The sequence below is a fragment of the Saccoglossus kowalevskii genome, chromosome 6 (genome assembly GCF_978046115.1).
Source record: "Saccoglossus kowalevskii chromosome 6, keSacKowa6.1, whole genome shotgun sequence".
Taxonomy (NCBI): Eukaryota; Metazoa; Hemichordata; class Enteropneusta; family Harrimaniidae; genus Saccoglossus; species Saccoglossus kowalevskii.
In genome coordinates this window covers 39,106,905-39,178,993 of record NC_140646.1, presented here as the reverse complement: position 1 = coordinate 39,178,993, position 72,089 = coordinate 39,106,905, and the positions used below count along the sequence as shown (strand labels likewise).

Below are 72,089 nucleotides of genomic sequence, written 5' to 3'. Positions count from 1 at the left end.
GGATACAAGACTACTGGTAGTCTATATAGAGAAAGAAACGTCATTACTTTCACTGATGTTGAAATTGCAAATAGTTCGCACCAAGGTAACATAAATAGATCACATTTCGCGATGAAAATCATTGTACTGGCTCTTTAATCGTTACCGATCTAGAAATTACATCCGGGGATTACACACCTGTCAGTGGACTGCGAACTGATGTTTTAGTCAATGTAGGTGTGAAAATAATGCAGGTTTTAATATAATTCTCCAATATTACATATCTGTATATGATATATATGGGACGCAGATAGGAAGTTGTATTCATATCGTATGCCGGTACTCACCCGAACCAAAAAATGTACAAAAATATATCTTATCATTCGATAGTACTCTTACATGCATTTTAATCTAGCGTATATTGCCGGATTATGTAAATAAATCGCCCTCTGTTGCAATCACTATAACAACAGTTTTTTTTTTTTTATATAAAATACGGAAATAAAAATAGGTTTCTGTGGGATTCAGCATGTGTGCCAAGTGCGTTTAATGTAAAACGTCAAATATGTTTGTTCGGTTACAAATTCCTCAACTGAAACATGTTTGGCAGCACTCATAAAAATGTGCATTACATCAGAACTTATGATCGTTTCAGCTCGACAGTTTAACTTTTTTATAATGATTGGAAGCTTATCAAATGTACAGCCAGCAAACTGGTGGCCCGTGTTTATCAACAGAGTGGTCAAATAAATAAATAAATAAATAAATAAATAAATAAATAAATAAATAAATAAATAAATAAATAAATAAATAAATAAATAAATAAATAAATAAATAAATAAATAAATAAATAAATAAATAAATAAATAAATAAATAAATAAATAAATAAATAAATAAATAAATAAATAAATAAATAAATAAATAAATAAATAAATAATATTCTAAAATAACTAGGGAAACATCACGGCGCAATAAAATGCGTACAGAACACAATAAAAAAACTGGAAAGTATTGTAGCCTTGGGCCTGTCAAATCTATCCTTTCATAAACATAAATATTATTTGTCGACTCATCCGAGAGGATATCTACATTATAAATCAAACAACATGGACAACAGCGCTGATTCGAACTAAACACGATTCTCTTTTTACGATTTGATGACAGAAATCACATATCTCAATCATTCGAGATTCACCGAAATATTTGTCCATGCGTCTATTGCATTGAATTGTCAAGTTATTAAATTTTCAAATGTTCAATTTATTCTTTATATTTGGATTTCTAGTGGAAGTTCCTAAATCCCATTCTTCATTTTCCAAATAGCCTCAGATGCCGTATTTTCATTAGTGAACATGGAGGTTAGTTGAATGACCCAGCGTGAATATGAATGACCAAAATGCAACGTATGATATAGTGATGAATTGTTACTTGAAAATAGTTCTATTCTATGTAATACACTCAGTCTCACGTTATCTAACTGTCATACGCTCAGTTTCACGTTATTTGGCTGTCATACGCTCAGTTTCACGTTATCTGGCTGTCATACGCGCGATAGTGATGGTTTCATAATGTGCGAAGAGGGTGGTTCTGCTTGATATACGAAAAGATTTTAGTGTCAAATTCAGTTTTGTACTGAATATGTTAGAATTGTATTTAAAGCGCCCAGGTAGTCCTTTTGAAAGATTACATATAAGCCACAAGCAGAAATAGTGTTATGGGCCGTAACATTCAAGTAACTCTGATTTATCAAATTGATAACACGAGTGTCAAGAATGGGGAATTGTTCGATGATCATAAACAAATTGTCCAATTACCAAACCAAGCAACGATCTTTGGTCATTCCCAAATACTATAAGCAATGTTACAAGAAATCTTCTCAAAATATTAAGAAATAGCAGTAGACAACTGGTCTTAAAACCCTTTCCATTCCCCTTTTGCGGAATCGACACTAACGTGTACTCGGTAACGTAGCAACCAGAGAACCAGAACTTGATTATTCAATGTGTTCCATATTGGTCCAATGTATTGTATGGAATGTATGAAATGGCATTTTAAGTAAAAGCGTCATTAAATCAACTCTACGAGTACTATATTGCCCAACTCACAGCACTGCCATTGCTATTCAATGACTACTTCATTAGTATTGACCATATTGTTAATGTATCTAATAACAACGCCGTTGATTTCATATCAGTAGCAATTCCGTATCATGGGCTCATTTCTCGTCTACCACCAAAAAATCATGACAAAATAGTTCAAGGTATGATATACTTGCTTTGTTTTATTATTCGTATGATTGTCTTTATATGTCGCAAATGTAATAAAAACTATAAACGTATTAACAAATCAAGCATAGATGAATATTCATCGCCAACATGCAACTTAATACAACCATAACAACAATGTGTACAATAAATAATGCTACACGTTTCTAATATACCTGGCCATTCCCAAAAATAACACAAAACAGTATACAGATGTTAACACTATGATATCGGTGTCCATTTAGCAAATACAACATAGAAATACTGCTTGATTAAACATAATACTATTATAGCAACTGGTTCTGAAGTTGATATTTTGAATACGTTCTGAGATTACAGTATACCACATATTTACATGTATAGGACATTTTTCGATTACTGATTTCTTGGGGAATAACTTTTATTTTGAGCAATGTACATGTACATCGCTATTTGTTCATTTTTTAAATAATTACATACCACGTGATATTGTATTCGAATACATGTATTTTATATCCGAAACTTGCTGCTTAACAAATGGAAATTTAGGAACATGTGCGGTAATCTTAATTTAAACCTAAGTTCACTTATTAAGTGTTGTGCAGAGAGGATTCATTTTCATAAACTTTGGCGGTTTAGTTTATATCAACACTCATATCAACAGTTTATGCCTTATGGTCAGTAGTTATGGCCGGGAAAGTGTTGGTGACATTCCGCTTTGACCTTAAAATCCAACCAGGTGTCGTGCGCAAATGGAGACCGTGTGTGAAAAGTTTAAAGGCGATGCACATTTTTTCCTTGGGAATATATTGCGAACATACATTCACACATGTTCACCTATTACCTTTTGTCCTGAAATTATATATGTTCTTGCGGGTCAGTAGTGTGTAAAGTTTGAAGACAGTAGCTATATTTTTCACTGGAAACTCATGCACAGATACTGCGAACTCGACTTTCGTCATTATGTCCTCTGAATGTAACTAAGTATTGGGAATAACATTTGGGACATATATGGTTACGCCAGTCTTATTTAAAATCTCGTGACCAAAGACTCAACATGTATGAGTTCTTTTTTTTTGTTCTATCACTCCATACTATATTGTTTTGGTCGTATGGACAAGGTCATTATAGTTGTACTATGTTTTCACACACGATGTGACTAAATTGGATGAGTTGACGCCCAAATGAATCGTTGTACATAAGTACTTTCAGGTGTATGTTAAATTAAATGTCTGAACTTTGAGTCACATATTTTGAAGGAGACGATCACAAAGCCACACGCCATATTTGATGGTGACAATCACGCAGTGACTGTGATATTTGCCCACAGCGCAAAAATATACACAAAAAAACGAGATGTCGTTTTCAATCAAAATTTGAAGATGTCCATTTAGTAAATGAGAATAAATAGGTACACGAGCACAACATATAAAATATGTTGCACTGTAAAGTACATTTGTCAATTAATCATTTGTCATTTGTCACATACATATCTTTCTTTTTCCCACAAAAAATATTAATTGCCATTAATTAAAATGGAAAGTTATATAGAACCAGTTTTTGTTTGTAGCCGACACATTTTTTAAACCATGTGTATGAATTGCAAATGTTCAAATGTATTTCACTATTTATTTGTTAATTTCAGACCAAATGTGCATAAATAATATCCAGTTAGCTAAAGCTCTTGGACGGAATATTTGAGAAAATCATGATAAATTATGGAAAAAATGTGAAATGTGACGAGAATGTTGATGTTGGATTGTTAAGAAAGAAATTAACAACATTGCATATAGAGAATATCTATTCTTATATATGTGACACAGATAACGTCAATCACATCAGGATATCAACGTGCTATCCGCGTTTGCCGTGAGGTTCATCCTGGTCAAATAACACGAGATGATGATGATGTCGATATGATGTGTGAATAACAGGAAATGATGTGTGGACATACCTGCTGACTGTACGGTGAGACATTCACAGATACAGAAAATGCATGCCACAAACATCGATGGTAGACTTGACTGCTTCATCTTTGTCATCCTTTATACGTTTTACGAACACAGACAAACATACGGAATGCGTAGGTGAACACAACACATGCCGAAAAAGAATATGATTTGAAGGTATTAGAATGTGTCACCCTAGCGCCTTGTTTTTTTTTAAGGCCCCGCATCTCGTTTCGAAAAAAATAACGCATCATGGTCGTCATGGTTACGACAATCGACAGTAATACGTATACATTACATGGGGTTTTATCAATGTAAATGGTTAACATCCAAAGGAGCAAATTTTTGTTACATGTTGATAAAAGAACGCACAACTCGTTTTTATTATCTTTTCAGTGTTCATAAAAACTGCGATTTCAGTGTTACATAGTGACATCATCACATCATATAAATATTCCGCGCTGTTACACCTCATAACTGAACAATAAGAGACGCGAATAATGTAAAAATGTGTGTCAGTTTCTATGAGTTTTATTCTGATTTAATCCAGATTATTTATTTATGTAAATCACCGGGATGAAAACACTTGATTATAATGATCCGATTTGTGTTAAACCTTGACTCTTCAATATTCAAATGCAATTCCTTCGTCGATTACTGCGTGTAAGGGAGCCGTAACAAAGGTCATCTTTCTAAGTGATTTATGTATCAATATTCACCCATAATATCACGTGATAGGTGAGAGATGAATCATATACAGGTCGCCATGAGGACCATCTAATTTTTTAAAATGTGTGTTGACGATGATGAACAAAAAAACAACAACAATCTTTATTGCGTTCATGTTCTTTTTTTTTGATTTTGAAAGAAATGGAATACCTGAGTGAAATAAGAAAAAAAGGTTCAATTTACTGATGACTTTATCTAGTGGCAGCTGATTTTTGTACATTCAATTTTTCCAACTCTGAATTAATGTAGTTACAGTCATTATTCGGTTTGCAAAATGTGAGTTCCATAGATGACATGTTATCTGTTTTTTATCTTTTACGTTATTAAATCTATAATTACACACCATCTAAGTATGTGAAAATTGAAATTTGTAATTAATTTACCAGATCTGTTGAATTAGATTTATTTATATCAATGCATAGTTTCTAGTTTTTCAGTATAGTTGAATACTGTGTCGTGTACTTTTCTAGGAGTAATTAAATCACTAGTCTAATATTTAGAATAGAAGGTGCATTTTGCCACAGAAATCATATTCATTTTTAGGACTACATGACAGAGCTGTGTGGCCATTTTATGTATTTTATGTTCTTTAATGTCATTGGCAAATATATTTAATAGTAGGGGTTTCGGGCCATCTCAATGCATCATGCTTCTTTCCACCGGGAATGTTTTCTTCTGTCCATTTCTTGTTTTAACATATGCAAGTGAGTTTGGATAAATACATATACTGTCAAATTGTTCGTGGGATACAACTTTTTTGGTATTTATAAAATAAACCAAACCCATTGTTCGAACATTTTTCTCTGCGTGCTCTGACGGACACATTTCTGTTTTTGTGTACTTTATTCACATTAAATGTCACTTATGTGTTTTTACATCATTGTCACATGCAAAGTTGTGTTTCTCTTCAGTATACATGCACAACCGTTATATTCACAGCACGTAGAAATTCAAATTGATTAAAATTCAGTGCATGTAGAGGCTCCGGTTGCAGTTAATTTGACAGAACCTAAGAACGAACAGACCCTCTACCTGCACTAGAATTTAATGAGATGGGTTATGTTGACATGTGAACATATTAGTTAATTAATGCTTCAGTATGTTGGATTTTCGCAAAAAGTAACCATAATTACAGACACAAATGTTTCAGCAAGTCCACATTGAATGTGCAAACTAGTTATATCATGTACATTTAATGAAAAAAAAAACATTGCATATACTTGAACCACTACGTGGAAACACTTGATTATTTGCAAATATTGACAGAAACACTTTAAAAAGCTCGAAATAATATATATTATAAGATTGTAATCCATCATTGCATGGCATTTCAGGATTGTAATAACTACGACACACGATATAAATCAGCCCACCCTGTTCATCATAAATATACACAAGTATATCTAAATGAGTTATAAAATATAAAACAAAAAGTTGTATAAAAAAAACTAGAAAAAATCTTGTATAGACAAAAGTAAAACACACTTCGTTTGTTTATATAATGGTAACTTCTTTATATATTCATGTGGTACCCCATTCAGTCATCCGGTAGTGTACATGGTGTCTTTCTCGGGTGGCTTACTGTCACATTCAGTCTAATAAATACTGCAAATTGAATTAGAGTTAGTCAGCAGTTGTTGTCCTCATCGTGAGGCAGGTGCAGAATTTGCTCCGGCCTAGGTGTCCGCTTTAATTTCTAACACTCGACTGGTACCGTATTATGTACATTTATAATTTTTTATGTTAACCAAGACATAAAGAACGTACACTAGATATCATGGCATAATGTTTGTTGTCCCACAACGGTAGCAGACGTTGAACTGTGAAGTCAATATTATTATGTTGAACAGTGTTGCATTTTGTTAGTGACAACTTGATCGGTTCAGTTACATATCGATAGGTCCATAATATCAACACCGTTTATATGTCATGACAATCGTGTTCCTCTGTCGACTCTCGTCTTTGCTGCTTCTCCAGTGATGTCAGCATTGCAGAAATGTCCGAATTCTTCAATGCCGAAGGCGTCACCGAGTCTCTATTATACCCACCGTCCACCGGAGTATTGGACGGAGTCGGCAACTGTGGGAATGAATCTTCTCTAATCGGCCTATACACTTCGCGACATTGCTTACGACCACCTTTCAGGAATTCGTCTCCAAGGAAACCCCCTTCCATAATGGCGGGCGTGTAACTACGCAGTGTAGATTGTTGCGTGTCGTCTTTTTTAGATTTGGAATTGACGTGTTGATACTGCAGAGAGGAACCAGCTATTTCACCTCGCACTGCGTGAGAGTACTTGATATATCGCTTTTTCCTTTTGTTGCCGGGCACGCACTTACTTTTTCGACAACAGCATGCGATGAGGCAGATAAGGGATATGACTAACAATATTAGAAGCGCCAATATCGCCACGATAGCTGCGTTGCCCAGTCTTAAAATGTTACCAATGATGTCTGTCCAAGCTAAGATTTAAAGGGAAAAAATAAATGTGATTTTTCGGTGCACAAGATAAGCAACAAGTAGTATTCCACACAGTATAGTGTAGTCCGACAGAAATTACGATGCACATGAGCAATAAATCAAAAACGAAAGTTTTCCAATGTACTTACGTAGAGGGCAGTTTGCTTCATACTGGCTGTTCGATTCGTCGGTACCATCGCCACAGTTATCATTGCCATCGCATTGTAATTCAGAAGCAATACATAATGCGTTCTCACACCGAAAGTCACCGTCTCTTGGACACGTGTGTGTAACTATGAACAAAAGCGTAGGTATCATTGAAGGGTGGCTTGGTCTGAATTTACAGTTTATATGTGTGTTTTTGCGGAAAAGTTTGCATATGAAAAGTGTTACTGCTAGGCTTTGGGGATACTGGAATTATAGATGGGTACCCCCTCAACGATGTTGATGATTGTTACATGGTCCACAAAAATACGCTCTCCCCAGCGCGTAACACCAGACAGATGTTTAAATATTGGTTGAGACTGCGCAATATGCCCGAAAACAGCCTCATAAATGAAGCATACATATTGGCAATCAATATGGATAACTCAGACAGCCAAAATTGGGTCAATTGTATTAAAACGATTTTCAAAGATCTTAATATGGAACATGAGTTGGAAAAAGGAAAGATTTAATGAAAACAAATACCTAATAAATAATATTATTACATTATAGGAAGAACCCCGTCATGGCCCCGATATCACTACGGTATACTGGTCAGGTGACCTGGCAGTTAACATTACTTTTCAGTTCTTAAACACATAGTAGTTCGAACTCGAGAACCATCGATTACTTGATGTCCTGTGTAATCAGATTTTAATGACATTTGATGCCCTATAAATATACAAAAATCAAGTTCGTGTTTGTTTCTTTGTTAATACTAATGTACGCATATACTCCCTCTACGCACAGTGAATGGCGAAAAAAGGTTATTCACATCGTCATTAATATGTTAATCTGTAGTAGACCGACAATAAAAAATAAATGTTTTTTTACAGATTGATATTTTTAATGTCGAACTACTACACAACTAAACACAGTTGTCGTTTTGAGCAAAATTGTTCGTACTTATTCACGGCCTGTGTACTGTGTATGCACAGATCGTGTACAACGTACGCATAGTTCATTTAGATTGTTATTGCTATTTGTACAAATCGTTTGTTGTATTTTACCGCCGTGATAGTCCCTCTATAATAAACAGAAATTGTCAAATTTCGTCATAAATGCGTGAAATTTGGAAAAATGTATGATGTAATCGGTCGACATTTTCCCATAGCCCAGTCTTTTTTAGGCAATCGTAACTGGTTTGGACGAGATATTCTGTATTTTGAGGTATGATTTTCGGCAGATAAATAATGCGTGCATGTTTTGTTTTCTCCCTTGTTATATATATAGTGCAGGCTGATCGGCCAGAAACAAGTATTAATGATTTTTGGGGTTTCGGAGCGTTGATACTTCAATTTAATGACATATGCTTGCTTTACATTACTAAACTGTAATAAATATATAATTTCTATTATTTTGAGCAAAGGTAAGACCTTGTATCGGGACATAGTCATTCCGCCCCGTAGACGTCCATGTATCGGGACATAGTCATTCCGCCCCGTAGACGTCCATTTTCTATTATTTTGAGCAAAGGTAAGGCCTTGTATCGGGACATAGTCATTCCGCCCCGTAGACGTCCATTTTCTATTATTTTGAGCAAAGGTAAGACCTTGTATCGGGACATAGTCATTCCGCCCCGTATACGTCCATGTATCGAAATGAATCATAGATCCGCAAAGGTAAGGCCTTGTATCGGGACATAGTCATTCCGCCCCGTAGACGTCCATGTATCGAAATGAATCATAGATCCGCAAAGGTAAGGCCTTGTATCGGGACATAGTCATTCCGCCCCGTAGACGTCCATGTATCGGGACATAGTCATTCCGCCCCGTAGACGGCCTTGTATCGGGACATAGTCATTCCGCCCCGTAGACGTCCATTTTCTATTATTTTGAGCAAAGGTAAGGCCTTGTATCGGGACATAGTCATTCCGCCCCGTAGACGTCCATTTTCTATTATTTTGAGCAAAGGTAAGGCCTTGTATCGGGACATAGTCATTCCGCCCCGTAGACGTCCATGTATCGAAATGAATCATAGATCCCCAGGCCCCTGTGGTTCGGACCAATCGTATACACCCACAAGAGATAATCTGCCGGGAAGAGCAAAAGTTCGGCTCCGATAAAATGATGCCATGTAAACCTAACCGTTTTTAATCAAATATCTTATTTAAATTCGTCCTAAGCTTTGTCTTTGAAGACAGTCCGAGACAGCCAAAACTCACAGACCACTCTTACTCTAATTGTGTAAAACCTTACCCCGTGCATATGTAACAGCAGAGAAGATAAACTCATATCCTTCTCCTTGAGTGTTGCTATTGGTTACAAACCTCAAGGTGACGGCATTCGATATAGATATGATATCACGTGGTAATTCGTATCCACAGTATCCGCCAGCAGGTGCAAGTGAGTTGTTGACGTTTATTTCATTCCCATCATAGACGTAGAGGACGTCCTTGCATTCTCCAAAGTATACATCCGGTATGTTGAACATTTCAAAATGTAAAAGGATTCGCTGGTCTTTGTCGGCTTCAATCGTCATCGTACAGTCCATCTCCTTGGCATAGTCTACATGTGCCTGTGATCGTACCCTACCGCCCTTTATGGAAGCGTCTATATTTTCTATGCAGTTATACCAACGAGCCATGTAATCTGCAATGTGAATACAATCGAGAGATCAGTGTGAATCAATAAGATAACCACACACAAAATAGAGCGAGCGCTAATAATGCTCTGTTCCTTGGCGGACTTTATACTAAACGAATTGAATATACGTCCAATTAAAAGTAGTTGGTTACCATTAAAATAGATGAATTACTTTTTTAACAATTTTCATACAAAAATTTACCTTTCGAAATTTACTACATTTTTCTCGCCAACAGATACTCTATACATGTAGTAAAAAAAGGTCTCGTGTGTAGTTGATCATATGTAGCTATATGATACATATTTATGATTGTCTAGAATTATTGAGAAATGTTTATTAATACTTTGTATTTTTATGAAGAAATGACCAAGTATAGTTTTTTTCCTGCGCAAATATTTCTAACTATGAAAAACAAATGAAGGTGATGTGTTTTAATAATTATTTTTCGAGCTATTTAGTCGACTGTCCGCGAACGACGACCCTAACCTCTGTGACACAGTTAGGACTGTATCATTGACCTTCAGAATTATGAATGAAAACCACCGTGACAATATATCAATATTCACACCATGGCAGTTAGTAGCCATGACAATGCTAATTTGGGACGAGGTGTTACGACTTATACTACTGTCTTGTAATTTGAAATCATAGAGTGTTTTTATTTGTTATGAATACTATATGAACAGTTACATTTTTATTTTATACGGTGGTAGTCGTCGCGATGCGCATGTGCGACATTTGTGTTAATAAACATTGATGTTCCCATAATTCAATGCGCTCTTCTAATGAATATCACAAGAATGAAGTTTTACCTGGCGCTACTTGCACTAATTACATCCGGTGACCCCTTAGATACCTTCCAATCACCTAAAAAAATATCTAATTAAAGCTTAGTTACGTCTCAGTTTACTCGTTGATCTGCGCAACAGCCAAAGTCGCCATAGTTGTTTATATGAGACCCATATATCTCACGCATGCGCGGTGCGACGAATGCCACCCTTTAAGAGAGAATTTAACACTATAATTCATAGTTATTGTTCATTGAACGAAAAGGCCAACAGCCCAAAATGTACCCCTTGTTGCCTAAACGATACGCTTACGATCGATTTCATTTAAACATGAGGTTTGTACGTTGTGATTTGAATGAATAACCACGTTATCATGACAACGATGCAGCCTTGGCAACCCGGACACGGAGTGTAACAACGCACCACACAGTGATCAAGTTGCTGCGAGCTCCGATACAGGATATAGACTAACGCAGTGGTGCAGGATATATGCAGTCGTTGCGGTTGGCAATTCCGTAGTCATTCATATGACCGTTCACCCAGTGACCTGAGAATGGTGACATCGCACCGTGACAGTGTTGATAAATTATCCACAAGACAAATGGTACTTTCAGTTGTTTGGGAAGTGTCAACATTACTTTACGAATGAGTTTTAATGTCCCTGCTCGAACGGCTGTCAATTTGTCACTTGGCGAGGAAAAAATTACTCCCAATACAGCTGTGAAGCGTATTTGGTATAGAAACGAGGGGTTGTTATCTGTGAGCGCCTTGATTAACATTACAATACACACCTATAAGAACGATTGTAATGGCTGATCTCATATACAGTTGAGTGGTTGTATGACAGTTACTGAACGACATTTCGCTATAGTCGTACACATACATGGAGCGGTTTGGCTCCGGAAAGAGTGTAGCAGATGTAGTTTCTGCTGTTCACTCTATTAGTTCATAGTAGAAAAACGGCGTTAAACAGTATCTCAGGTTTTTCTCGTTTACCTTTACCTTAACCGTCGTGACCCCGTTTTGGGGTGCGGCCAGGTAGATTGCAAATACATGCTAAAATTAGTTCAATACTTTCACTAATGAAGAGAAATCCACCACTGTCACCATGGGTTAGTTTGTCAGCTATGTGACTACGGTGGTAAAGCCTACGCAGATTAAAACTGAACTCTTTCGTAAACAACAAAGACATGACACTTTGTTCCATTGGACGTAGAATAAATGAACTACAACTTACAAATATCGTCAGAGGCTTCTGCGATACAAGTGAACGCCACCAGAACCGTACAAAACAGAAACGATACCAATGTTTCCATTCTGCAGCTTTCAAGTTATTCTCACCACTGACAACATCGGACTGCTTCAGCTACTGAATAATGAATAGCCGACCTATTGGCTGGCTAGGCTATTATTACATCTACGGGGCATTCAGGCGTGGTTTGTAAAGGAACAATAGCACACTGCACTCTCGGTGTTATGTGCGCTGAATATCACCACCCTTTAAGCCGCACACGTGGTATGTAGGTGCTACATAATACGTTTGCCGAAGTTTCGTGAACTGTGACGCCAAGGAGTTGAAATGAACTGCGACAATCTAAACGCTATCACTAAGTTTTCTTGCCGCGTTAAAAAAAATTGAAACAGACTATCTTTTTGGTTAAAAAATTCCAAAATATCTAATCAAAATTATGCATTACCAATCAAAGTGTATTAGCACTGTTACTAAAATAGTATTAACATTTGAGTGTGTTGACAATTATTCAGCTACGTATTTTGGAACTTCGAATTCGCCATCAACTGTCGTATTGTTTGAAATAATATATATTTAATTAAATCATAAACCTTGGATTGTTTTCTAATATATGTGATTAAATGACATTATTACAACACTAGATATCATACATCTATATTCTCATAGTTTTAAATAGTAGTTATATTTATTTTAAATTATATTTCCTAGTTTTAAATCCCTCTCACTCGACATCTTCGTTAGCCATGGTTCGTTTATATGTTTACATGGGGCTCGTAAAACCGCGCGATTCGAACGATAATCCATGAATATAGTTTAGGTGGTTCATTCTTTTGTTTTGTTTTTGTATGTATGTGTGTTCTTGCGTTTTCCTTTTTTTCTTTTTTCTTCAGTTCTTATAACCTTTTTTCAACCCTCGGGAGATTTTTGAGTGTTTTTGATTAAATATGAAACCTCATGATGTTAATAGAACTGTCACGCGTTCCATTAAATCATCGCAATGAATTCTGTTAAATTATTGTTCCAGTCTTTAGTGAGTTGACTTCATTTACCACAAATTTAGAAAAAAGAAACATGTTCTAGATTATAATTCGCTCTACTTTTTCAGCAATACTAATTATCCAAGTAATAACTACATGCGCCTCAAACAATTATGAACGACATAGATTACTAGTCTGACAACAGAGGGCGTGGTCTTGCAAATTCAACAAGTAGTCACGGAGTCTGTCGATGCAGGGAGTACTCAACTTAGCTTTGTGTAATAGAAATCGTCACCAGAACAATGAACTCACTACATTGTACAATATTAGATCAGATCTTGACGTTGAAGTATGGTTCATTTCTTTCTTTCGCGGTACTGTTTTTCACTCGTGTTGGACCCCATGATTCCACGGTATACGGTTACTGTGTGTGTATATATGTTCTTCACTCGTGTTGGACCCCATGATTCTACGGTATACGGTTACTGTGTGTGTATATCTGTTATTCACTCGTGTTGGACCCCATGATTCCACGGTATACGGTTACTGTGTTTTCCAGCATTTTTCCATTTTGATAAGTTCCAATAAAAGTCAAAGAAAATACTTCAAACAAAATGAGAATGCCCTCGACATCAAATGTAAGAAAATAATATAAACTGCAAACTGCGATTGACAACAACAAATGGCAATGCGTTGTACGATAGTGAATGTGATGACATCATGTCAAACTTCCCATAAACAACAAATGGCAATGCGTTGTACGATAGTGAATGTGATGACATCATGTCAAACTTCCCATAAACAACAATTTATAATAATAATAATAGTAACCTTTATTATAACCGTAAAGAAGTTACAATTCTTTTTTGGTTTGTAAATAATAAAGTATTTTTTTTATATAGTTATATAAACACCAACGTAACTACTAGTTAGTGCTAGTCTTTTAGTAAAAGCATTGTTTAAGTATCTGATAACATGTCTAAGCAGAGATGGCACTGTCATGTTTAAAATCATTTTGAATTTGTCTATGTAATTCTGTGTTGAGAAATTATAGTATATTCTGTTAAATTGTTCATAAAGTTCTTGTCTTTCATTTGTATATATTTGACAGTGTATTATGCAATGTATTTCGTATTCAGTTGTTTTACATATTTTGCAAATTCTTTCATCAGCTGGTGTTTTAGGACGTGTATGTCTCCCAACTTCAATTTCTATGCTATGGCAGTTTAGTTTTAGTTTGGCTAGTGTTTTAATATCTTGATATTTTTTCATAATGTTTAAGTAGGGTGCACATTTAATTGTATAATTTAAAAGTTTGTATGTGCGTAGTTTAGAGTTTCCTCTATTGTTGGTCTCATTCCAGATCTTTGTATATTGTTCTCTTGATATGTTGTAGAATTTCTGTTTTTTAATATTGTCAATGTCTATATTGTAGTTGTTTTTGATTATATTTAGATAATGTAGCCAAAAGTTTTTTAAACAATTTTGTTTTAGTTCCATTATAGGATCATATGCAAATGTTATTGGTCCATTATGAATCAGGTGTTGATTGCTCTGTACTGAATAATTGATAACAATGGTAATCTACCAGTTTTCATTCTGCTGCCAATGTTGCTGCATTTGTTATTGACATTCAGTAAATCACGACATAATTTTAAATGGTATTTTTCAATACAAGTACGGTCCCACTGTGTTTATTCCCCATATCTCTGATCCGTATAACAGGATTGGAAGCTGTCTCAAAAAGTTTCGTCTTCAAATTTATATTGTTGTATTGATTGTTGTATATATCTTCTATGCTTCTTTCGGCTTTTCTGGCTTTGTCGGTTAGAAGTTCCATTGTTCCATGGGTCCATTTGAGTTAAATGTGATTCCTAGATATGTGAATTGATTGGTCTTGTTCAGTGTTATGTTTCCATAGGAGAATAGTGTATCTTCAGGTTTATACCCATTTTTGGTGAAAATCTGTATTCACTGTTAATCCTCTGTGTGTATTGCTGTAAATATTAATATTGGCTTGTAGTCCTGATTTGGATGTTGATGTGAGCACTATGTCATCTGCATATAATAGGCTAGATATAGGCTGGCTGTTGAGTTCAGGAATGTCAGTTGAGTTTTTATTAAGTTCTGTTGATATGTCGTTGATGAAGATATTGAAAAATGTTGGGCTCAATGGACAACCTTGTTTTACACCATTTTCTATTTCAAAAGTTGGTGATAATCTTCCATCCAGCTTAACTTGAAATGAAATGTTTCTGTACATGTCTTTTATCACATTGTATAGCGATCCACATATGTTGTATTTCTGTAGTTTGTATATTTGTCCATCTCTCCATACAGTGTCAGAACACTTCCTAAGGTCCACGAAGCAGGTTTTTTGTCATTTCACATTTTTTAATCATCGTGTTCAGTGTCAAAATGTGGTCCGTAGTTTGGTGATTTTGTCTGAAACCAGCTTGGTTTTTGTGTATAGTAATATTAGTTTCTAGATATTTAACAATTCTGTTTATAATCATTGCAAAGATTTTTCCTATATTGCTGCTTGTAGTAATGTCACGGTAGTTTGATGGCTTTAATGTATTGTCTTTTTTATGTATTGGAGTGATTATGTTACTATTCCATATTATGTTTTATACTACAATTAGACTCCACATAGAGGACAATGTGATAATTCTATGTTTACATTACGGAAAGAAAGTAAGGTGTCCACAATCCTAAACTAAGTCAATAAATAAATACAACACTCTTGTTATGGTCACGCTGCACCGGCTTCGTGGAGGACTCCTTTTGCAGAGGGGTGCTGGAATGGCGAGTAATTGGAATTAAAATAAACACGGTACCATACCACTCTTGTCATGGTCACACTGTATCGGCTTCCTGTAGGACTCCCCTTGGAGAGGGGTGCTGGAATGACGAGTAATTGAAATTCAAATAAACACGGTACCATACCAGACTGGAGGTTTTCAGCAAATGCGGTTTCATTTCATTTCTTTTCATTCCCCATAGGGCCAGACTTTTATTATCCCTTGTTTCGCGAACCCGCCGAATGAACAGGAGCTGAAAATGAAATAAAAATAAAATTTTATTTCAGCGTAATTTCTCGCGCCCGCCGACTTGTTAGTGCAAAAAATTGCTAAAAAAATTATATTTATCTTCATTTTTTTTCCACCCGCCGCATAACACATCCAAGCTGCATTTTCGTGGGAATATCATGATCAAAGTACCGAAGTCTCGAGCAGATGAGAAACAAGGTTATACATGGACTAACATTTTATTTCATCTCTTCTCTCCGATCAATGATCTCACTTACAATTCTTTGAGAATCACACAAATCTAATGGAAAAAAAGAATTAATTTATTTTGTTCGCCCTCCTCAAAAAAATTGCCTTATAAAATCTCGAGAAACACGAAGTACAAGCTAAGATTTGAGCTGATTTTGGCTTATCTAGCATATTTGCATTTCGGCTAGACCCAATTGCGTCCACGCACAGGAAGGGCCAGTCGTTAGCACGGGATAAGGGGCGCCATCAGTCGGTACCCTTTGGCAAGCCGCTATTTACGAACGAAAAATACTACGACGACACGCGCGAGGTTCTATTTCTGCTGCTGACATGTTTCGTTCTAATTTTGAAGCGACGTGCACAGGAACGCGAGAGAAGACGGACCCAACTTATTTGGATGCACAGAAACAGTATACAACGGCGTAACAGAATATACAGAGTTTTATAAATGCATGTCGTAGACATTTTGTCTACACCCAAATGTCGCCGCAGAGGGCGCTTAGACCTGGGCTAAGCGTTCGCGCACACTTCGTTAGCCCGTGCTAAGGGTCTAGACCGCGTCTTAAATTCGGATCAGATTTAACCCGTACTTAGCATTCCTTAGCCCGTGCTAAGCATTCACGCACGTTTTCTTAGCACGGGCTAAGGAATTTGACCTCTTAGCCCTGCTAAGGAGCTGTGCGTGAACGCAATTAATGTAAATGTTTCATATTACAATTAAATTCCTAGTAATGTTTCACCGACAATCAAAATCCCAAATTTCACACTACTACTGTTACGAATAGAGCGTTATGTTAAGGGAACGTTGACTCGCTTGGCAGATAACACTTACACGTTCGACACATAAGTTCATTACAGATAGTTCAGCTTTATTCATCCAAAGGTCAGCTGAGGCAACCCTTCGCTGTCTCCTTCTCTTCGTCTCTCCTTCTCTTACAAAATCTTACAAAGTCTACAATAAAACTCAAAGGTGTAGCAGATAAACATGCGATCAGCCAATCGCTGCAGCTGTTGACACGATCACGTGACTACCAGAGCTGGGTCTTACGGTTTAAGCCTTGCGAATAAAATTAGTGAACAATCTATTCGTAAAATTCATGTAATATATGTTTATAATATTTTTTTATGAAACATGCAAGTTGTTGATCCTAAAAAAACACTGCATCGTCACGTGAACCAAATGCCCATGTATGATGTCGTTATGGTAACACTACAATTAAAGAATCAGACGTCCCATAGACAACGTACGAGTTTCACACAATCAGACGTCCCATAGACAACGTACGAGTTTCATACAATCAGACGTCCCATAGACAACGTACGAGTTTCATACAATCAGACGTCTCATAGACAACGTACGAGTTTCATACAATCAGACGTCCCATATACAACGTACGAGTTTCATACAATCAGACGTCCCATAGACAACGTACGAGTTTCATACAATCAGACGTCCCATAGACAACGTACGAGTTTCATACAATTAGACGTCCCACATACAACGTACGAGTTTCATACAATCAGACGTCTCATAGACAACGTGCGAGTTTTATACAATCAGACGTCTCATAGACAACGTACGAGTTTCATACAATCGGACGCCTCATAGACAACGTGCGAGTTTCATACAACCAGACGTCTCATAGACAATGTACGAGTTTCATACAATCAGACGTCTCATAGACAACGTACGAGTTTTATACAATCAGACGTCTCATAGACAACGTACGAGTTTCATACAATCAGACGTCTCATAGACAACGTGCGAGTTTCATACAATCAGACGTCCCACAGACAACGTGCGAGTTTCATACAATTAGACGTCCCACAGACAACGTACGAGTTTCATACAATCAGACGTCTCATAGACAACGTGCGAGTTTTATACAATCAGACGTCTCATAGACAACGTACGAGTTTCATACAATTAGACGTCCCACAGACAACGTACGAGTTTCATACAATCAGACGTCTCATAGACAACGTGCGAGTTTCATACAATCAGACGTCTCATAGACAACGTACGAGTTTCATACAATCAGACGTCTCATAGACAACGTGCGAGTTTTATACAATCAGACGTCTCATAGACAACGTACGAGTTTCAGACAATCAGACGTCTCATAGACAACGTACGAGTTTCATACAATCAGACGTCTCATAGACAACGTGCGAGTTTCATACAATCAGACGTCCCACAGACAACGTGCGAGTTTCATACAATTAGACGTCCCACAGACAACGTACGAGTTTCATACAATCAGACGTCTCATAGACAACGTGCGAGTTTTATACAATCAGACGTCTCATAGACAACGTACGAGTTTCATACAATTAGACGTCCCACAGACAACGTACGAGTTTCATACAATCAGACGTCTCATAGACAACGTACGAGTTTCATACAATCAGACGTCTCATAGACAACGTGAGAGTTTCATACAATCAGACGTCTCATAGACAACGTACGAGTTTCATACAATCAGACGTCTCATAGACAACGTACGAGTTTCATACAATCAGACGTCCCATAGACAACGTACGAGTTTCAGACAATCAGACGTCTCATAGACAACGTGCGAGTTTCATACAATCAGACGTCCCGTAGACAACAATGTACAGGTCTCATACAAAAATTAGGCTCCCCATAGACGATAACGTAGATGTTTCACAAGGGGCGTCGGTGTTGGTTTGATCTCTTAGTCCCCCGTCAGTAAAGAATATATTTCAAGAGTTAACTAATTGTGAGGAACGGGTAATGAGCTGAGTGACGTTTTGACGAATTGACACTAATGAGACATCATGTCTAATTGCATATTAAATGTTTTGCCTAATAAGTATTTCACTTAATGACACACCGGAGATAAAATAATGATTTTAATTAAGAACGTCGATTTATGATAGGCGGTGTATTAAATTGGAAAGAAATAAGAAACCGTTATTTCGCTATAATTTTAATGAATAAACGTTACAAATTCAACAGGTAGTCACGGAATTTGTCGCTGAGAAGTACTAAACTTTGCTGTGTGTGCAAACAAGCGTGTTTCTCCAGTACAATGAAACTCGCTTCATCACACAAAAGGCAATGGAAACACTCAGACTAATTAAGGTAGAGATGCACTTTATTTGTGAATTTCAATCAAAAATAGTTTTTTTCGTTTTTTATATAGATTTTTATCTAAAGAACATTCTGTGAAAATTTGACCAATGAATTCTTATTGGAACACCGTTAACATTGCTGTTTATTTTCTGGTTAAAAATAAAAAACACTCACACGTGGCAATGTTTATGTCCAATTGCCTAATTTGCATGAGTAACCAAATAACAAGACCTTTGATTGACAATATGCAAATCGAGATTGTACGGGTCATAGTTCATTCAATTCACGCGCATGTGCAATTATTCTCAAATCAGTTCTCGCTCGCTAGCAAACCAAACATTATATTTCCTCAGCGTTTTTTCTTAATTTTTATCATTACATTATGCGTGGTGTGAAAAGAAAGAAAGGTAGAAAGAAGATTCAGATGATTTCTATGTCGGAAGATGCAAAAGCTACACCGAAGGCATCAGCCCACCGAACGAAAAACAAATCGATGTGAGCGTCCAAACATGACTTTCCCTGAAGGCATGAATCCGAGTTTCTGATTGACTGAGAGATTTTATTTTTAAACAATTGTTCTCAAAAAATAAACTGAGCATGTGAAGAATAATTTAACATTGTTTACAGTGATAACTGCTCATAGTCGAAACGAAGCTTACCCATTCACGCTAGTCACAATAAACATCACACTCTTAAATAGGCGTCAATGACTACGGTAAAACTTAGACTATATTTTAGGCATTAGGAATGATTGAAATGACGCCAAAATACACCTTAAAAGTCCCATTTTATTTTTTTTCTAAATCCCATCCCGAATTTACGGCAGAATCTGGTCCCTCAAATAAGGGACACGTGAGCTTTGATTCTAACCGGATATATTGCACTGGGTCGGGGAGATACAAACTTTTGTGTATCTTTCAAGTTGTCCAATGGGTACCTGTACTTCGATCATTCGCAAGTTTTGCTCGGTGGTGCGAGACAGCTTTGTTTGCAACCGGACGAACTCCGTTTAATTCAATGAAGCAAACAACTGACAATGCTAAAATAAATTGCAAAGGTACGCTAAAATTAATTGAAAACAACCAAATAATTTCAATGAAAAATAAATCACAGGGAGAGGTAACTTGATACATTACGGTAACAACTCTTTCGACGCGCTGACCGCTTCTCCGCGTCTGATGTTTTGCTTTCCTTGTCATAATACTTACTGATTGATGATTTTGTTTTGATTTTTGAGTTTTTTAGCCTGCAACACGGCCACGACCTTTGCTTTTTCCGTGAAAAATGGGGAAGTTTACGTAAATTTGACGGACATTCCATTTTTTTAAACTACCGAAGCACACTGTTTAGCACTCCTGTTTTTTTCATTTGCCGATTTCTATTCAGAAAAATTCGACCGCTCGAAAATGCACCTTAATTTTGCACTCTTAAAACATGTCAGATTTCCAACACTAATTATTTAAAACCGGTCGAAATTTTAAAACTTTTACGTTAGGAGCTGGAGCTCTCTTCTTGCAGGCGACCGTCGCCGGTAGTACAACAGCATGTTTTGTACGTACATCCGTGCGCTGATTGTCTGCGACTGTCTTAGAAAATCCCTGAATAAGGTGTTGCCAAAATCGGAAAAATAAAAAAATGCCTCCTTAAAAAACGAACATAATTCAAATATTTCTTTTAACAAATATGTTGCAGTGGGAAAAATGGGATTGGAAACGATGAACAAAACTTCTGTGTCTCGCGTTTCGATTCTAGGATTACGCGATTATTCATTATTGTGCGTTCGCTTCCTGGAGTTGGTTCTCAATACTACATAAAAATCATCAAGGATAAATAATTTAATATCCCACTTTGTACTCTTCACGGTAAACCATAGGCTCTGAAATACTCGTAGATTTTTTATTGAAAATACATCGAAGAGAAGCCATGTTTTGATCGTGATAAAAGGTCACCTTCCTAGGACCGCCCCCTGTTTAATAATTCATGAGATGACGTTATATTTACTGGGCATTGCCACGTGTTTTTACCGACCCCATCAAAACACTGGTATGAATGACGTGTTTCTGATTTATATATTCAAGAGCAGTTGTTCTGGTCCAACGATTTTACATAAAATGTCTATGTCTATACGTCAACTTTCAATTTCAATAGTCTAGAAAGTATGACAAAGTATGACAAAGCAGTAAATCCCGGTTTAACGCACAAATATGCAAATTAGCCTTTTTCTCGTCTTCTATTTTTGGTGAATTCTTGGGTTTTAAATTAAAATAGCTGATAGACGCTTTGGCCATTTGCCTCGAAATTTTCACACATTATTGACAAGGTGTTCCCCCTTCAAAATGCGTCCGGACAGTTTATTACGGCGAGTGGAACAAAAATAACAAGTCCGCAATTAACATGGATATATAAATTATGCAAAAATAGAAAAGAGTGAACTTTGAGGTCATGCTGTGCGACTTTGAAAGTCGTTAGAGAGATGAGTGGACGCATTTGAATTAGTAGTATACCAAGGTATCCAGTGATGTAATTTTACCCACAAATGGACTTGAAGTTTTTAAGCTAATTTTTTTTAAACCACTTTTGTCCAAAAAAGCATATTTTTGACCCAAAATCAAAAACGCATTCTGGATATTTAAAATAAAGACAAGTTTTACAAAGTTTGTATAATAAGCTTTCAGAAAATATATAACATGTTGGATATATAATACCATCTTCATTGTCTAATTACTCAATTAAAAAGCAAGCCAAATAAACTGCATCTCTACCTTAAGAGACCTCGCCATTAAATGTAGGAAAATATCATGAACTTCAAACCGCGATTAAGAAAAAACAATGGCGATGAAAAAAAATACAATTAAACGCCCAGACAACAGTGTACAAGTTTCATACTACAATTAGACGCCCAGACAACAATGTACAAGTTTCTTACTACAATTAAACGCCCAGACAACAATGTATTATTTTTTTACTACAATTAAACGCCCAGACAACATTGTATTAGTTCTTTACTGATAGTTATATTACCCCTACGAGTAGATTAACGGGAAATAGCGGCTCCTTTTGGAGCCTTGGACTTTTACCTGATCGAGGTTCAAAAAGGAGCCGCTATTTCCCGTTAATCTACGAGGAGGGGTAGTATAACGAAGTTATACTGCGAATTTGACGAGTTTTGCACGGCTTATTTTAAATCCTGTGGTCATGGCGGATGTTTACAGCGCTATTGTGTAAATCGCAATTCTAAACCAGGTGTAGTCAACCGCAATTATCAGCCGTGCTCATTGGCTATAACAGATGTGTTGAAAAGCTCTAGCCAATCGGCATTTACTCAGCAGAGTTTGTTTTGTTTAACAATAGAATCCACCAACAGTGGACTTTATTGTATTACCCTAACCAACACTGATTGGACCACGTAGAATTGCATATAAAACATTCGATCACGTGAATTTGGTGCTTATTTGTGAGAACAGTGTAGCACGTTGTTGGGTGAACTCCGGAGATCCGCCAGAATCATGTCCGCTCAAGAATTTGCTGCTCCGGAAATTGACTGGGATTTGGAAAACTGGTTGTCCCAAATTGATGTGGACGACGCCGAGGACTTTATACTGAGCGATATTCAGAAAGAATTCCGTTTTTTGCCTCCAGTTGACAGCAAACAAGTCACCGAATACCAGCAGTCACGCAGACAACCAGACAACTCACAGCGCTACAAAATGGGGCGTCAAAACATGGAATGAGTGGAAAGAGCAAAGCAGATGACTGATATCGCTGGGATAAAAGGTTATCATACTGGGCATTCAGGAAAGTGTACGTATTAGAATTTGCACTTTAGTAATGCAATGTTCGATTTCCCCGCTGACGAGAAATAGTCATAACTTTATGTCGAAAATAATCACTACTCGTTAACTCCATTTTTTCATGCAAACTGTTTGGTGGAATACCATTTAAATATTATATTCACTGGCACGATATGTCGGATTCATTTCACGCGATAAAGATTTAATGCAAACGGCTTTGGAGTGTTTTAAAAAAGCTGAACGATTGAACGTACTATAACAATATATTGATATTTTACATTGCTATGAGGTGGACTGTTACAAGCTATTGTACTTTCATATTGATAAATTGTATTTTATTTTAATTAAACAGGTTACACAGGCAACCACGCTGTTCCGGCAAAATTTCGACGAGCAGTTAATAGCAGAAAGTACTGGTCACTCCAGTCTAGCAATTAGAAGCTAGGAGCGACGAGCAGACGAAAGCGTAGCTCTGAGTACAGTCCTGTAGGTTGGCCTCCTTCCGTTGATCATTCGGCTCCCACAGTCCTGAGAAGTCGCATAGACCAAGGATTCGACACCCGCCTACAAATTTATGGCGGAGAACCGTTCTGCAGTTTTCATGATTGTAACCAGCTAAAACATCTATCGACTAATCTAGCGATCACAAATACCTTTTTTGTGGCCGAAAAATGAACCTACAGCACTGGAACGTTGGCGAAAGCAAGTTTTACGCAACGAAACAACGTTTTGTTTATGAATGCGTCAAGAACAAGATGGCGGCGTATATTTTCGGTTGACGTTGGAAAATGTCGATTTGATCGACCCTAGTGGGAAATCTTATGTAATTTCGCTTCCAGTTAAGGTATTTAGAATAGTTAGACGTATCGACCTGCTTATTTTTTAACTGCAAAGCTGAATGCCTCTTAAATCGCCCGATACACTCTTTCACGATAGTGTCGAATCCCCGGTCTATGCGACTTCTCAGGACTGTGGGGGCCGAATGATCAACGGAAGGAGGCCAACCTACAGGACTGTACTCGGGGCTAACGAAAGCGGTGTCAGACGCATTGCAGCCACCCAAACCGAAAACTGCGAACGAAGCGAAAACGCATGACATATCCACCACCCCAACAGACGAGGACAAATCTAATACCACTGTCATAACCGATTCTTCCCAAGTGTCTGTGAATTTTGTAAAAGGAAATATGAAACTTGAAATACGTTTTTAAAATGTATCGTATAATCGTCATTGCGTATTTAAATAATTAAATGAAAATTCCACCTTGTTCTTTGTTTTCATTCAGTGGCCACCTGTTATGTTAATCAGCTTTTCACTCCTGTCGTGCTCATGAATATTTAAATTAACCCATTCATTATTAACAGTCCCGGCTTGTTAATCTATTGATAAAACAGTACCGTTAACAAGAATGCATAATTAATTAGGTTGAAACTGTCCGCTAACGAAAATAAGAAACAGTTAGAACAATGGGGACGAGACAAAAAGTAGTATAAATACTATAATTAAACGCCCTAGCCAACAATGTACAAGTTTCATACTACAATGCACAAGTTTCATACTATAATTAAAAACCACAGACAACAATGTATTGTTTCGTACTACAATTAAAAGCCCCAGACAACAATGTACTAGTTTCATAATGCAATTAAAAGCCCCAGACTACAATGCACAAGTTTCATACTATAATTAAAAGCCCCAGACAACAATGTACTAGTTTCATAATGCAATTAAAAGCCCCAGACAACAATGCACAAGTTGCATAGTACAATTAAAAGCCCCAGACAACAATGTACAAGTTTCATAGTACAGTTAAAAGCCCCAGACAACAATGTACTAGTTTCATAATACAATTAAACGCCCTAGACAACAATGTACAAGTTTCATAGTACAATTAAACGCCCTAGACAACAATGTACAAGTTTCATAGTACAATTAAAAGCCCCAGACAACAATGCACAAGTTGCATAGTACAATTAAAAGCCCCAGACAACAATGTACTAGTTTCATAATACAATTAAACGCCCTAGACAACAATGTACAAGTTTCATACATTAAACGCCCTAGACAACACTGCAAGTTTCATAATGCAATTAAAAGCCCCAGACAACAATGCACAAGTTGCATAGTACAATTAAAAGCCCCAGACAACAATGTACTAGTTTCATAATACAATTAAACGCCCTAGACAACAATGTACAAGTTTCATAGTACAATTAAACGCCCCAGACAACAATGTACAAGTTTCATAGTACAATTAAAAGCCCCAGACAACAATGCACAAGTTGCATAGTACAATTAAAAGCCCCAGACAACAATGTACTAGTTTCATAATACAATTAAACGCCCCAGACAACAATGTACAAGTTTCATAATACAATTAAACGCCCTAGACAACAATGTACAAGTTTCATAATACAATTAAACGCCCTAGACAACAATGTACGAGTTTCATAATACAATTAAAAGCCCTAGACAACAATGTACAAGTTTCATAATACAATTAAACGCCCTAGACAACAATGTACAAGTTTCATAATACAATTAAAAGCCCCAGACAACAATGTACTAGTTTCATAATACAATTAAACGCCCTAGACAACAATGTACACGTTTCATAGTACAATTAAACGCCCTAGACAACAATGTACAAGTTTCAAAGTACAAATAAAAGCCCCAGACAACAATGCACAAGTTGCATAGTACAATTAAAAGCCCCAGACAACAATGTACTAGTTTCATAATACAATTAAACGCCCTAGACAACAATGTACTAGTTTCATAATACAATTAAACGCCCTAGACAACAATGTACAAGTTTCATAATACAATTAAACGCCCCAGACAACAATGTACTAGTTTCATAATACAATTAAACGCCCTAGACAACAATGTACAAGTTTCATAATACAATTAAACGCCCTAGACAACAATGTACATGTTTCATAGTACAATTAAACGCCCTAGACAACAATGTACAAGTTTCATAATACAATTAAAAGCCCTAGACAACAATGTACAAGTTTCATTCATTAAACGCCCTAGACAACACTGTGCAAGTTTCATAATACAATTAAAAGCCCTAGACAACAATGTACAAGTTTCATAATACAATTAAACGCCCTAGACAACAATGTACAAGTTTCATAGTACAATTAAAAGCCCCAGACAACAATGTACTAGTTTCATAATACAATTAAAAGCCCCAGACAACAATGTACTAGTTTCATAATACAATTAAAAGCCCCAGACAACAATGTACTAGTTTCATAATACAATTAAAAGCCCCAGACAACAATGTACTAGTTTCATAATACAATTAAACGCCCTAGACAACAATGTACATGTTTCATAGTACAATTAAACGCCCTAGACAACAATGCACAAGTTTCATAATACAATAAAAAGCCCTAGACAACAATGTACAAGTTTCATAATACAATTAAAAGCCCCAGACAACAATGTACTAGTTTCATGATACAATTAAAAGCCCCAGACAACAATGTACCAGTTTCATAATACAATTAAACGCCCTAGACAACAATGTACATGTTTCATAGTACAATTAAACGCCCTAGACAACAATGTACAAGTTTCATAATACAATTAAAAGCCCTGGACAACAATGTACAAGTTTCATACATTAAACGCCCTAGACAACAATGCACAAGTTTCATAATACAATTAAAAGCCCCAGACAACACTGTACAAGTTTCATAATACAATTAAAAGCCCTAGACAACACTGTACAAGTTGCATAGTACAATTAAAAGCCCCAGACAACAATGTACAAGTTTCATAGTACAATTAAAAGCCCTAGACAACACTGTACAAGTTTCATAATACAATTAAAAGCCCTAGACAACAATGCACAAGTTTCATAATACAATTAAAAGCCCTAGACAACAATGTACAAGTTTCATAATACAATTAAAAGCCCTAGACAACAATGTACAAGTTTCATACATTAAACGCCCTAGACAACAATGCACAAGTTTCATAGTACAATTAAAAGCCCTAGACAACACTGTACAAGTTGCATAATACAATTAAAAGCCCTAGACAACACTGTACAAGTTTCATAATACAATTAAAAGCCCTAGACAACAATGTACAAGTTGCATAGTACAATTAAAAGCCCCAGGCAACAATGTACAAGTTGCATAGTACAATTAAAAGCCCCAGACAACAATGCACAAGTTGCATAGTACAATTAAAAGCCGCAGACAACAATGTACTAGTTTCATAATACAATTAAACGCCCTAGACAACAATGTACAAGTTTCATAGTACAATTAAACGCCCTAGACAACAATGTACAAGTTTCATACATTAAACGCCCTAGACAACACTGCAAGTTTCATAATGCAATTAAAAGCCCCAGACAACAATGCACAAGTTGCATAGTACAATTAAAAGCCCCAGACAACAATGTACTAGTTTCATAATACAATTAAACGCCCTAGACAACAATGTACAAGTTTCATAGTACAATTAAACGCTCCAGACAACAATGTACAAGTTTCATAGTACAATTAAAAGCCCCAGACAACAATGCACAAGTTGCATAGTACAATTAAAAGCCCCAGACAACAATGTACTAGTTTCATAATACAATTAAACGCCCCAAACAACAATGTACAAGTTTCATAATACAATTAAACGCCCTAGACAACAATGTACAAGTTTCATAATACAATTAAACGCCCTAGACAACAATGTACGAGTTTCATAATACAATTAAAAGCCCTAGACAACAATGTACAAGTTTCATAATACAATTAAACGCCCTAGACAACAATGTACAAGTTTCATAATACAATTAAAAGCCCCAGACAACAATGTACTAGTTTCATAATACAATTAAACGCCCTAGACAACAATGTACACGTTTCATAGTACAATTAAACGCCCTAGACAACAATGTACAAGTTTCAAAGTACAAATAAAAGCCCCAGACAACAATGCACAAGTTGCATAGTACAATTAAAAGCCCCAGACAACAATGTACTAGTTTCATAATACAATTAAACGCCCTAGACAACAATGTACTAGTTTCATAATACAATTAAACGCCCTAGACAACAATGTACAAGTTTCATAATACAATTAAACGCCCCAGACAACAATGTACTAGTTTCATAATACAATTAAACGCCCTAGACAACAATGTACAAGTTTCATAATACAATTAAACGCCCTAGACAACAATGTACATGTTTCATAGTACAATTAAACGCCCTAGACAACAATGTACAAGTTTCATAATACAATTAAAAGCCCTAGACAACAATGTACAAGTTTCATTCATTAAACGCCCTAGACAACACTGTGCAAGTTTCATAATACAATTAAAAGCCCTAGACAACAATGTACAAGTTTCATAATACAATTAAACGCCCTAGACAACAATGTACAAGTTTCATAGTACAATTAAAAGCCCCAGACAACAATGTACTAGTTTCATAATACAATTAAAAGCCCCAGACAACAATGTACTAGTTTCATAATACAATTAAAAGCCCCAGACAACAATGTACTAGTTTCACAATACAATTAAACGCCCTAGACAACAATGTACATGTTTCATAGTACAATTAAACGCCCTAGACAACAATGCACAAGTTTCATAATACAATTAAAAGCCCTAGACAACAATGTACAAATTTCATAATACAATTAAAAGCCCCAGACAACAATGTACTAGTTTCATAATACAATTAAAAGCCCCAGACAACAATGTACCAGTTTCATAATACAATTAAACGCCCTAGACAACAATGTACATGTTTCATAGTACAATTAAACGCCCTAGACAACAATGTACAAGTTTCATAATACAATTAAAAGCCCTGGACAACAATGTACAAGTTTCATACATTAAACGCCCTAGACAACAATGCAAAAGTTTCATAATACAATTAAAAGCCCCAGACAACACTGTACAAGTTTCATAATACAATTAAAAGCCCTAGACAACACTGTACAAGTTGCATAGTACAATTAAAAGCCCCAGACAACAATGTACAAGTTTCATAGTACAATTAAAAGCCCTGGACAACACTGTACAAGTTTCATAATACAATTAAAAGCCCTAGACAACAATGCACAAGTTTCATAATACAATTAAAAGCCCTAGACAACAATGTACAAGTTTCATAATACAATTAAAAGCCTTAGACAACAATGTACAAGTTTCATACATTAAACGCCCTAGACAACAATGCACAAGTTTCATAGTACAATTAAAAGCCCTAGACAACACTGTACAAGTTTCATAATACAATTAAAAGCCCTAGACAACACTGTACAAGTTTCATAATACAATTAAAAGCCCTAGACAACAATGTACAAGTTGCATAGTACAATTAAAAGCCCCAGACAACAATGTACAAGTTGCATAGTACAATTAAAAGCCCTGGACAACACTGTTCAAGTTTCATAATACAATTAAAAGCCCTAGACAACAATGTACAAGTTTCATACATTAAACGCCCTAGACAACACTGTGCAAGTTTCATAATACAATTAAAAGCCCCAGACAACAATGCACAAGTTGCATAGTACAATTAAAAGCCCCAGACAACAATGTACAAGTTTCATAATACAATTAAAAGCCCCAGACAACAATGTACAAGTTGCATAGTACAATTAAAAGCCCCAGACAACAATGTACAAGTTTCATAATACAATTAAAAGCCCCAGACAACAATGCACAAGTTGCATAGTACAATTAAAAGCCCCAGACAACAATGTGCAAGTTTCATAATACAATTAAAAGCCCCAGACAACAATGCACAAGTTGCATAGTACAATTAAAAGCCCCAGACAACAATGTACAAGTTTCATAATACAATTAAAAGCCCCAGACAACAATGTACAAGTTGCATAGTACAATTAAAAGCCCCAGACAACAATGTACAAGTTGCATACTACAATTAAAAGCTCCAGACAACACTGTACAAGTTTCATAATACAATTAAAAGCCCTAGACAACAATGCACAAGTTTCATAATACAATTAAAAGCCCTAGACAACAATGTACAAGTTTCATAATACAATTAAAAGCCTTAGACAACAATGTACAAGTTTCATACATTAAACGCCCTAGACAACAATGCACAAGTTTCATAGTACAATTAAAAGCCCTAGACAACACTGTACAAGTTTCATAATACAATTAAAAGCCCTAGACAACACTGTACAAGTTTCATAATACAATTAAAAGCCCTAGACAACAATGTACAAGTTGCATAGTACAATTAAAAGCCCCAGACAACAATGTACAAGTTGCATAGTACAATTAAAAGCCCTGGACAACACTGTTCAAGTTTCATAATACAATTAAAAGCCCTAGACAACAATGTACAAGTTTCATACATTAAACGCCCTAGACAACACTGTGCAAGTTTCATAATACAATTAAAAGCCCCAGACAACAATGCACAAGTTGCATAGTACAATTAAAAGCCCCAGACAACAATGTACAAGTTTCATAATACAATTAAAAGCCCCAGACAACAATGTACAAGTTGCATAGTACAATTAAAAGCCCCAGACAACAATGTACAAGTTTCATAATACAATTAAAAGCCCCAGACAACAATGCACAATTTGCATAGTACAATTAAAAGCCCCAGACAACAATGTACAAGTTGCATAGTACAATTAAAAGCCCCAGACAACAATGTACAAGTTTCATAATACAATTAAAAGCCCCAGACAAGAATGCACAAGTTGCATAGTACAATTAAAAGCCCCAGACAACAATGTGCAAGTTTCATAATACAATTAAAAGCCCCAGACAACAATGCACAAGTTGCATAGTACAATTAAAAGCCCCAGACAACAATGTACAAGTTTCATAATACAATTAAAAGCCCCAGACAACAATGTACAAGTTGCATAGTACAATTAAAAGCCCCAGACAACAATGTACAAGTTGCATACTACAATTAAAAGCTCCAGACAACAATGTACAAGTTTCATACTACAATTAAAAGCCCCAGACAATATTACACAAGTTTCATACATTAAACGCCCTAGACAACACTGTGCAAGTTTCATAATACAATTAAAAGCCCCAGACAACAATGTACAAGTTTCATACTATAATTAAACGCCCAGACAACATTACATAAGTTTTATACATTAAACGCCCTAGACAACACTGTACACGTTTCATAATACAATTGAAAGCTCCATACAATACTGTACAAGTCTCATACTATAATTAAGCCTCACATGAACGACAACGTAGATGTTTCGCGGTGGCGTCAGTAAAGAATATATTTCGAGAGTTATCTAATGTGAAGAACGGGTAATGAGCTGAGTGACGTTTCAATGAATTGACACTAACGAGACACCATGTCTGATTGCGCATTTAATGTTTTGCCTAATGAGTCTTTTACTTAACAACACACCGGAGGTAAAATAATGATTTTAATTAGGAACGTCAATCTATAGAAAGAAATATGAAACCTCTATTTCAGTATGATTACTTTAAATTACGAGAGCATGTGAGTAACCCATCCTCATTTCTGACGCGTGACCAACCTGCCACCATGTCACAGATCCTGCTAACAATATTGGTACTGGTGACACTCAACGTAACATGTAAGTAATACGTTATGTCTCCGTATTGTAGGCTTGGGTCTTTTAAATAAAACGAAATAACTTTATTTTATGTTTTAGAATGCTTCATTAGCTACCAAACCTGAAAGGGGAGATTGCTCAAATTTTATAATTTCACAAATTTAAAAGTTAACCAGATTGCAATGCACCGAACTAAGTTCAGAGAAGCGTATCCATTGCATGTACGCCGCGAGTCTTGGTACCCAAGTTATCAACACTGTCTCTGTGTTTTGTTATTTACTACCATGTCACTCATCTAGGTAGCAGTGCTTTCTAGTTTCCTATACTTCATGTGAATTATTGTTGAATGCCCCAACTATCGCCTACGATCGATGCAGTTCCGTCGGCTTGTGAGCGGTCGCGTTCTTTCGAACAAAACATAAATTCCGCGGCCATCTAGGAAACTCGTGTCTTACCTTATTCTATGCCCGCATTCAAACTCTCATGGCGGATTTATTTAATGTTAAAATGTCCATCTCGTGACAAAAAAGCACATCTGATGATCTGAAGTATCAGTGTGGAATTCAGTATCGTTGCGATTGCTGACAGTATATCTAATTCACATACTAGTACTGTTTGTTTTATCAATTTGGGAATTTTTTATCACAATTTTTCAGCATTTCATTTAAATATTTAAATGTTTCAAAAGTATCACGCAAAAGCACATTTCAAATCACTTAATTTAGGCTATATCCAGTCAATGTCATACCTAAAACAAAAGTTATTTCCATAGAATTATTGCAAGTCGGTCATGGAAATATCACGGGGTAAATCTCTCTACTCTCGGGTTCTCCACACTTGTCAGGGGGGAATCTCGCCTCGGCTCTATATCTCGTCCCCTTGAGGTGCGGGATCGGGAAAGTCACTTAAGCTTTACAGTCAAATAAGACACACACAATGAAATACGTTTCAGCTCTCGTCTTAGTCGGTCAAACGAGCACTCTATAAGACACAGCGCCCTGGGGAAAAGTCCCCAAGACTATCGCAAGGCTGACCCAAGACTCTCTTAGACTGCGTCAACACTCGCCCCAAGGCTCTCCAGGACTGGACTCGACTCTCCACGACTGCCCTCGACTTAGACTGCATCTATCGTGCTCTGCTCCCCAAGACCAACTCAAACTCTCTTTTTCATTTTCAAAACTTTAACCAATTACAAAACAGAAAAAAGACTCTAGGGCGTAACCTTCAATCATAAAGCCAATCACACTAAGTACTGAATACATCATATCTTTTGATTAATCGTTCACTACTTTAATAACTATGGAATACCAACTGTCAGAATCTTAGTCAGAATAGCGACGGATATCTGGTAATTAGTTCCAAATCACTGAGCCAAGTTCCGTCCAAAACTTCAAATAGGTCTAAACGATGACAGACATAACACAGCAATTCGCTAATAATCAGCTAATTAAGTCGGTCAACAGATACGCAAAAACAAATTCATGACATATCCCTTCACCCAAACTGAGATTGTGCCTCCTGGCATAACACGTTCATAAATCAAAGATACCGTCCTCTACTCATCGTCATACAGGTTAAATACAATACTAAGAAAAGATATAAATCAAAAGAGTAAAACACACTAATTAAGTACAATGATTATAAAGTCTAAATACAATGGTTATAAGGTCACAAATATCAATGGTTATGAATCAAAAACAAGGAAAAGGCTACCAATCGACTCACTTTTCTCAAACAGTCCGCCGAGGGTAACCCTTCGCTGCACTGTCTCATGTTACTAAGGTTACAAACTCTATATCAAAAGGTCAAAAAACTAAGGCGTGGCGGTGTAACCAAGCGATCAGCCAATCGCTGCAGTCGACAGCATGATCACGTGATTACCAGGGATGCGTCTCTCGGTTAAAGCATTGCAAAGCGGTAACTAATAAACAATGAATAAAAAGCTATCAATCAAACTCCTGTCATATACGCTTATAAACTTCAACTGAACTCAAAAGTCGTTAATCTAAACACAAGTCATACGGCGTGGAAACAGAATGCAAAGGCAAATTCGCTTTCATAACACATTACTTCTCTGGCAATAAGACGGGAAAGGCAAAACGATAGAAACTACTGAGTTACATATAATCCTGTCAATCATGAACAAAAGCTTGCGTTATCAAACAATACACATATAAGCGCACCAAACTCACTTCAAAAAGACATTTAAAAACGTTACAAAGGTGCTCTACTAAACTCAAAAAGCGTCAGAAGTATTCCGGAAACAACACATAAACAAAAACAACTCTTAAAACGTCGATATCTCTGTACATCGACAAATCTCAAAACTCTTAAAAAAAACACGTGGGGGCATCATTCCTCCCATCATATTCCGTACTCATAAACTCATTAAAACACCATAAAACTTCACAAAAACCCAAAACACTGTGTTGCAAATACTTGTCCACTGAGGCGCGCTTAAATCGTTATAAAGGACCTCGCACGTCACTAAATATCAGTTCAAAACACAAATCTGGGCGCTTACATACATACAATTCGACACCACAAAAAAAAAACGGTAAGAAAAAAACGATAGGAAAAGCAAGCAATACATTACATGCTGAACAATAGGGTTAGGGTTTGTGGAAAAGAGTTCAACGTCCTGAGTTACAGCGTCCGTTACAGTGTCCAACGAGCGGTTCTCTAAGCAAATAGCTAAAGTCAAAGTCTATAAGCGTCTCTTCTCTTGTCGCGTTAGTCCGGGGTCGTTCTTTCATCTTCTTATCTTTAATGTCGCTCAATTCTTAATTATACAGTCCTATACGATATTCGTCCTTCATAAGGGGTTCAGAAGTCTTCATCTCTTCAGCGTTGTACATCGGTGCCATACTGGTAAAGCCGTTAGTCGTCAAGCGCAGTTTCCGAGTCGTCGAGCTGTTAGTTCGGTTCACAAGAAAGACACATCTTCGCCATTTCACTTTTCTTCACAGGATGTCAATGTGTGTTAAACACCTGCCCGGATTCTCCACCACGTATCACGGGGTAAATCTCTCTACTCTCGGGTTCTCCACACTTGTCAGGGGGGGAATCTCGCCTCAACTCTATATCTCGTCCCCTTGAGGTGCGGGATCGGGAAAGTCACTTAAGCTTTACAGTCAAATACGTTTCAGCTCTCGTCTTAGTCGGTCAATCGAGCACTCTATAAGACACAGCGCCCTGGGGAAAAGTCCCCAAGACTATCGCAAGGCTGACCCAAGACTCTCTTAGACTGTGTCAACACTCGCCCCAAGGCTCTCCAGGACTGGACTCGACTCTCCAGGACTTCCCTCGGCTTAGACTGCGTCTATCGTGCTCTGCTCCCCAAGACCAACTCAAACTCTTTTTATTCATTTTCAAAACTCTAACCAATTACAAAACAGAAAAAAAGACTCTAGGGCGTAACCTTCAATCATAAAGCCAATCACACTAAGTACTAAATACGTCATATCTTTTGATTAATCGTTCACTACATTAATAACTATGGAATACCAACTGTCAGAATCTTAGTCAGAATAGCGACGGATATCTGGTAATTAGTTCCAAATCACTGAGCCAAGTTCCGTCCAAAACTTCAAATAGGCCTAAACGATGACAGACATTACACAGCAATTCGCTAATAATCAGCTAATTAAGTCGGTCAACAGATACGCAAAAACAAATTCATGACAGAAAGGTCAATCGAAGATGTTCAGTTTAAAATTTTGACTGACACGTGTTTTTAATTATCAAGCTATTCCGGTCTATGGAACATCATTGGCCAACAATGCGAGTATCATTAACAATAGCCACAGAATGCCAGCAAAGGGTGAGATATATCACTATAGGACAATTATTGGCAAAAATTAGTTGCAAACCCTTTCAATCTGTAATTTGCATCGTTATACAAGTTATATTCAGCTGACATTTGCGGCGTTTATTAACTAAATTAATAATTGTCTTTAGTATATTAAATCGCGTGAAATAATGCTGATCGAATTCTGAAAAATTGGTGATGTTACTTTCTATTGAGAAATAGTTGCCAATCGGATACATGTGCTAAATAGGATATCAAAACTCGTGGCACGTGATATCAGTTTTATTAAACGGATGTAATAATTTTCTTTGCTTTTGGTGAGGTACATATGAAAATTACTAGACTTGTTTAATAAATCGGATATCATGGGTATCCGCTATATGTCAATAAGCGATATGAAGCATTTTCGATAAAGATTAGTCGGAGATTCACGCAAGGCTCTTGAGTTAGTTCCTGTATGGCAATCATTAGGTCCCTTTCGTACTTTCGAATTTGTTCTTTTGGCGAGAAACGAATATAAATTACTCCACAAGTTTAATAATTCTGGCATTGTAAGGTTGGTATCCTGTTCATTCCACATGTCCGTTTCACAGCTTCTGCCGGCAAACAACTAAATATGCATTCTTGGAATATAAATGTACTTTTTTATAATATAAACACGCATTTTGAATATGAATACGCATTTTAGAATATGAATGTGCATTTTAGAATATAAATACAGGTATATTCATGATAGCAACACTCATGCCATATTCATCCGAGTTCAAATCTCCATTCATTCATTTAAAAAAGTCGGGCAAAATGAGACATGGTCACATTTACATTTCTTACATTTCTAAAAATCCTAATTATGATTTGTAAGTCTGCGAACGAAATAATTCATGTTCCTCTCACCGTTTTTGGTAGTGTTTGGCGAGTCATGTTCTACGTGCGTTTTTGCAAATATATGTTCGTTTGATGCGCGCGTAGTGCAGTCACTATCAAACGTTTAAAGTTCTCTTGAAATATTCATTCATATATTGTTATGAAAGTTGCATACCCTAATCTTATAAATCCTTGGTATCATATGCATTGTCTGATGATGTTTTTCATGAAATGTCAAAATGTTAAATTCACTATATATTGTCACTTTATCATAGGTCAAGGTGATAGAACATCTGATGTTACAAATCAATTGTTATCCACCTATGACAGACGTTTTCCACCATCCGCTGACCCTGTTATCTACCTTCAACCGCACCTCTTGCGCGTTATTAATCTTAACAATGTAAGTCGAAGAAATGATCCCACTAAGCCTGTCACGTATGAAATATACTCCTTTCTTAAGTATGGTGCCCTCATCATTTCCTACCGTCTACTAAAACTCAGAATGAGGCTACGGGGCGCAGAAGCTGCATTGACTATATATGCACATTGCATTGTTGGAATTGTGGCAGGACTGTGTGAAACGTCGCTGTATATTTTGATTGTATACGCCCTTTTCTTCATGGTCCACTGAATAATGACGTCAACATTATTTGAAGAAATCGTAAATATTACAGCAACATTCTGAAAACGCTTAGGGTTTTTTTTCACCACAAATGGTCGCCAAGTTGTTAATTAGACGATACCAAAACAGATGTTTGACAGTTGTTTAATTTTTTTGGGAAAATGCTGCAACTGATATATATTTGAAAGACATTAATTTGGTTTACTATGCAAAATCATTAGATAGTGGCTGGCAATAATGACCAGGTATGTCAGTGTTGCATTATTTACAATAATTGTTTTCACTTATACTCATTCTTGTACGTTCAAATAATTGTATTTATATAACAATTTCTTTGAGAGGATCAAGTACTTAACTAGTTTATCTAAAAGTAACACGTCTGCATAGAGTGACAGGAATTGATGATGACGCTAGTCTCAAATGCAGTATTTTCGATTTACTGCAGTTTTAATCTGTTTGAAATTTTGGAGGGAATAATCAAAACATATTCGCCGATAATGAATAAACGGTAAACAATATGTTAAAACGAATCAAACCTGATCATATACCGTAATCGATCAACGGTCAGCCATTTTAAAAGTATACAATGAACTGGAGAGGGCACTGCTCTCATCTGGTGTATAAGTAAACAACAGATAAATAAATAAACACGCACATAATTAATACTAAGTAAATAATAAAAAATAAACACATACAAAATTAATACAACTTTATTCAACAAGTTTTAAAGACAACATGTACATTGAACATCTTGTTGTCGAGTGCGAAGAATTAGTCAAAAACTGTTTATTGTATTATTATGTGAACTATTGTATTATTATGTGAATTGGTAAAACATTAATTAAATTATAAATAATACATAAATAATATTACGAAATTTAATTTAAATGTTTCACTACTTACAAATTTATTTATTTAATATTTACTAGTATTCATATTTATTTATTAGATATTTTGATTGTATCGTTGTGTACGTTTAAAGGTCCGTTTAGAATTTTGTTTTCCGTTTCCGCAAAGTATAATAAACCAAATAAGTCCCAGATAGTACCAGGAGCTCTGACCTATGAGAAGTCGTTCATAATGTCAAGATAGCTCCTGTCGCATCATCACTATTCGTCAGAAAGAGGAAACCGTATTTTGGCAATCATATTACACAGACAAGGACCGCATCAAGGTGTTTTCATTATTCTATATTCCAAGGGATTTTTTTGCATGTGAATACTTGCTTAATTTCGTGGTTTTATTTTATAATTTTAACAAATATTTGTGGATCCAATATTTATCGTTATTGTAATTGTAACTTACAGTTGCCATGCAGTGTTATTTATTATATTGGCCTAGTCATAGACCAACTGGAAGATCTTTTCTAGGATCGTCTATGATATAGTGTGTCAGAAAAGCCGTACCCATATTGTATAAGTACTTTTTCCAAATCCAATTGAGGGGCGTATATTCATCCGCGGAGACGTCATGTACACTATACACCTTTCAGGGGCGTATATTAATCCGCGGAGACGTCATGTACACTATACACCTTTCAGGGGCGTATATTAATCCGCGGAGACGTCATGTACACTATACACCTTTCAGAGGCGTATATTAATCCGCGGAGACGTCATGTACACTATACAACTTTCAGAGGCGTATATTCATCCGCGGAGACGTCATATACACTATACACCTTTCAGAGGCGTATATTCATCCGCGGAGACGCCATAACAATCGTTCCGATTGGTCAACGGCAGTTTTAAAATTTATAAATATTTAATAATTATGAACGATAATATTGGAAACGGCTTTTCTGACAGCACTGTATAACCTACATATTTAGACTATTTTCCTGGAAGACATTGACAGCGATGACCTGGCGGGTCACATCTATAGGGCTGTAAAGTTCTACGCCATGGAAATTAAAATTGACATCTTTTGTTTGTGACTTTTCGATTTATTTCACAGAATAGAATGTCAGGAACAATTGAGCAAAACTTGTTCTACGTAAGTATAAAGTCCTGTTCTTGACTAGTTTGTTACTCTCATTTAAATTGTGGATCATTTTAGAAAAATTACTATCAACTATCCCAATACTATAATTAGAATTTGATTTATATGATTAAAGAATAAATTGACTTGCTATTGTTGTAGTTTTAAATTTGCCACTGCGAAATAAAGTGTGTAAAACATAATATTATACGCACTACAAGACTTCCGAATGAATATTAAAATTTAACACAATGAACTCGTACATTCCAATCTTTACTATACAATTTCACACTAGCACTTCACCGCTAGAGGGCGCGACATAATGCAAAGGTGTATTATTTGTTCGCTTCACTGTTACTGGTGCCTTGGGTCGCTTCGGGTCTGTCCAGTTTCCGTTCGACTGTTATGTGACGTCACAACTGCCCGTGCTTGCAAAAAATTTAACTGAATCAGGTTTTAGTCCGACGTCCGAAATCGGGGAATATTAATTTGGGGTGCGTTCGTGCGTCCGTCACGGTCCTGAGCCATTTCTCAGACATGCTGTGACCAAACTTAACATTTAGATAACGTATGATGACTTACGTATGCACGATAATTTGATCATATATGGTTGACTGGTGGCCCGGTCATTTTGGACCTAAATTCAGATATTTAAACATGTCCTGAAAGGTTTCTCGGAGACGGACAGGTCGATTCCATTTAAACTTGATATCGTGATCATGCATATTGGGTAACATTGCGAGTATCTAAAAACTGTATTCATCTGTCCACAGAAAGTTTGATATTTTTAACTGCCTAAAATCTTGTTGGATGTTGGAATTTCATTGCACAGTCTACTGACTGCATGTATATAACTTTGACTCTTTACAAGGTAGTTCAGTGCATACACACTAACAGCAACAAGATATTAGTTAATCCAGTGCTTACATTCAAAACATTATTTCAGGATTAAAATGTCCATGTGACTTTACTTTAAAGACGTAGATGTTTTATAAAACCTTATGGGCTGTAGAAATTACAGTTCAGGTTTGTCGAATTGCCTAATGTACTATATTTATGCAATAGGAAAAAAATCACTAAAAAAGTCTATTCCAGTTTATGCATCACCATGCATTGCGGCTTTATTGTCTGATCTAATAGTTTTGCATAAATTGGTAAATTGGTCATTTTAACATACGTTTTTTTCTGATAAAGCTCAAATTATTATTACATTTTTCACCCAGTGAACGAAATATTTTCTGCAACAACAGAATACATCAATATAGCCACAAATATTCCCCATAATTGTGAATCGTTAATAGTGACTAACTTTGTATTTAATACAGAACGGGGACTGTGTAGTTTCAATGTTTGTTAAAATGCAATCACGTGACACTATTCCCCGGATTATGTTCGCGTGCCCAATTTGCAATGGGTCTCCATAGCCATGTAATTCGGGGCACCCCAAGGCAGCGACGCAAACACACTCCGTAAACGACTTTGCGATAACTAATGAACAGCCCGGTGTGACAAATAATCATGTCAGATTACACCTCGAGACACCATCTTCATTCACATTTCAGACATGGAACGATGAAAGACTGGTTTGGAATCCAGAGGACTTTGATGGAATACGAAGTTTTACAATAAATTATAATGACATTTGGACACCGGTGACTGACGTGGAGTTAAAATACGGGTAATCACTGAGTTGTATCTCGTCAGAACAGACAGAATATCAGTTTGGATTTATTCGATTTAAAATATGTTTTACGGTTTCATGAAATAGTGATGTAAATAAGTAAAACAGCCTCGATTTATGAACTCTTTCTCAATATTTATGTGAGTTGGTCAGCCGGGCATCGTGGAGATCACCTTCCTGTGTACTACGCTCTTATTCAATGTTTTATACACGATTCATTAAGGTGGTTTGCTAGCATTAACAAATACTCAAATTCTTGAAATCTAGCATGAAATTCTGAAATAAAAATATATCGTCACCGAACTAGGTTTTTTTTTTTTGGCAGAAACATTGCAACATATCCTGTTCGGTTACTTATGCTAAAACAATATATGTAGTGTTATGAGGGCTACATATGACTGTCACGAAAAATGGGATAATTTTGAATATTAGTATAAATTATTTATGGAATACAGTGTTGGAAACCTAAAGAAAATGTTTCAAAATAGCCGCTTTTTAGATTATTTTTCATATGTTTTCTTGTAAACACATACTTCTTTCTCCTTTAAATATGAATGACGCACATGTGAATCATCAGACAACTATTTTTGAATGATTTTGTTGTGAACAATGTGTTGTGTTCAGGCAATTTGACTCGCTTAGCTGATAACACTTACACGTACAGATAACAGGTTCAATACACATTAGTTCATTACAGATACGTATCATGATCACGTGATTACCAGGAATGTTTCTCACGGTTAAAGCATTGCGCTTGAATACAATTAGTAAACAATCTATTTATAAAATTCCTGCAATATATGTTTATAATGTCTACTTCAAACCATAGAGCTTAGAAAGAGAGGGATAGGCAACTACAGTATTTCTTTTGTTTTAACCTGGGTTATAATCTACTGTCGGCAGCACTCGTGAAATCGCGCAAAACGCGTGAGTTTCCCTGCGTGACTACTGAAGCGACGGTCATGAATATGTTAATTGTATGTTAATGATTTCAAGTAAAAAATGCAATAATATGAACAACAGATGTTTTATTTTTGAGAAATCGGAGAAATCTAAAACAAGTCCGGTCAGCCATCTCCGCTGTAAGCCGAACGACTTTCACACGTTTTCAAACAGTTTAGGAAATTCAGAATTTCGACTTTTGTAAAGAAGGTCATCAAATTAAAATACCCTAATTACATGTACTTTGAAAATTGCACGACTCAAGTAAAAAACGCAATAATTTGAACAACAGGTGTTTTATTTTTGAGAAATCGGGCGAAAATAAAGCAATCAAAAAAGATCGGGTCAGCCATTTTCGTTGTCAGATGATTGTCACACGTTTACAAACAGTTTGGAAAATTCAAATTTTCGACTTTTGTAAAGCAATTTACCAACTATAAAATAATTGTTTTGAACATGACACGATTCAAGTAAAAAATGCAATCATCTCTTTCTAAGGTCTATGTTTAAACATATAGTTAAAGTTCTTGATCCTAAATAATACTGCAACGTCGTGTGAACCAAATGTGCGTACATGATGTAATTATGATTTACTGTGGCAATTTCATGTTTCAATGGCAAAGAACTACCTTGATTGGCTAATAGAGCATTTTCCATTCACGCGTTATGCCTGAAATCGAACAAAGGCTCGCGTCATCGTCACGGTAGTGACGTCAAAACATCGCGTATTCATAGGAGTATTCCAGCGCGTAATACTGTGCTATACACATTTGATGACGGTCTATTGGATGACGTAAGGGTATCCCAATGCAATATTCTATTCTCAAAGATTAGTATTTCGACATAGCGCTATAAAAAAAAAGAAATTCTTGAAGTTCGATTTTGCGGCAGACGTTCGGTCCGCGCATTTCACGCAATGCGTGAGATCTCGCAGTGAATGGAAACCCTATTAATAAATATGTTTCCTGTGTATTTTTGATAATTTCTTCGTATAATACCACAGACTGATCATAAAATTGATCAATTTGGCACTGATCAAATCAGTTGTTAGAAACTAGAAAACACTATAACCACTTAAATAACCATTTTAATTTGTTTCACCCCCTATTAGGAGCGAAAATAGGGCTTCGTCTTTAGTGGAACCCAAAGCGTCGGTATTCTATGAAGGCACCGTATACTTCACTCTGCATGTCATATCAACAGTACCATGTTTACCAAGTAGCCAAGAAAAAATGGTTCAGAACTACAAATGTACACTGTTGTATACCTTCGTCAATTATTACGAACAACTGTTTGCAGAAATCGACAATTACGACATTTACGACTACTTGCCGAATACTAACTACCATTTGCTTGACACGTCAGCCAATGTCACTGCAGTCTCGTACCCATGCTGCCCGGAAAAGTATTATACTCTGAATATGACAATAACTCTCACTTGGTTGAACTAAGCTTGGCACGTACGAACACTCCCAGAGTTTTTTCTGGTTCATCTTATATTGTATTTCTTTTCCCGGTAGAAATGCAATATTGGCCAATCATTATTGTATGGCATATATATTTTTAATTTTGTGTTTTTACAACTTACATTTGTGTTATTTCTACTATCGCATACAAATACTTCAACACACTTCCTTCCAGCAAATAAATAAATAATAAATAAGAAAAAATAATTATTTACAATGAAATCTTCATACACTGCAGGCTCGGGGAATAATTAATTATATTGATAGTTCAGATAACTTAAAGGTATTCGAAACAATTTTTATTCATCGTGAGTCTCGTGTAGAAACGGGTCGAGCTTATTTTTTTGATGTTCCAGTCCTTTGAGAAAAATTTAGATCAATTTTTGGACAACAGCGCCCTCAACGCCGATCATCTTCGGTCCAGTTTTCAAATGGGTGCGGAGCACTCTCACCCAAATCGTCAACACAGACCCGCAAAACGATGAAAATCACAAATCAAAACTCACAAAATGTGGAACGAACAAATAAACTAATAAACATGGAATTAAATTACCCATTCAAGGCCACATGAGATTCTTCGATGCTTATTCAACAAAATGGGGAGAGCAACGTCGGTTTCCCACAATGTGATGACACGTAAAGCTGATCATTTCGGTTTCACGCGTGATAATATCAGCTTGTCAACTCAAAATTTAAAACTGTCTGCAGACGTCAAAATTACGTCTGAGTCTCAACTAACCTCTTCAGCACTTACGCCGAAACTGTCTTCAGCCCTTGACCTCAAGAATTTAACATCAACACTCAATTCTGAATGCATAAAACAGCAAGATTTCTATGACGTCAACAAGTCTACGATACGACTATTATGTTGCCAGCAACAACCCATGCTTGTGTTTTTCCCCAATGCTCTGATCATAGAAAGTTTCTATATTAATTTTAACAACAATGTAACAACAATGAATGCCAAATGACTCTTTTCAAACCCCAAGTACATACTTCCTTTTATACTCATATACATGCATAATAACAGAATAGATGGAAAGACAATTAGCCCGCCTTAAAAATAATACATTATAAACCTAACGCAACTAATTCGGCGACAGTGGCATTACTAAATGATATTGTGAATAAATCAATTACAATTGTATTACTGGGTGGTAATACTAATAAATCAGTTACAATTGTATTACGAGGTGGCAATGAAATCAAATCGATTACAATTGTATTACTGGGTGATAATACTAATAAATCAGTAACAATTGTATTACTAGTGGTGATGGGAGTGATTCGATTACAATTGTATTACTGGGTGATAATACTAATAAATCAGTTACAAATGTATTACTAGGTGGTGATGAAACTAAATCGATTACAATTGTATTACTGGGTGGTAATACTAATAAATCAGTAACAATTGTATTACTAGTGGTGATGGAAGTGATTCGATTACAATTTTATTACTGGGTGATAATACTAATAAATCAGTTACAAATGTATTACTAGTGGTGATGGAAGTGATTCGATTACAATTGTATTACTGGGTGATAATACTAATAAATCAGTTACAATTGTACTACTAGGTGGTGATGAAACTAAATCGATTACAATTGTATTACTGGGTGATAATACTAAAAAATCAGTAACAATTGTATTACTAGTGGTGATGGAAGTAAATCGATTACAATTGTATTACTGGGTGATAATACTAATAAATCAGTTACAATTGTACTACTAGGTGGTGATGAAATTAAATCGATTACAATTGTATTACTGGGTGATAATACTAATAAATCAGTTACAAATGTATTACTAGTGGTGATGGAAGTGATTCGATTACAATTGTATTACTGGGTGATAATACTAATAAATCAGTTACAATTGTACTACTAGGTGGTGATGAATCTAAATCGATTACAATTGTATTACTGGGTGGTAATACTAATAAATCAGTAACAATTGTATTACTAGTGGTGATGGAAGTGATTCGATTACAATTGTATTACTGGGTGATAATACTAATAAATCAGTTACAATTGTACTACTAGGTGGTGATGAATCTAAATCGATTACAATTGTATTACTGGGTGGTAATACTAATAAATCAGTAACAATTGTATTACTAGTGGTGATGGAAGTAAATCGATTACAATTGTATTACTGGGTGATAATACTAATATATCAGTTACGAATGTATTACTAGGTGGTGATGAAACTAAATCGATTACAATTGTATTACTGGGTGGTAATACTAATAAATCAGTTACAAATGTATTACTAGGTGGTGATGAAACTAAATTGATTACAATTGTATTACTGGGTGTAATACCAATACATCAGTTACAAATGTATTACTAGGTGGTGGTGATGAAACTAAATCGATTACAATTGTATTACTGGTGGTAATACTAATAAATCAGTAACAATTGTATTACTAGGTGGCAATGAAACTAAATCGATTACAATTGTAGAACTGAGTGATAATACTACTAAACCAGTTACAATTGTATTACTAGGTGGTGATGGAAGTAAATCGATTACAATTGTATTACTGGGTGATAATACTAATAAACCAGTTACAATTGTATTACTAGGTGGTGATGGAAGTAAATCGATTACAATTGTATTACTGGGTGGTAATACTAATAAATCAGTTACAATTGTATTACTGGGTAGTAATATTAATAAATCAGTTACAAATGTATTACTAGGTGGTGATGAAACTATATCGATTACAATTGTATTACAGGGTGATAATAATAATAAATCAGTTACAATTGTATTACTAGGTGGTAATGGTAGTAAATCGATTACAATTGTAGAACTGAGTGTTAATACTAATAAATCAGTAACAATTGTATTACTAGGTGGCAATGAAATTAAATCGATTACAATTGTAGAACAGAGTGATAATACTACTAAACCAGTTACAATTGTATTACTAGGTGGTAATGGAAGTAAATCGATTACAATTGTATTACTGGGTGATAATACTAATAAATCAGTTACAATTGTATTACTGGGTGGTAATACTAATAAATCAGTTACAATTGTATTCCTAGGTGGTGATGAAACTAAATCGATTACAATTGTAGAACTGAGTGGTAATACTAATAAATCAGTTACAATTGTATTACTGGGTGGTAATACTAATAAATCAGTTACAATTGTATTACTAGGTGGTGATGAAACTAAATCGATTACAATTGTATTACTGGGTGATAATACTAATAAATCAGTAACAATTGTATTACTAGGTGGCAATGAAATTAAATCGATTACAATTGCAGAACTGAGTGATAATACTAATAAACCAGTTACAATTGTATTACTAGGTGGTGATGGAAGTAAATCGATTACAATTGTATTACTGGGTGGTAATACTAATAAATCAGTTACAATTGTATTACTGGGTAGTAATATTAATAAATCACTTACAAATGTATTACTAGGTGGTGATGAAACTAAATCGATTACAATTGTATTACAGGGTGATAATAATAATAAATCAGTTACAATTGTATTACTAGGTGGTAATGGTAGTAAATCGATTACAATTGTAGAACTGAGTGTTAATACTAATAAATCAGTAACAATTGTATTACTAGGTGGCAATGAAATTAAATCGATTACAATTTTAGAACAGAGTGATAATACTACTAAACCAGTTACAATTGTATTACTAGGTGGTGATGGAAGTAAATCGATTACAATTGTATTACTGGGTGATAATACTAATAAATCAGTTACAATTGTATTACTGGGTGGTAATACTAATAAATCAGTTACAATTGTATTCCTAGGTGGTGATGAAACTAAATCGATTACAATTGTAGAACTGAGTGGTAATACTAATAAATCAGTTACAATTGTATTACTTGGTGATAATACTAATAAATCAGTAACAATTGTATTACTAGGTGGCAATGAAATTAAATCGATTACAATTGTAGAACTGAGTGATAATACTAATAAACCAGTTACAATTGTATTACTAGGTGGTGATGGAAGTAAATCGATTACAATTGTATTACTGGGTGATAATTCTAATAAATCAGTAACAATTGTATTACTAGGTGGCAATGAAATTAAACCGATTACAATTGTAGAACTGAGTGATAATACTAATAAACCAGTTACAATTGTATTACTAGGTGGTGATGGAAGTAAATCGATTACAATTGGATTACTGGGTGGTAATACTAATAAATCAATTACAAATGTATTACTAGGTGGTGATGAAACTAAATCGATTACAATTGTATTACTGGGTGATAATACTAATAAATCAGTTACAATTGTATTACTACGTGGCAATGAAATTAAATCGATTACAATTGTAGAACTGAGTGATAATACTAATAAATCAGTTACAATTGTATTACTAGGTAGCAATGAAATTAAATCGATTACAATTGTAGAACAGAGTGATAATACTAATAAACCAGTTACAATTGTATTACTAGGTGGCGATGGAAGTAAATCGATTACAATTGTATTACTGGGTGGTAATACTAATAAATCAGTTACAAATGTATTACTAGGTGGTGATGAAACTAAATCGATTACAATTGTATTACTGGGTGATAATACTAATAAATCAGTTACAATTGTATTACTAGGTGGTGATGGAAGTAAATCGATTACAATTGTATTACTGGGTGGTAATACTAATAAATCAGTTACAAATGTATTACTAGGTGGTGATGAAACTAAATCGATTACAATTGTATTACTGGGTGATAATACTAATAAATCAGTTACAATTGTATTACTAGGTGGTGATGGAAGTAAATCGATTACAATTGTATTACTGGGTGGTAATACTAATAAATCAATTTCAATTATATTACTGGGTGGTAATACTAATAAATCAGTTACAATTGTATTACTAGGTGGTGATGAAACTAAATCGATTACAATTGTATTACTGGGTGATAATACTAATAAATCAGTTACAATTGTATTACTAGGTGGTGATAAAAGTAAATCGATTACAATTGTATTACTGAGTGGTAATACTAATAAATCAGTTACAATTGTATTACTGGGTGGTAATACTAATAAATCAGCTGTATTACTAGGTGGTGATGAAACTAAATCGATTACAATTGTATTAATGGGTGATAATACTAATAAATCAGTTACAATTGTATTACTAGGTGGTGATGGAAGTAAATCCATTACAATTGTATTACTGGGTGGTAATACTAATAAATCAGTTACAATTGTATTACTGGGTGGTAATACTAATAAATCAGTTACAATTGTACTACTAGGTGGTGATGGAAGTAAATCGATTACAATTGTATTACTGAGTGGTAATACTAATAAATCAGTTACAATTGTATTACTGGGTGGTGATGGAAGTAAATCGATTACAATTGGATTACTGGGTGATAATTCTAATAAATCAGTAACAATTGTATTACTAGGTGGCAATGAAATTAAACCGATTACAATTGTAGAACTGAGTGATAATACTAATAAACCAGTTACAATTGTATTACTAGGTGGTGATGGAAGTAAATCGATTACAATTGGATTACTGGGTGGTAATACTAATAAATCAATTACAAATGTATTACTAGGTGGTGATGAAACTAAATCGATTACAATTGTATTACTGGGTGATAATACTAATAAATCAGTTACAATTGTATTACTACGTGGCAATGAAATTAAATCGATTACAATTGTAGAACTGAGTGATAATACTAATAAATCAGTTACAATTGTATTACTAGGTAGCAATGAAATTAAATCGATTACAATTGTAGAACAGAGTGATAATACTAATAAACCAGTTACAATTGTATTACTAGGTGGTGATGGAAGTAAATCGATTACAATTGTATTACTGGGTGGTAATACTAATAAATCAGTTACAAATGTATTACTAGGTGGTGATGAAACTAAATCGATTACAATTGTATTACTGGGTGATAATACTAATAAATCAGTTACAATTGTATTACTAGGTGGTGATGGAAGTAAATCGATTACAATTGTATTACTGGGTGGTAATACTAATAAATCAATTTCAATTGTATTACTGGGTGGTAATACTAATAAATCAGTTACAATTGTATTACTAGGTGGTGATGAAACTAAATCGATTACAATTGTATTACTGGGTGATAATACTAATAAATCAGTTACAATTGTATTACTAGGTGGTGATAAAAGTAAATCGATTACAATTGTATTACTGAGTGGTAATACTAATAAATCAGTTACAATTGTATTACTGGGTGGTAATACTAATAAATCAGCTGTATTACTAGGTGGTGATGAAACTAAATCGATTACAATTGTATTACTGGGTGATAATACTAATAAATCAGTTACAATTGTATTACTAGGTGGTGATGGAAGTAAATCGATTACAATTGTATTACTGGGTGGTAATACTAATAAATCAGTTACAATTGTATTACTGGGTGGTAATACTAATAAATCAGTTACAATTGTACTACTAGGTGGTGATGTAAGTAAATCGATTACAATTGTATTACTGAGTGGTAATACTAATAAATCAGTTACAATTGTATTACTAGGTAGCAATGAAATTAAATCGATTACAATTGTATTACTGGGTGATAATACTAATAAATCAGTTACAATTGTATTACTAGGTGGCAATGAAATTAAATCGATTACAATTGTAGAACAGAGTGATAATACTAATAAATCAGTAACAATTGTATTACTAGGTGGCAATGAAATTAAATCGATTACAATTGTAGAACTGAGTGATAATACTAATAAACCAGTTACAATTGTATTACTAGGTGGTGATGGAAGTAAATCTATTACAATTGTATTACTGGGTGGTAATACTAATAAATCAGTTACAAATGTATTACTAGGTGGTGATGAAACTAAATCGATTACAATTGTATTACTGGGTGATAATACTAATAAATCAGTTACAATTGTATTACTAGGTGGTGATGGAAGTAAATCGATTACAATTGTATTACTGGGTGGTAATACTAATAAATCAATTTCAATTGTATTACTGGGTGGTAATACTAATAAATCAGTTACAATTGTATTACTAGGTGGTGATGAAACTAAATCGATTACAATTGTATTACTGGGTGATAATACTAATAAATCAGTTACAATTGTATTACTAGGTGGTGATGGAAGTAAATCGATTACAATTGTATTACTGAGTGGTAATACTAATAAATCAGTTACAATTGTATTACTGGGTGATAATACTAATAAATCAGCTGTATTACTAGGTGGTGATGAAACTAAATTGATTACAATTGTATTACTGGGTGATAATACTAATAAATCAGTTACAATTGTATTACTAGGTGGTGATGGAAGTAAATCGATTACAATTGTATTACTGGGTGGTAATACTAAAAAATCAGTTACAATTGTATTACTGGGTGGTGATGGAAGTAAATCGATTACAATTGTATTACTGGGTGGTAATACTAATAAATCAGTTACAATTGTATTACTGGGTGGTAATACTAATAAATCAGTTACAATTGTACTATTAGGTGGTGATGAAAGTAAATCGATTACAATTGTATTACTGAGTGATAATACTAATAAATCAGTTACAATTGTATTACTAGTGGTGATGGAAGTAAATCGATTACAATTTACAATTGTATTACTAGGTGGTGATGAAAGTAAATCGATTATAATTGTATTACTGAGTGGTAATACTAATACATCAGTTACAATTGTATTGCTGGGTGGTAATACTAATAAATCGATTACAATTGTATTACTCAGTGGTAATACTAATAAATCAGTTACAATTGTATTACTGGGTGGTAATACTAATACATCAGTTACAATTGTATTACTGGGTGATAATACTAATAAATCAGTTACAATTGTATTACTAGGTGGTGATGGAAGTAAATCGATTACAATTGTATTACTGGGTGGTAATACTAATAAATCAGTTATTTTTGTAATTGTTTGATCACGAAACCCAAAGATCCGAACAATTTCGATGGGAAGATCTCGTTCAGCGCTTGCGAACTCCAATAACCAATCAGAAAAGGCTTTATATATAGCCATGGTTAAACTCATTCTCCTTCCCAGAGATCCTTGCAGCGAGGACACTGAAAATAGAAATTGGCTTGCAGGAAAACGACATAGTTCATCATCTCTGATTGGTTGTCTCATCAGGGTATTTTAGCGACGAACGAGATTTTCTAAGGAAGTTGTTCAAATATTCATACGTGGTTTCGCAAAAGTGGGTGTGGTTTCTGAAATATGGGCGTGGCCATTTTTGTAACTCGAACAAATTCAGCACCTTGATCGTCGGACGGCATTCCGCATTCGCTTGCCTGTTGCAACAGTTCAGCAGCAAGAGACTGGGACCGAGTCTGCAGGTAAGTTTACCTACCTCGGGCTAGGATCGATCTCCAGAACAACCCCACCATTTCCCACAACAATGGAATATTTTTGTGCACAATCTCCAAAGGGGAGAAGCGCACAAATTTAACCAAATTTTGTCCGACTTATCCGGACTCCAGGTCAATTCTTAACCTGATCACTGCCAGTCTCGGGCCCTCTTTTCATCACAAATTCACAAAATAGTCCTGATTATAGTCTCCACTTTCCGTCAGAAAATCGGGACAAATAGCTAAATATTTTGAGTAAAACTGAAAATTGACTCAAATTTTGTCTGGTATCTAGTGTAAGAAATAGACAGGGGAGAAAGTCTCCAGGGAACCCATATTGTTTAAACTGGTTGTCCCACAGGGAGCCCAGGAACTATAATCAACTGTAGTACGCAGTCTCTATGTGCGCGCGGGGGGGGGGGGGGGAAGTATCGGCTGGTATCTAGTGTAAGAAATTTCTTACACTAGATACCAGCCGATACCCCCCCCCCCCCCCCCCGCTCATACAGACTGCGTATTACAGTTGATTATAGTTCCTGGGCTCTCTGTGGTTGTTCAATAAAATCTATATAAAATACTTGCTTGAAAAATATAACCTCAAATATTAGTTGCCCTTTGAAATTTCGCCAAATACATGACCTTTATTTTAACGATATCGGTAGAATATATCAAGAAAACTACACAAATTGACTTCATTTAGAAACAATTCAGAAAGCAAAGCGTGGCCTTATTCAGAATTTGTCAAGAACCAAACACAAGACTGGCTATGAACCACAGCAAATTTACAACTTGGTTAGCTTCGCTCAACTGGTTTTGGAAGTAATAATAATAATAATTTTATTCAACACGAAAATCTACTACAGAGAGTAATTTTATGGTTGTAAAACAAAAACAGAAATAATACTTCACACAACTAATATCACAAATAGCACATTAAACATAAGCTAATGTTATTGTTTAGTACAAAGCAAGACGGAAGTACAGTTCAATCCACCAGAATCACGATTAAAACATTGAATACATGTAACTAAGAATGGAGGAAAAAATACATGAAAATTAGTATAACAATAAAACTACTAAGCTACTAAATATGCCATTGCATTAAAACTACCTGCAGACTAATTTGATGGAGTTGCTATTGTCGCACCCATAGTTTTCTCTTGTAAACTTTGGGGCAACAGTCGCTTCCTGTCCCTTGTTGTGAGATTGTGTAAGTTGTTGCCACATTGTTTGTAAGTTTGTATGCTGTGCTCAACCTTGTGTGATAGTGACATCCCCCGTTTTCATGAATGGTCTCGCCCATCATCGGTTGTTTACTTCTAGAACACTGTCATGTGATCATGGCGAACCTCGTAGGAAACAGTGGAATCTGTACAAAGTTGTTATGAATGATGTGACTCGCGCATAGCAATGGGCTGAGTACGCTTCAACGCTAGATCAGAACTTAGCGAGAGGGACGAACAGCGCGAGAATGAAGGAACGAACATCGCGAGGAGGAGGAAACAGGAGAAACAGCGGGAGGACGGGGGAAACGGGTACAAAAACAGTGGAAGGACGGGTAGCAACGGAAAGGCTGTGGGGAAGAGTGAGTGTTGGACAGGCTTATCGTGACACGAACACTGCGCAGTACATGATTTGTATTGTTTGCGACAAGTGCTTGTAGGAAATTGAGTCGGACTTGGTTGTAATACAGCGCAACGTATGTACAGTACGTGTGTATGAAGTCTAGTGTGTGAAATCTTGCTGTTCCTGTGGTGCCGTATATTGTTGTTTTGCCTCGCTGTGACAGAAATCCCCCAGGAAATCGCCGTTTATGTGTTCTGACGTGGAAAAGCAGCTAAAGACCGAATAGTGAACATTGACTTGTGAGTTATTTATCAGTGCACTTATTTCTGTTTATTCAGACTTTTCTTGGGTTATTTCCCCTTTTTTATTTGTCACTGTGTGTATCTGTGTATGCGCGTGAGAGACGTCAGTGTCTTGTTAGCTCAAATGTCAGTTTGTTGTTTCTTATTGCTTGCATTTAGACGTTGTACTAATATTTGGGGTCACTTGTGTTAGGTGGTGACAGTATTTGAGGAAATTTTACCCATTTGTGTTTAGTTGGGTTTCTCTTAATATATTTCTGTGCCGCGCGAATTTCCTTTTGCGTTTATCGATTCCACTTTTAGCCAGCTGACATTATACGTAGCAAGACTACCCGTATGTGTGAGTGAGTGGCAACAGGTTGCACGCTATTCTAAATAGTGTGATTTCCTTTATTTATTGACACAAAAGTAATTGTATTTCATTCGAGTGTGGCAAGTTTACTAGTCTGAACATAGCCTATTTATGTGTACCTTGCCTACATTGATATTATTGAATATAGCCAATTTATTGTGTACCTTTAGTGTGTATTTCTCATTATATTGTCACCTGTGTTATGTACTTATAGCAGTGCAAGGCTTGTTGAAGTGCATTTACGGTGATATTGAACTTGGATAGTTGTTATATTGTTATATTATATTGCCAACATAGTTATTATTGACTGCTGCATAGTATCTAGCTATGAGCTGAGTTTTGCTGTGCATTTTTATACAATGTTTGTGTACTATTGTGTATGAAATTTAACACATTTTGTTGATATTTTGCCTTATTTATTAAATGCTCATGTTGACTTGTAACTGAGATTTTGTTGTCAGCCTATTGCTTCCTGTGCTGTCCTGTATCTGTTTTGAGTCATCACCTCAACCCATCAAAGCATTTTTGAATACCGACTCGTGACACCACGAATCGCCCCTGAAGATAAAATTCTATCGTATACTCTCACCAGTGGGGTCCCAGAGCTAGCTGGCCCTACACCAACAGCAGAGGAAAGAAACGAGAGGTGTGACAGTGGCGCCCAACGTGGGGCGGCGTGTTACGATTACGAAGTACGTGTCGGTGACGCTTTGATTTGTGATATACTTTGTACAGTGGAGGTTTCAATTGTGGTCCCTTGCGGCTTGTTTTTTTGGCTCAGTAACCAGTGGTTCAGCAATCAGTAGACATGGCTTCTAGTGGCAGTGATGACGAAGTTCCTAAACTTGATGGAACTCCTGCTTCAGGAGTGTCTGAGTTGCATACTGTGGCTCATCAACGTGAGTTAGAAGAAGAGATTGAGCGGTCACGTAAGTTGGTACAGGAGCTGAGAGAGAGTAATGAGCGACTGCGTCAGCGAGAGTCAGAGAACCTGTTCCTGTCTGAACGTGGTGTCCAGATGGACAATGCAGGCAAGATCAGGAGTAGAGGGTTTGGTGATAGCCTTCCTGTGAGAGCACCAGAAGTTCAACCTGAGCACTATGGTAAGCGTGAGTGGACTAGGCCGACATATGTGCAGCAGAGGCCTAGGTTGTCTTCATTCTCAGGTGACCCTGGTCGAAAAGGAGATGTAGTCTTTGAGGTATGGAAGTATGAAGCTCAACTACTGCGGGAAACAAACTGGCAGGTTCCAGAGATAGTGCTACAAGCTATTCGAGCCTCTCTACATGGTAGTGCAGCTCGATTGGTGATGTATATGGACATGGGTGTAACCGCTGATGAGATCATAGCGAAGTTAGAAGGCAGGTTTGGCGAAGTTGAGACTGGAGAGACCCTGCTGGCCCAGTTCTACAGTAACAGTCAGCAGAAGGAGAGTGAATCCATAGTTGAGTATGGGAACCGATTGGAACTTGCATTGGAGACTGTTAGGAAGCGGGGTGGCATTGACTCTAGTCAGTTAGACAAGACATTGAGAACAGTGTTCTGGCGCAACATTTCTGATGCAAAAGTGAAGTCCATAGCTCGCCATGGCTACCATGGGGCCAGCACTTACGATGAGTTGTTGCGTGTGACCCGAGAAGCTGAGCAAGAAGTGAGAGAACAGGTTCAGGCTTTGGCCAAGCCAAAGCGTTTGATTGGTGCCAAATCGCAACAATTGTCTGGTGAGGATGTGTGCGATGAGGATAGTCCAGCTGGTTCTGCACATGTCAAAGCATTACAGAAAGTGCTGACACCACTTGAGTCATTGGTGGCTCGCATTGAGGCAGTTGAAACCCGACTGAAGCAGTGTGAGGTTGCAGACAAAGAGCAACCAATCAGAGGCGCTGACACCAAGCCTCGAGGCAATGCATGCTACTCGTGTGGAGAGGTTGGACACTACTCAAGAGATTGTCCACGCAAGATAAAGTGTGATAAACGGAACATACAGTGCCGTGAGTGTGATAAATTTGGCCACATAGCCAGAAACTGCCCTGAAAGAAAGGACAAAGAGAAGGATGGGTCTGGTGGGAGATCAGGTTCTCGCTGTGCAACAAGTAGAATATCTAGAGGACACAGGAGGTCTGGGAAGCCCAATGCAAAACCTTGTTCTTCAGAAGATGCACACATGGCTCAAGATGGAGGCAAGCCAATGATGCTGCAGTCTGTGGTGTGGAACAGAATGGTTGGATCTGCCCGTGAGGAGACTGTCTTTATTGAGGGCAAACAAAGCAAATGTTTGATGGACACTGGTTCACAAGTGACAACAGTTGGGCAACGTTTTTATAAGGAGCACCTTAAGTCTTGCCCAATGCTGAGAATGGAGGAGGATTTTATTGTTACTGGTGCTGGTGGCCAAGAAGTACCTTTTCTGGGGCACATTGAGGTGACTGTCAAGTTTCCAGCTAGGGTGTTTGGTAGAACAGAGAATCATGATGCAGTAGCTCTCGTTGTGCCAGACAATGACTACACTCTAAAGACTCCTGTGACCATTGGCACAAATGTCTTAGATCAATGTCACCGCTCATATGAAAACAGTGGCAGTGGTCATGGATACAGTGGTGCTGCTAGATACATGAGGTCAACAGCGGCTAGACTGGTGCAGCGTGACTTGGATGCACGAGACAAGTTCCTAGGGCCGAAAGGTCAAGTAGGAGAAGTGAGGGCTGATATAAACAAGCCAGTGATGATTCGTCCTGATGACTGCCAAATCATATGGGGCAAGGTTAAAGGTGGCACTAGAAGGGACAGATATGTGGTGGCTGTAGAGCCAACTGGAAACTCATGGGCGCCCATAGAAGCAGAGCCTGCAGTAGCTGTGTTGGAATGTGAGGGAAAGAAGTCAAGGGTTCCAGTGAGAATATCTAACACTTCACTGAAAAGTATCACTGTCAAGCCAGGATGTGTGATTGGGAGAGCAACCGCAGTGATTGAAGTGAGTAGTACTGGGGAGAAGTCACATTTTTCTGGGACAGATTTTGCTGACAATGAACCACATTGTTTAGAAATAGATGGAGTCCAGTTTGATCTGCATGGTGCACCTATTGATGAGCACGAGTTGAAGATGGCTGAGAACTTTTTCAGAGATCATGTTGATTCCTTCTCTAAGCATGAAAATGATCTAGGCAAGTGTGATTTAGTGAAACATCGGATACGTCTTACTGATGATATTCCAGTTAGAGAGAGACACAGGAGGGTGCCACCTTCAATGTACAGTGAGCTAAAGAGAATCCTCCAGGGGATGCTAGATGGTGGAATCATCAGAGAATCAAACAGCCCTTATGCTGCTCCCATTGTGTTGGTTGCGAAGAAGGATGGGAGTAAGCGACTCTGCATCGACTATCGCAAATTGAACTCGAAAACCATCCGAGATGCCTATGCACTGCCCAGAATAGAGGAAAGCATGGACGCATTGAAGGGAGCAGAGTGGTTCTCAACCATAGACTTGAAGAGTGGGTACTGGCAAATGAGCATGGATGAACGTGACATAGAGAAGACTGCTTTTGTGACACCAGTTGGTCACTATGAGTGCAATAGGCTTCCTATGGGGCTCTCTGGTAGTGCCAGCTCATTTCAGAGAGTTATGGAGAGATGTCTAGGCGACTTAGCCATTAAGACCTGTTTGGTTTATCAGGATGATGTGATTGTCTACTCTGTTTCATTTCGTGAAAACCTTGAGAGGCTAGGAGAAGTGCTGAAGAAGCTGCGTGACAATGGGTTGAAGGTCACTGCCAAAAAGTGCCAGTTCTTCAGACAGGAAGTGAGATACTTAGGACACATTGTTTCTAAAGATGGAGTACGCACAGACCCTGCCAAAACAGAAGCCCTGCGTATGTGGCCAGTTCCACGAAGTGCCAAGGAAGTGAAGACTTTCTTGGGAGTTGCTGGGTATTATCGTCGCTATGTAAAGGATTTTGCAAAGATAGCAAAACCACTGAATGAACTGACCGTGGGTTTGTATGTAAGAAAGAACAATAAGAAGAAATATTGTGGCAGAAAAGAACTTCCTGAGTTCAAATGGACTGCGGAATGTCAAGCTGCTTTTGAAATATTGATTGATCGTCTAACAACACCGCCAGTGTTGGCCTATATTGACTACGAGAAACCATTTGAGTTGCACACAGATGCTAGTCAAATAGGACTGGGTGCGGCCCTGTATCAAGACCATGACGGAGTGAAGAGAGTAGTGGCATATGCCAGCAGGGGGCTTTCCAAGAGTGAAAAGAATTATCCAGCTCACAAGCTGGAGTTTTTAGCACTGAAATGGGCAGTCAGTGATAAATTTAGGGATGTGTTGTATGGAAACAAATTCAAAGTGGTCACAGACAACAATCCTCTGACCTACATCCTGACATCAGCACGTTTGGATGCCACGGGGCATCGGTGGTTGGCGCGTCTTGCAGAGCATGATTTCACACTTGAGTACAGACCAGGAAAATTGAATGGTGATGCTGATGCCTTGTCACGTCGACCGCAGCAGGGGTACTCAACAGACAGGAAGGAGAAACCTCATTGGTTAGACTGGTGCCCACCTACAAAACGTGATAGTGAAGTCATGACATCTGAAGAAGTATCAGCTGTTTGTCGAGCTCAAATGGCTGACACAATTCCCTGTGTAGAGGTGATTGGTGCTGCATCAACGGCTGTGCCTTTGGCACTAGGTGAACCAAGTGTTGACGTATGTCAAGGGACACTTCCAGAAATGACACCTGAGATGTGGCGAGAAGAGCAATTAAAGGATCCAGTCGTTGGGAGAGTGCATGAGCTTTTTCTGAGAGGACATAAACCCAACAAGAGGGAACGCGAAACTGAGTCTGTTGAGGTGCTAGATGCCCTCAAGGAGTGGAGTCGACTGTGTGTGAGGAAGGGCGTTCTGTACAGACAGAGGAAAGATGCTGACGGCCATATGATGTATCAGTTGTTCTTGCCAAAAAGGTTTCGCGGCACTGCCCTTGAAGCACTGCATGATGATGTTGGGCATCTGGGACAAGACAGGACACTTGAGTTGATGAGAGCCAGGTTTTATTGGCCAAAGATGGCAGGTGATGTAGTAAAGAAAGTACAGTCCTGTGACAACTGTATCAGACGCAAGGTGACTGCTGAGGGGAGAACCAAGGTTCCATTGGTTAGTATCAAAACTACACGGCCACTGGAGTTGTTGTGCATTGACTATCTTACACTTGAAGCATCTAAAGGGGGATATAAAGATATATTGGTTGCAACTGACCACTTCACTAGATATGCATTAGCTATCCCCACAAGAAATCAGACAGCAAAGGTCACTGCAGAAGCCCTTGTAGATCATTTTATGAATCACTATGGTTTCCCGGCTAGGCTTCATTCAGATCAAGGTCGCAACTTTGAAAGTGGAGTGATACGCCATCTGTGTGAAATGACAGGTGTTATCAAGTCTCGGACAACACCTTATCATCCGCAAGGGAATGGACAGTGTGAGCGATTCAATCAGACATTGCTTGGAATGTTAGGCTCACTTACTGAGGAACAGAAACAGAATTGGAGGCAACATGTTGGACCAGTTGTGCATGCCTACAATTGCACGAGAAGTGATGCTACGGGGTACTCTCCATATTTTTTGATGTATGGGAGGCACCCCAAATTGCCTGTTGATGTGTACCTGGGGCTTGAGACTAAGGAGGATGCTGTAGAGAGCGCTGCAGAGTATGCTGTCCATCTACGCAAGCGTCTGGCAGAGGCATACAAGTTAGCATCTGAGCATGCAGACAAGAAAGCAGCTCAACATAAGAAGCGATATGATAAACACACAAGAACAGCTGATTTGGAACCAGGAGATAGGGTCTTGGTCAGGAATTTGTCGGTGCGAGGAAAACATAAGATTGCAGACCGATGGGAGAAAGAACCCTACATAGTCATTAGACAGACAAGTCCAAACATTCCTGTGTATGAACTGCGACCCGAGGGTAGTGGTAACCATAGAACTCTACATCGTAATATGTTGCTCCCGTGTCACTCCTTGCCAGTTCAGTATCCTGATAGACCCATGCGTCAGTCAAAACAGAAGTTACCCAGGCAAAGAGTAGTGAGAACCCGCTCAAGGCAGAAAGACAGCAGTTCTAGTGATGGAGATGAAACTGATTCTGACTCAGTCGAGTGGGTGGTGGTTCCAAATAGAGTGCATGCCCGGGAGAACTATCCCAATAAAGCAGCAGAAGGACAAATCCAGCTGGCAGAATCTGAAGCTTGTAGAGGTATGGCCGAGTCTGAACCATTGTCATGTGAAACTGAGGAGATTGGTCTGATCCAGTCAAGTGGTAGTAGGGAGGAGCCCACTGCTGAAGAACCTGCACCTGATGGAGATTTAGCCAGTGATGTACCATTTGTGGGTCAGAGTGTGAGGAGATCAAAGAGAGCACCTAGACCACCTGTGAGATATGGGTATGATGAGTTTATAGCCAGTACACAGCGGTGTGATGGTGCGCCGAAGCCATCTGAGACAGAGAAATATGCGGTTATTAAAGGTGAACTTGAGGACTGTAAGAAGCAAGTTTGTAAGCTGATGTCTGAATTGGAGGCATGTCGTAAGACCAAAGTTGGAGATGTAGTTCCAAGCGCAACTGAATCCATCATGCATGTGCCAGTGTTGGAATCTAGTCATAGGAATGTATTGTCGCAAGTGAGTCAGTGGTTTGGTGTCACTACTCAGTGAGTCAAAGGCTAAGGCTCTCATCATGCTTCTAGTTGAGACACCATAGTTGTCGTTTGGCATCTGCTCTTTATGTGAGAGAAGAGGATAAAGGATGTTCTGGAAGTAGATGGGATAAAGGATGTTCTGGAAGTAGATGGAAGTGGAACTTCGGAGAAGCAAGATGAAGAAGGGGGTCCCAGTTCCTTTTACTTTAAAATACCAAATTTAGCACACTTGGAAGTATATGGTGTTGATATTTGCATTTTTGTTGTATGTAAATTAGCTTCTGTTGGGGAGATATTGTTAGTTTTTTTTATATAATTAAGTCAAAAGGTCTAGCCGTCAGTGTGAAGATGAAGTTGACATGAAGATAACTAGTTAATGGCAAAATGAGAAGATAGTGGTGATGAAGAACAAAGTTGTTTTCTCTGTGAGAGTTGTCGATCGATGGTCTTTGACTTTTTTTGTCAAAGATTAATGCGGTCGGGGACGACCTTGGGTTTGGAGGAGGAGAGTGTCGCACCCATAGTTTTCTCTTGTAAACTTTGGGGCAACAGTCGCTTCCTGTCCCTTGTTGTGAGATTGTGTAAGTTGTTGCCACATTGTTTGTAAGTTTGTATGCTGTGCTCAACCTTGTGTGATAGTGACATCCCCCGTTTTCATGAATGGTCTCGCCCATCATCGGTTGTTTACTTCTAGAACACTGTCATGTGATCATGGCGAACCTCGTAGGAAACAGTGGAATCTGTACAAAGTTGTTATGAATGATGTGACTCGCGCATAGCAATGGGCTGAGTACGCTTCAACGCTAGATCAGAACTTAGCGAGAGGGACGAACAGCGCGAGAATGAAGGAACGAACATCGCGAGGAGGAGGAAACAGGAGAAACAGCGGGAGGACGGGGGAAACGGGTACAAAAACAGTGGAAGGACGGGTAGCAACGGAAAGGCTGTGGGGAAGAGTGAGTGTTGGACAGGCTTATCGTGACACGAACACTGCGCAGTACATGATTTGTATTGTTTGCGACAAGTGCTTGTAGGAAATTGAGTCGGACTTGGTTGTAATACAGCGCAACGTATGTACAGTACGTGTGTATGAAGTCTAGTGTGTGAAATCTTGCTGTTCCTGTGGTGCCGTATATTGTTGTTTTGCCTCGCTGTGACAGAAATCCCCCAGGAAATCGCCGTTTATGTGTTCTGACGTGGAAAAGCAGCTAAAGACCGAATAGTGAACATTGACTTGTGAGTTATTTATCAGTGCACTTATTTCTGTTTATTCAGACTTTTCTTGGGTTATTTCCCCTTTTTTATTTGTCACTGTGTGTATCTGTGTATGCGCGTGAGAGACGTCAGTGTCTTGTTAGCTCAAATGTCAGTTTGTTGTTTCTTATTGCTTGCATTTAGACGTTGTACTAATATTTGGGGTCACTTGTGTTAGGTGGTGACAGTATTTGAGGAAATTTTACCCATTTGTGTTTAGTTGGGTTTCTCTTAATATATTTCTGTGCCGCGCGAATTTCCTTTTGCGTTTATCGATTCCACTTTTAGCCAGCTGACATTATACGTAGCAAGACTACCCGTATGTGTGAGTGAGTGGCAACAGGTTGCACGCTATTCTAAATAGTGTGATTTCCTTTATTTATTGACACAAAAGTAATTGTATTTCATTCGAGTGTGGCAAGTTTACTAGTCTGAACATAGCCTATTTATGTGTACCTTGCCTACATTGATATTATTGAATATAGCCAATTTATTGTGTACCTTTAGTGTGTATTTCTCATTATATTGTCACCTGTGTTATGTACTTATAGCAGTGCAAGGCTTGTTGAAGTGCATTTACGGTGATATTGAACTTGGATAGTTGTTATATTGTTATATTATATTGCCAACATAGTTATTATTGACTGCTGCATAGTATCTAGCTATGAGCTGAGTTTTGCTGTGCATTTTTATACAATGTTTGTGTACTATTGTGTATGAAATTTAACACATTTTGTTGATATTTTGCCTTATTTATTAAATGCTCATGTTGACTTGTAACTGAGATTTTGTTGTCAGCCTATTGCTTCCTGTGCTGTCCTGTATCTGTTTTGAGTCATCACCTCAACCCATCAAAGCATTTTTGAATACCGACTCGTGACACCACGAATCGCCCCTGAAGATAAAATTCTATCGTATACTCTCACCAGTGGGGTCCCAGAGCTAGCTGGCCCTACACCAACAGCAGAGGAAAGAAACGAGAGGTGCGACACTATGTTTCATCTCTTAAGTTCATACTTGTATGTATGAATTGTGCAGTTTCTATTCCTGCAAAGCTTGTCATAATTAATCGAAATTTTTCGTCTTCATTCATTTTCAAGAAGTCAGATTTTTTGCCCTGTATATATTTAAATAATTTTTTACGGGGTATGTCATATTTACTGCATCCTATTAAGAAATGGTACTCGTCTTCAATTTTATCATCTGTGCAGAGTTTACATATTCTTTCGTTTCTAGGAATTTTCTTTTGTCTGCCAGTCTCAATGAGTAGTTTATGATCAGAAATTCTAAATTTGCAAAATAATCGTCTTAATTTAAAATTTGTTATATCATTTAAATAATTCTCTATATTGAAGGTAGTTTTAAATTTTCTGTATGAAGTTAGTTTGTTTGTTGCTCCATTTATTCTGCTGTCATTAAATAATTCCCTTCTCCATGTTTTTACATAATTTTCTCTGAGTACCTCCCCTATCTTTTTTTCATGTTGTTTTGATAATTCTGAAAGATTGTTGTTTTTAGTTATCTCTTCTATTCTTTCTACCCATCCTGATTTCCAAGTGTTTATTTCCATAAAGGCAGTTGCTACAATGTTTGGAATTACTGGGGCTTTTAGTCTCAACCAATATTTTAACATTTGTGTTTCAATTTTGATGTTCAATGGATATCTATCCAGCTCTCCAAGAATAGCAATTTTTGTTGAATTTTTGCTGACACCTAAGAGAAATCTACAGAATGCAAACTGTACACTTTCTATAATGTTACTATGTTTTGCTGATTCTTCTCCCCATACTTCACACCCATAATTAATGATTGGTACAATTAATTTATCAAATAAATTCAATGCTGTGCTAATTTTATAATGTGATAATGTTAATAAAGACTGCTTTAGTGGAAACATAGCTTTCATAGCTTTCTCTTTTAAAGTATTGGACGCAGTTTTGAATTTTCCATTCAGCGTGAAAACTATACCCAGGTAATTAAAACTATCTACTGTGGCAATTTCATTTCCCTCATAAAACACTGACTTCTTATTTAATGTATGATTTCTTTTATTGAATACCATTAATTTAGTTTTATTGAGGCTTACTGATAGTTTCCAAGAATTGCTGTATTTTGCCAGTGCATCTATGCTGCACTGCATACCTTCCTGGGTCTGTGATAATATTAGGACGTCATCAGCAAATAAAATGCAGTTTAGTTTTTGGCTGTTTAGTTCAGGGGGGGTGCCATTTGCAGATTTTATTTTTTCCAGCAAGTCATTAATGAATAAACTAAATAAAGTTGGACTTATATTACAGCCTTGTTTTACCCCCATAAATGAATCAAATTCATTTGTGAGCCCTTTACTAGTTTTTACCTTGTAGGATACCCCACTATACATATTTTTTATGAGGTTGTAAATATTTCCGGTGATACCATATTTTTGCAATTTCCAATATAATCCATCATGCCACATGCTATCGAATGCCTTCTTATAGTCTACGAAGCATGCATACAATTTTTTACTTTTTGAATATTCTGAGTGAATATACTTATCTACTATAGATTTTAGAATAAATAAACAATCTGTCGTCCGTCTATTTCTACGGAAACCGAATTGATAAGGAGAGTATAAATTATTTTTCTCTAAATATTTTATTAATCTATTATTTAGTGTGGCAGTGAATAGCTTACCCAAGCAACTGGACAAAGCCACTACTCTGAAATTGTCTGGGTCTGATCTTGATCCCTTTTTGTGTATTGGTACAATAATGCTACCCTTCCATCCCTTAGGAAATGTTCCTGACTTTAAAACATTATTAAAAACAGCAGTAATTGGTTCCATAAGATAGTTCTGGCCATACTTGATTAGTTCATTAATTATTTTGTCTTCACCAGAAGATTTGTTTAATTTTAATTTCTTGACTGCAGCTTTAAATTCACCTATGGTAATTGGTTCATTTAGTTCCTTATTAATCTCTTTATTAGTTTCCATCTCCCTAGTTTCATTAATTATTTTATTTTGAAAATCACTGTCATATTTACAGGTTTGACTATTTTTTAAGTTATTTAGATTTTTAAAGTGGTTGTACCACTCATCTGCTTGGATTATGTCATTGTTAGCACTGATACTAGTATCATTCTTTGAAAAGATTTTGAAATTTTTCCAATACTGTTTTGGATTACTTTCTTGCGACGTGACTGAATCCCATAAATTTTGCTTATATTGTTTTCTCTTAATTTTTAGGATTTTATTGTATTTCTTTCTTAATACCATGAATTGGCCACGTATATGGCAGTCTTTTGGGTATTTCTCCACTAATTTGGCAGCTTCTCTGAATTTTTTTCTTAAATTCCAACAATCATCATCAAACCACTTCTGTCTTTTTGTGTTTTTCATTTTATTGCTACTCGATATCTTGTGTTTAATTTTTTTCAGTGAATTATCAGCAGCATTACAAATAATGTTTGTAAGTTCAGTTACTGAATTATGGATGTTATTGTTTTCACAATTAAATGACACCAGCTTATTAATGATTTCTGTGCTGTGGAGTGCATCCTGATATCTTTTAATTGACTTAGTATCCCATAAATATCTATCTGGTAAAGGTGTACATTGAATTTCATTGTTATTTGATGACAGTAAATCCCTTGTAGTTATTGCTAGTGAAATGGCACAATGATCAGATAAATTATTAATCTCATTTACTCTGAAATATTGGATATTTGAAAGGAAAGATTTGGATACTAAGGCGTAGTCTACTGTACTGGCACCCCCAGCAAAATTATAGCATGTAAATTTACCTAATAAGTCTCCCGGTGTTCGACCATTCAGAATTAATAGATTGTTATTTTTATTCAATTCTAACAATTTTTTACCAAAACTATTGACTTTCTGATCTTTATTGTTCCTATTATTATACTCATCATCAACATAATTATCTGGTATTGGCATATAGGTACTATTATCATTAATTATATGATCTGGTAAGGTCCCAGTACGTGCGTTAAAATCACCCATTAGAAGAACTTCCCCTATATTGCTATACTTAATGACATCCTGGGATAGTTTTTCAAAAATATCAATGTCTTGTCTGTTATGAATGACTGAGTTTTCTGGAGGAATATAAACAGAACATATATAAAGATCTAAATTACTATCAAATACTCTTCCATCAATTTTACACCATAAGTACTCACTAGATTTAACTTCTAATTTTGAAATATATTTTTGTAGTTGACTTTTGAAGAGGATAGCAACTCCACCAAATTTACTGTTTTTTCTGTCACTCCTCAAATAACTATAGCCATCTAAAGTAATTTTACTCCTTTCCTTTAGCCATGTCTCTTGTAAACAAGTAATATCAAATCTTGAAATAAAAGAAGAAAAATCTAAATCACTACACTTATTCCCTACGCCATGAATATTCCAACTTGCTACTTTTAGACTACCACTATTACTAAGACTACGCTTCCCTGCAGTTCTACATTTATTTTTTCTTGTTATGCACATTCTAGTATAGAAAGTAAAAATAAAAAAATCCTAATTGCGCCTACCATGATTTGATCACTATAACCCTAACTGTTCTATTTAACTTCTTTTTGCATTTTTTTGTATAATTTAGCTTCTAAATTTGAATTTATGATATTAAAGTATGTGTTGTAATATAGAATCAGTTTACCTTCACCTGCATTATTGTCTATGTCACAGTCTCCCTATCATAGTGATAGTCCTTATAGTCCTCACCATAATTGTCCCAATGTCTAGTAAAGTTATTCACAGTGTGTGGAATGTAGTAGTTATCATGGTGTTGATAGCTTCTATATGTATACATATCTGTAATGTCCTATATCATTATTGATGCATGACCTTTGACATCACACGATATGTTACTATAGTGATGACTCTGTAGCATTATGGGATACCTGAACGGCATGGCCGCCATCAGTTGTCAATAAATATACGTCTATCCAAAACAGAGCTTCTCGAGTTGATTTATCAATACAGACGTTACAAATGGCGACGAGGATGGGATGGACGGAATAAGGAAGTAATCGACCCACCATTGGCAACTTGAGTGAGTACCTGTGCAACGATTCGCATCAATTATTTGATGAAGTTGGACGCTGTCAGTTTGAGTTCACATTTACCGCCAATAGACACTACGTCACTGTACGCCATTGTCCTTACCGCAACCGATCGTATCAACGCTGACAAATATGGCTATCAATCTACCGAATTTCTCTGAATTTGATCTCCGACCTCGAGAAACAACGCCCACCCGCTTTGAAAAATATATCAAGCGATTAAACAACATGTTTGCTGCAATGAATGTAACCGCTGCTGCTCAAAAGAAAGCAATGTTACTGCACTATGTTGGTGAGGAAACATGTGATGTGTTTGACACGCTGGCCGTACCGGAGCCAACGGAGGACCGTGACGCATATCAAACCGCAGTAAAGTCTTTGTCTGATTACTTTGAGCCACAGAAATGTGTCGACCACCATGTATACGTATTTAGAAAAGAAGTACAGAAACCTGATGAAAATGTCTCTGAGTTTTCTACACGTCTACAGCTACTAGCACGAAAATGCGAGTTTGATGACGTCAATTTGGAAATAAAACGACAAATAATTCAAGGCACTACATCAGTACGACTGAGACGTAAGGCCATTGAGCAAAGCCTTGATTTAACGGATTTATTGAAAACTGCGAGAGCAATGGAAACAGCTGATGAACAAACTAGTGAAATTGAGAGACAACAGTCAAATGTAGTCAGTTACAAGTCTACAAAATCACATGATGACAGACAGAATATGAAGCCTAAGTTCAGAGCTAACAACCGAAGTGGACAGTGTGGTTTATGTGGTGGTAAATTCCCACACAGAGGTGACTGTCCAGCGAAAGGAAAACGCTGCCATAATTGTGATAAGCTCAACCATTTCTCCAAGGTTTGTCGCAGTAAACAAAAGAACCGCTCCCGAGATAAAAGTAAGCATTATACTAGGGCAGTCAATGACCAAAGTTCATCGGACAATCCTCATCTAACCCATGACAGTGAAGTTAACGGCAATAGTGACCACACTGATTATACATTCGGAGGTGATGTGAGAGAGTCACAGTTTGATAAACCTACATTCAATGTCACCATACTTGGCACACCGATGCAAATAATGGCTGATTCAGGTGCTACAGTTAGTATTTTAAATCACAGAGACTATATGAGCATTAAACCTAGACCACGACTTTCAGTCAGTACAATGAAAGTATATCCATATATGACAGATAAACCACTAGATCTGTGTGGCAAATTCCAGGCAACTGTCAACAGTGATCATAGTTCATCGATTGAAACATTCCACGTAGCTAAGGGTTCATCTACTTCTATACTAAGCTGGAAAACATCACAGAAATTGAAATTCATCAAAACAGTCCACGCAGTCGAAAACCCGCAAGTCAACCCATCGCCCGATATCCTTGATAGTTTTCCAAATCTCACCACAGGTATGGGTGAATGCAAGTGTGAACCAGTACACATACATGTTGATGAAAACATAAAACCAGTGGCACAACCCCACCGCCGTATTCCTTTCCATGTAAGAAAACAAGTTGAAGAGAAACTAAATCAGCTTGAGAGAGATGACATCATCGAGCGTGCACAAGGTCCAACGCCCTGGGTTTCCCCAATTGTTGTAGTACCGAAACCCAACAGGCCGAACGAGATTAGAATATGCATTGATATGCGATCAGTAAATAAAGCCATCATCCGCGAACGCCATATAATCCCGACCATTGATGATGTGATATCAGATTTAAATGGCTGCACTGTTTTCAGTAAAATTGACCTCAATCAGGGCTATCACCAAGTTCCACTACATCCAGACTCGAGACACCTGACCACATTCTCAACACACATAGGACTTTATCGATATAAACGCCTCAACTTTGGGCTATCGTGTGCTGCGGAAATATTTCAAAAGATAGTCGGTGATGCAATCCGTGGTATACCTCGTGCTAGAAATATAAGTGATGACATCTACATCGGTGGCATCGATCAAGCAGAACATGACAAGCATCTAGAGCAAGTATTTAGACAACTACACAACAATCACTTCACAATCAACCTACCGAAATGTATATTTCGAGCTTCTAGTATGTTATTCTTTGGACATGTGTTCTCCGCAAAGGGTATCTCACCTGACCCAAAGAAAGTCGAAGCACTACAAACAGTCGCTCCTCCGACCAATGTAACCGAAGTACGTAGTTTACTTAGCTCCGCTGCATTCTGTTCTCGATTCATCAAAGACTTCGCAATAATCACCAGACCGCTCCGATTGCTCACCTGTGACAACGTTAAATGGCAATGGGCTGAGAAAGAACAGTCTTCTTTTGAATCTCTTAAATCTGCTCTGACAACTAAGACAACTCTCGGATATTTTGATCCTACGAAACCTACCACAGTATTTGTTGACGGCAGTCCCATAGGACTGGGTGCTGTTCTAACCCAGAGAGATGAAACCACAGGAGAAGTCACACCGCTATACTTCGCTAGCTATCCACTAACTCCTACTGAAAGCAGATATCCGCAAATTGATCGAGAAGCCTTGTCGATATATTGGTCTATTAAACGATTCCATTTATACCTCTATGGAAAAGAGTTTAAAATCGTCACAGATCATAAACCGTTAGTATCACTATTCAACAACCCAACTTCCAAACCCACCGCGCGAATAGAACGATGGCTAATGGACTTGCAACAGTACAACTTTATAGTTGAATATCAACCAGGAACGTCAAACCCAGCAGACTATGCTTCCAGACATCCTGTCGATTCTGATTTTACTGATACATCAGAAGAGTATATCTCGTATGTGACAGAAAATGCTGTGCCGAAGGCAATCACACTGCAGGAAGTTGAGATCGCGACTTCCAATGACCCGACACTACAAGCTGTTATGTCTGCAATTAGATCAGGTAAATGGCACCAAGCTCCACCAACAGTATCACTATCTGAATTATCTCGCTATGAACAAGTGAAGGAAGAGCTTACCTGTACTGATACCATAGTACTGAAATCAAATCGCATAATAATACCCGCTGCACTGCAAGAGCGAACAGTAGACATAGCTCACGAAGCTCATCTCGGCATGGTGAAAACAAAAGGTCTCATGCGTGAGAAAGTATGGTTCCCGTATATGGACAAAATGGTAGAAACCAAAATCAAATCATGCTTACCCTGCCAGATAGTAACCCCAGTTTACACCAGAGAACCATTACAAATGTCTATCCTACCAGACAATCCATTTGACGAAGTTAGCATAGATTTTGCATATGCAGAAGGTGAAACGCTACTTCTTCTCATTGACGACTATTCACGATATCCATTTGTAGAACCAATATCGTCAACTGCTGCACGTTGTGTCATACCAAAGCTCAACTACTTATTCGCGATGTTTGGCACTCCCGGAATTCTCAAATCTGATAATGGCCCACCATTCAATGGTGAGGAATTTGAGAAATTTGCTTCGATACTAGGACTGAGACATCGCAAGGTAACCCCACTTTGGCCTAGAGCCAATGGAGAAGTAGAACGATTTGTTAAAACGTTGAAGAAGTCGATCAAAGCATCAAAAACAGAAGGAAAGAATTGGAGAAAAGAAATGCAAATATTTCTACAAAACTACCGCACAACCCCTCATGCTACAACCAGTGTATCACCCACAACCTTGTTTCTGAAACGCATCATACGCAACAAGCTCCCTCAAATAAATGATATTGATCCAGTATCAGAAATCGTACGTAAATATGATTCACTGCAAAAGCACAAAATCAAGCTTCGTGCTAACAACAAATCAAATGTGAAACCATGTAATATAGAGACAGGTGATAAGGTATTGGTAAAACGACCATACAACAAAACCAAAGGTTCCACAGTGTATGAGCCTACTCCAATGACAGTAGTGCAGAAAAAAGGCTCTATGATTACTGCTGAAAATGATGAACATACGGTCACAAGAAACTCATCATTCTATAAGAAGTTAGATAGATCATTACTTCAAAACAACTCTAATTTCGATGATCATAACCCCTCGCTTACTGATTATAACACCACACCCGATCCGGTATATCCTCAACAATCTACAAAATCTAGCTCCATCAATTCACCATCATTGCAAATAAATATGCCAAAGACGAGTAATCCTAACAACGGTGAAAACGTAAAAGTGAACAGTCCAGGACAAGAACACAAATTGACTAACAGCGATGATTCTACAAAATCCGCTCCTACACTTCGCAGATCGTCAAGAAAGCCAGTTCCACGCAAAATACTTGATTTGTAATCTAGAGACATTCGCTTAGTCGATTCATAACATTTAAAGTATATCTCAGACTTTTGAACTCTTGACATTCATCGTGATTCTTGTTGTTTGTTATTATTCGTTACTCGATAAGATCTATACAATGTTCGATTCATTCGTTTACAAAAGATAGTTCGTATACAACAAATGTTATCAGATCAAAATTTGTATTGTGAGATTTTTAGTATCCACAAGGAAGGGGATGTAATGTCCTATATCATTATTGATGCATGACCTTTGACATCACACGATATGTTACTATAGTGATGACTCTGTAGCATTATGGGATACCTGAACGGCATGGCCGCCATCAGTTGTCAATAAATATAAGTCTATCCAAAACAGAGCTTCTCGAGTTGATTTATCAATACAGACGTTACAATATCATCAGGTCTCTTGTTATTGTACATCATGCTTGGATATTGGTTCATGTCGTTACTCCTGCTGAAATGCTCTGGATAATTTTGATCTTGCATTTGGTAGTTCGACATCCGTGGTGGTGGTGGTGGTGGTGGTGGTGGTGTCATTGTAGTCTGACTTCTACTTTCACTTCCTGGTCTGTGAAAGTTAATGCTAGCAGGATATCTTTTATGTTCTCCACTGTTGTGGTGCACTTTATGCGGTGTACTGAATCCGTGGTCTCTTGTTCTATAATTCTGTTGGTTTCTTTGCGTTGTATTTTGCTTGTTCATAACCCTCTTGATATCCATAACAAATAGTAGCATTGCTTTAAATGTTGGGTGTATACCATCATGATGAAAAAGATGTCTTGACAATGATAATTTGTGGTGCCTGATGTAATTTCTGGAGTTATCACCACGACATATTTCTTCAGTCTTCTCATTCAGTGACTATATTTTTCTGTTGGCTGCAGTGTTA

The 72,089-nt window shown here is 36.8% G+C and overlaps 3 protein-coding genes across 3 annotated transcripts; 1 reads left to right on the top strand and 2 right to left on the bottom strand.

Moving 5' to 3' along the window:
• Positions 1–6,681: 6,681 nt before the first annotated feature.
• Positions 6,682–12,324, bottom strand: LOC102802161 (uncharacterized). The gene is made up of 4 exons (XM_085500885.1): positions 12,177–12,324; positions 9,764–10,156; positions 7,511–7,654; positions 6,682–7,363 (listed from the first exon to the last, which is right to left on the bottom strand). The coding sequence occupies exons 1-4, from the start codon at positions 12,253–12,255 to the stop codon at positions 6,822–6,824; spliced, it is 1,158 nt and encodes a 385-aa protein (XP_085357011.1). The 5' UTR covers positions 12,256–12,324; the 3' UTR covers positions 6,682–6,821.
• A 19,561-nt stretch (positions 12,325–31,885) lies between these two features.
• On the top strand, positions 31,886–44,798 carry LOC144342140 (acetylcholine receptor subunit alpha-type acr-15-like). The gene is made up of 5 exons (XM_078005486.2): positions 31,886–31,954; positions 36,884–37,011; positions 39,190–39,228; positions 40,776–40,891; positions 42,948–44,798. Exons 1-5 carry the CDS (start codon positions 31,903–31,905, stop codon positions 43,285–43,287), a joined length of 675 nt encoding a protein of 224 aa, XP_077861612.1. The 5' UTR covers positions 31,886–31,902; the 3' UTR covers positions 43,288–44,798.
• Positions 44,799–60,700: 15,902 nt separating this feature from the next.
• Positions 60,701–66,787, bottom strand: LOC146742770 (uncharacterized). Its single transcript, XM_085500703.1, has 5 exons — positions 66,777–66,787; positions 64,545–66,220; positions 64,228–64,349; positions 63,334–64,023; positions 60,701–60,778 (listed from the first exon to the last, which is right to left on the bottom strand). The coding sequence occupies exons 1-5, from the start codon at positions 66,785–66,787 to the stop codon at positions 60,701–60,703; spliced, it is 2,577 nt and encodes an 858-aa protein (XP_085356829.1).
• Between the last annotated feature and the right edge of the window lie 5,302 nt (positions 66,788–72,089).

Excerpts from the sequence above, each read along its gene's own strand:
- LOC146742770 (XM_085500703.1), bottom strand. Across the intron at positions 64,350-64,544 it reads GGCTTTGTCCAGTTGCTTGG|ACTATAAGAAGGCATTCGAT; the intron begins GTAAGCTATTCA and ends CATGCTTCGTAG. Across the intron at positions 64,024-64,227 it reads ATAGTGGGGTATCCTACAAG|ACCCAGGAAGGTATGCAGTG; the intron begins GTAAAAACTAGT and ends ATATTATCACAG.
- LOC144342140 (XM_078005486.2), top strand. The coding sequence starts at position 31,903 with ATGTCACAGATCCTGCTAACAATATTGGTACTGGTGACACTCAACGTA. Across the intron at positions 39,229-40,775 it reads TTGAGCAAAACTTGTTCTAC|ACATGGAACGATGAAAGACT; the intron begins GTAAGTATAAAG and ends TTCACATTTCAG. Across the intron at positions 40,892-42,947 it reads GACGTGGAGTTAAAATACGG|GAGCGAAAATAGGGCTTCGT; the intron begins GTAATCACTGAG and ends ACCCCCTATTAG.
- LOC102802161 (XM_085500885.1), bottom strand. The coding sequence starts at position 12,255 with ATGGAAACATTGGTATCGTTTCTGTTTTGTACGGTTCTGGTGGCGTTC. Across the intron at positions 10,157-12,176 it reads AGAAGCCTCTGACGATATTT|ATTACATGGCTCGTTGGTAT; the intron begins GTAAGTTGTAGT and ends TTCACATTGCAG. Across the intron at positions 7,655-9,763 it reads TGCTGTTACATATGCACGGG|TTACACACACGTGTCCAAGA; the intron begins GTAAGGTTTTAC and ends TTTTGTTCATAG.